The sequence below is a fragment of the Manihot esculenta genome, chromosome 4, assembly GCF_001659605.2.
Source record: "Manihot esculenta cultivar AM560-2 chromosome 4, M.esculenta_v8, whole genome shotgun sequence".
Taxonomy (NCBI): Eukaryota; Viridiplantae; Streptophyta; class Magnoliopsida; order Malpighiales; family Euphorbiaceae; genus Manihot; species Manihot esculenta.
Window position 1 is genome coordinate 4,818,516 of NC_035164.2, and position 65,738 is coordinate 4,884,253.

Here is a 65,738-nt window from a genome sequence, read left to right on the forward strand (position 1 = left end):
CAAGTTTAACTCTCTCTGACTTAAGATGTGCTGCAGGCTCTTATGATCCGTATAGATCTCACATTTTACCCCATAGAGGTAATGCCTCCACATCTTAAGTGCAAAGATAACAGCTGCCATCTCCAGATCGTGTGTCGGGTAATTTAGCTCGTGCTTCTTCAGCTGTCTAGAAGCATAAGCTATCACTTTGTCCTTCTGCATCAACACACAACCTAATCCCACTCGGGATGCATCACAGAACACTGTGAAATCTTCATCACTGATCGGCAGAGCTAACACCGGTGCTGAAGTTAACCGTCTCTTCAATTCTGCAAAACTTTCCTCACATTCCTCTTACCACACAAACTTCTGATTCTTTCTGGTCAGTCTGGTCATAGGAGCAGCTATCTTTGAAAAGTCCTGAACGAACCTCCGATAGTAGCCTGCCAAACCCAGAAAGCTCTTGATCTTTGTCACTGTCGTGGGTGTAGGCCAGTTGGCTACTGCCTCTACCTTTTTGGGATCTACTGATATACCGTCCTCTGATACAACATGTCCCAAAAAGGAAATGCTCCTTAACCAGAACTCACACTTGGAGAACTTGGCATACAAGCCATGCTCTCTCAAGGTTTGCAGCACTATCCACAGATGCTGGGCATGGTCCTCTGCATTCCTGGAGTACACCAAGATATCATCAATAAAGACGATCACAAAACGATCCAAGTACTCCCTGAATACCCTGTTCATGAGATCCATGAATGCTGCAGGGGCGTTAGTCAACCCGAACGGCATCACAAGGAACTCATAATGCCCATATCTGGTTCTGAAAGCCGTCTTGGATATATCTCCTTCCCTGATCTTCAACTGATGGTATCCGGATCTCAGATCTATTTTCGAAAAACAACTTGCTCCTGACAGCTGGTCAAAGAGATCATCGATCCTGGGTAACGGATACTTGTTTTTAATAGTGACTTTGTTCAACTGTCTATAGTCGACACAAAGTCTAAGAGGTCCATCCTTCTTTCTGACAAATAATACTGGAGCACCCCAGGGTGAGGTACTCGGGCGGATGAAACCCTTAGCTACCAAATCCTGTAATTGCTCTTTCAACTCTTGCAACTCTGCTGGTGCCATCCTGTAGGGAGGAATAGAGATCGGTCTGGCATTGGGCATCAACTCAATCTCGAACTCTATTTCCCTATCCGGTGGTAGTCCTGGAAGCTCTTCAGGAAACAAATCTGGGAAGTCTCGAACAACTGGTACTGAGGATGGTTCCCTAACCTGACTGTCTAGCTCTCTCACATAAGCTAGGAACCCCTGACACCCCTTCCTTAACATTCTACGAGCCTGGAGGGCTGATATCAAACCCCTAGGTGTCCCTCTCCTGTCTCCTCTGAAGACACACTCTGACCCATCCTGGTCTCTGACACTGACTACTTTGTTTTTACAGTTCAGGGTAGCATCATACGTAGATAACCAGTCCATCCCTAGAATGACATCAAAATCTGTCAACTCTAGAACCACCAGGTCAGCTGGAAGGTATCTACCCTCTATGCACACTGGACTGAACCGACAGACTAACTCTGCCAAAGATGGATCACATGTGGGTCCACTGACCCATAGAGGACACTCTAACTCAGACACCATCAGACCCAACCTCTCTGCAGCTCTAGAAGAAATGAAAGAGTGAGAAGCACCGGGGTCCATTAAAGCATACACCTCAGAACACCCAATGATGAGATTACCTGACACCACCGTGTTCGACGTGTCTGCCTCCTGCTGAGTCAGGGTGAAAATCCGTGCTGGGGCTGACGGAGCTGCACCTCGGGAACCCATCCCTGATGAAGAGGCTACCCCTCTTCCTCTTCCTCTGCCACTGCTTGGTGGTACGGCTGAAGCTACGGGCTGAACTACACTGCCCGAACTCATCTGCTGGGATGGTGCAACTAAAGTCGCCTGAGGACATTCCCGTGCATAATGTCCCTCCTGCCCACATCTATAGCAGGCTGTGGATCCCAACTGACAAGCTCCTCTATGCTGCTTGCCACACCTCTTGCACACTGGAAAATCTGCGCCAGAACTGGAGCCACTACTCATTCCCAGACCCGACTTAAGCCTATTCCAGACCTTGCCTCTCTTTCCTCTGAATTTCTCCCATCTCTTCTTACTTGCACTTACTGTACCCTGTGAGGAGGAACCTGGTTTAGCACCAGAAGACTGTGCCTTGACTACACCTTGACTTATAGCACTGGCCTCCATCTTTCTAGCAGCATCCACAATAGAGTGGAAACTTTCCTTCTCCGCATGAAGAATCAAAGAGAAATACCTGGGATGAAGCCTTGTGGCATATCTCTTTGCCTTCTTCTGATCTGTATCATATGCCTGACCGACATATGGTAACAATTCCAGGAACGTATCTGTATAGTCATCAACGCTCATCTCCTCCGTCTGTCACAATTGCTCAAACTCCACAACCTTTAGTTCCCTGGAACTGTCAGGAAAAGCCCATCCAGCAAATTCATTGGCGAACTCTTCCCATGTCATACTCTCAAGTCTCGGGTCCACATAGTTCTTGAACCATTCTCTAGCTTTCTTACACTTTAACGTGAACCCTGCCATCTCAATGGCTCTACCGTCATCAGCTCCCAACTCACTTGTTATCATTCTAACTGCACTGAGATACTCAAAGGGATCATCTCCTGTATTGAATTTAGGAGCATCCAACTTTAAGTACTCGGTCATCTTCACCTTACTTCCCCCTGAAGAACTGGGTTGCTGTGCTTCCACAACAGGGGCTACTGGTTCAGGAGGTGGTGGTGGTGGAACTGGTTCCCTCACTTCAGGCTGTACTGGACTTGGATGAACAGGTGGGGGTGGATACATGTGATAGGGTGGATAAAAGGAAGGATAGGGCATATATGGCATGTAGGGTGGATATGGGGCAAAGCTAGAGTAATCCGACGTGCCTCCCATTGGATACTCTGGGCCCTGTGGAAAGGGTGGATAGCCAAACCCCGAGGCCTGCATGCCTCCCTGGGACTCCCCCATACCTTCTTCGGACCTTCCTACACCCATGCTTGCATCTCTACTCTGATCCTCTTCCATCACACCTCTTTCTTCTACTGACCTTCCCCCTCTGCTTACTCCTCTCCTACTCTCGTCAGAAGACCTTCTAGGGTCTCGTGACGTTCCCTCCCTGCTTGACCTGTGAGATCTTGCCCTTGGCAAGGCAGGTGGACGAGCAGCTGTACCCTCACTTACGGGTGGGACTCCAGTCAATCTCGCGGATCGACGAGTTCCTCGCATCTTCACTCTCTGGAAAAACAACAAATCACATAACACATCAGCAACACATCAAAAACATGCACATGCATAACTCAGGGCATTGCACATCAGCATATAGAGACAGGACTGACATCCTATCCTAGTGGACATGTTTTTCCTATGGTGCTTGACCTGCTAAACCTCTCTATGAGCCCAACTCTCTCTCTATAGGTCCGACCATATGAACCTAGGGCTCTGATACCAAGCTGTAACAGCCCGGAAACCGAACTGCCACCGGCACTAGGATCCAGATCGACTTAAGGTCGCCGGGACCCGTAGTAAGCCTGCTATCCTGTCTGTAGACCTGTGAACTCCCATACATGATCATACATTTGCTGTAAAAACATAAAATTTTTCTTCTCTCCAAGGCTTAACCTGTGCATGCACTCTCTCTGTGCTCTACTAATCCCTACTAGAGCTCCTCATGGCCCTAGGCGGAGCAATCTCATAATGTTAAGCCTGGTTTGCTCATAAACATACAACAATAAAAAAACATACAATAACTGATCATGTGACTCCACAAAGGGATTACAAGTCTTATAAATCAAGCACCATTCTATACACTGTACATATACATTATCTCTGTACAAATACATGTCCACACTAGCTAATACAAAACTCTGTACTCTTTCTGTACCCTGCTGAGTTTTCTCTGACCTCTGAACCTGCACAACTGAAGTTAGGGGAGAGGGATGAGCTACGATAGCCCAGTGAGTAGAATAGGTAAATAACAGGTGATAAAACATGCTCTCATGGAATGCAACACAGAATCACATCACCTTGGCCGGACGGATCAAAACTCCCTCTATCTCATCTGGGGTACCTAAGTACCATGTGCCTGGTCCCCGTAGGGCTGTTCCAGGTCTTTGTATATGTGCCTGGTCCCCGTAGGGCTGTTCCAGGTCTTTCCTCTGAGGGCTAATGAATCCTCACGAAGTCCGTGCCGTCTCACATAAGCAATGTACAAGGAGCAATGCCAAGTACAAGGATAAATGCAATGCATCATCTTCGTGTACACTAATGCACTCACCCTATAGCATATTCATGATGCATGAAGCATGATAAAATATCAGTTCTCATATTAAAACATTAAGTTAATTTCCACTCACCTGTAGTTCTCTCTGAACTGACTCTGCAGGTTCTGACTCTGGACTCACTGCTGATGTCCCTGATTCCTCTGGTCCGTACCTACACAGGTGGACTCAAATGAGGGACTAAACGCACTCAAGAACATCTCTACGAAACTCCCCAAAACCCCTCTAAACAATCCTCAAACCATCACATAAAACATGCAAAAGAAAGCTGGACAGGGCACTTTCGGCGGCAGGTTCGGCGGCCGAAACCCTACTCCAGAGACGAAACTCATGCATGTTCGGCGGCACCTTCGGCGGCCGAAGGTCTCGTCCAGAGACGAAACTCACACACTTTCGGCGGCCGAACTCCCTCTTTCGGCGACCGAAAGTCTCTTTCTAAACCGAAAGCCTAGCTTTCGGGGGCAACCTTTGGCAGCCGAACTGCCTCCACAAGGGGTTCGGCGGCCGAACCTTCCTTCGGCGGCCGAACCTGGTTTTGCCCGAAGGACAGAACCCTGCTATGTTTCATGCAAACTTTGCCCAAAAACCTACCAACATGCATAACAACTACTCCCAACTAGCATATACACATATATATGCACAAAGGGGTCTAAAACTACCCTAAAACCCCAAAAAAACATAGCACATAACACTTAATCATGCTAGAACACCACAAATCACCAAAAACCTCACCTAAACCTAAACATGCACACTACCCATACAAACTTCATAAAACCTTTCAAAATCATCAAAGAAGCTCAGGATCTTCACTTACCTCTTACACAACTTGAGGATGGAGGATCCTAACGTGGAGATATGAAGAAAAGCTCTTCCAAAGCTCCAAGCTTCAAAACTTGCTTCTTTTGCTCAAAACCTTCATAAGTCACCAAAACTCTTACAACTCATGAAAGATTTGATGAAAATCATGGAAAACATGAAAGTCAACGTAGGAGAGGATGAAACTCACCTCTGGCTGCAAGTGGAGGAGAAATAACCTCCTTCCACCGACCCTTGGCCCTTTTATAGGTGGCTGGCCAGACCACCTTCGGCAGTCGAACGTGAAGCCGCAACCATGCAATGTTCGGCGGCCGAAAGTGACCTTCGGCGGCCGAACCTTTGCATTTCTCCCTTGTTGCTTTTCTTTAAAAACTCAATGCTTCTCACTTCAAAACATGAAAACAAGTGAAAATACTTTGGAAAACATATGTATTACCCTTCTCGAGGGTTCCGACACCCGAGATTCCACCGGACTATAGGAATTCCGATGCCGGACTCGAGCCGGGTATTACACATTGCCTAGGGCAATGTCTTGTAGAGCCAACAGAGAAAGAGTGTCAAGGGACCCTAGAAGGTCTTTTGATGCTAGCAGAAGGGGGACAGATAGAGGAGGAAGTTCTTCAGATGTGAGGGAGGTTATGGAAGAGGATCAGAGGAGGGATGGGAACCTGGATGTGAGCATGGAGGAAGAAGGGACAGGGGAGTCACAGGGAGGCGTTCAGGCCTCGGGGTATGGTTTTCCACCCCATTATCCACCCTTCCCACAGGGTTCAGGGTATCCGATGGGAGGTACATCGGATTACTCCAGCTTTAACCCCTACCCTACCTACATGCCTTATCCACCTTTCTATCCACCTTACACACAGTACCCAGCTTATCCACCCTCACCCTTCTATCCAAACCCGGCAAACCCCACCTCGGGGAATGCTGCACCCCCACCTCCACCACCTACAGAACCAGCAGCCCCAGTTACTCAACCACCTAGACCTAGCTCAGTCGATGGGAGCAAAGTGAAAATGACAGATTACCTTAAGCTGGATGCTCCCAAATACAAGTCAGGGGATGACCCCTTTGAGTATCTGAGAGTAGTGAAGACAATAACTGATGAGCTAGGGGCTAATGATAGCAGGGCCATTCAGATGGCGGGGTTCACCTTAAAGTGCAAGAAGGCACGGGAGTGGTTCAAGTGTTATGTGGACCCGAGACTAGACGGTATGACATGGGAGGAATTTGCGAATGAGTTCGCTGGATGGGCTTTTCCAGACAGTTCCAGAGAACTGAAGATGATTGAGTTTGAGCAACTGAGGCAGTCAGAGCACATGGGTGTAGAGGAGTTCACGGATAAATTCTTGGAGCTATTGCCTTTTTCAGGGCAAGCTCTAGATACAGATACGAAGAAAGGCAAGAGGTATGTTATGAAGCTGCATTCCAGGTACTCTTCGTTGATTCAGTCAGCTGAGAGAGAAAGTTTCCACACTGTGGTGGATATGGCTCGAAGAATGGAGGCAAGTGCTATAGTTGAGGGGTCAGTGAAGCAGTCAGTGACCCAGTCTTCAGGGGTTAAGACCCCAAGCAGAGGAGGGCCAGGTCTCTCTTCTCAGAGCTCAGGTAAGAAGAGGTGGGATAACACCACCAGGAAGCCGAAGAAGAATAAGTTTTGGAACAAGTTGAAGTCCGGTCTGGGTTTTGGCGGTGGCTCGAGCTCAGGCTCAGATGGTACAGAATGCCAGAGATGTGGAAGACCGCACAGGGGAGTGTGTCGAGCTGGGACTAATACATGTTTCAGATGTGGACAGGAGGGACACATAGCTCGGGAGTGTCCTAGAGCGCCTTTTATGGGCCAGCCCCAGCAGACAGCTTCTGGTAGTGTGGCACAGCCAGCAGTTCCAGCCACAACTCAGGGCAGTGGCAGAGGTAGAGGGAGAGGGGCAGCCTCTTCTTCTGGTTCCCGAGGTGAAGGTCCATCAGCTCCAGCCAGGATCTTCACCATGACACAGCAGGAGGCTAACACATCCAACACCGTGGTGCCAGGTAATCTCGTCATTGGGTGTTCTGATGTGTATGCATTAATGGACCCGGGTGTATCTCATTCATTTATTGCTCCGAGAGCCGTTGAGAGGTTGGGTCTGATAGTCTCTGGGTTAGAGTGTCCCCTATGGGTCAGTGGACCCAAGTGTGACCCGTCAGTGGCAGTGTCAGTCTGCCAGTACAGTCCAGTTTTTGTTGAGGGAAGATGCCTCTCCGCCGACCTTGTGGTTCTAGATTTGACAGACTTTGACGTCATTCTAGGGATGGATTGGCTATCTACCCATAGAGCTACCTTGGACTGCAGAGACAAGGTAGTCAGGTTCAGAGATCAGAACGGGTCAGAGGTCGTCTTCAGAGGAGACAAGAGGGGCACACCTAGAGGTCTGATATCAGCTCTTCAGGCTCGTAGGTTGCTTAGGAAGGGATGTCAGGGGTACTTAGCTCATGTGAGAGAGCTAGACAGTCAGGTCAGGGAGCCAGCCTCGGTGCCAGTTGTCAGAGAGTTTCAGGATGTCTTTCCAGATGAGCTTCCAGGTTTACCACCTGCTAGGGAGATAGAGTTCGAGATAGAGTTGGTGCTTGGAACTAGACCGATCTCTATCCCTCCCTACAGGATGGCCCCAGCCGAGTTAAAGGAGTTGAAAGAGCAGTTGCAAGAACTGGTAGAAAAGGGTTTCATCCGACAGAGTACCTCACCTTGGGGTGCTCCGGTCTTGTTTGTGAGAAAGAAGGATGGGTCCCTCAGACTTTGTATCGACTACAGGCAGTTGAACAAAGTCACTACCAAAAATAGGTACCCTCTGCCAAGGATCGATGATCTATTCGACCAGCTAGCAGGAGCGGGTTGTTTCTCCAAAATAGATCTGAGATTGGGGTACCATCAGCTAAGGATAAGGGATGAAGATGTGCCGAAGACAGCTTTCAGGACCAGATATGGGCATTTTGAGTTCCTTGTAATGCCGTTCGGGTTAACCAACGCCCCTGCAGCATTCATGGATCTCATGAACAGAGTGTTTAGCCAATACCTGGATCACTTCGTTATTGTCTTCATCGATGATATCTTAGTGTATTCCAGGAACGCAGAGGAGCATGCCCATCATCTGAGGTTGGTTTTGCAGACTTTGAGGGAACATGGCTTGTATGCCAAGTTCTCTAAATGTGAGTTCTGGCTGAGGAGCATTTCGTTCTTGGGGCATGTAGTGTCAGAGAATGGGATTGAGGTGGACCCCAAGAAGACAGAAACTGTGGCTAACTGGCCTAGACCCACTTCAATGACAGAGATTAGAAGTTTCTTGGGTTTGGCAGGTTACTACAGGAGGTTCGTTCAGGACTTCTCAAAGATAGCAGCTCCTCTGACCAGGTTAACCAGGAAGAATCAGAAGTTTCTGTGGACCGACCAGTGCGAGGAGAGTTTTGAAGAGCTTAAGAAGAGATTGACTTCAACACCAGTTTTAGCTCTGCCATCTAGTGATGAGGACTTTACGGTCTTTTGTGATGCATCCCGTGTGGGACTGGGTTGTGTACTAATGCAGAAGGAGAGGGTGATCGCTTATGCTTCTAGGCAGCTGAAGAAGCATGAGTTGAATTACCCCACACATGACCTGGAGATGGCAGCAGTAATCTTTGCACTCAAGATGTGGAGGCACTACCTCTATGGGGTTAAATGTGAGATCTTTACAGATCATAAAAGCCTGCAGTACATCCTGAGTCAAAGAGATTTGAATTTGAGACAGAGAAGATGGGTGGAGCTGCTGAGTGACTATGATTGCAGGATTCAGTATCATCCGGGTAAGGCGAATGTCGTGGCAGACGCCCTAAGCCGGAAGTCACTAGGCAGTTTATCCCACATATCGGCAGAGAGGAGGCCAGTGGTGAAGGAGTTTTACAAGCTCATTGAGGAAGGTCTACAGATGGAGTTATCTGGTACAGGTGCCTTGGTGGCCCAGATGAGAGTGGCACCCGTGTTTCTGGAGCAGGTGGCTCAGAAACAGCATGAGGACCCGGAGTTAGTGAAGATTGCCAGGACTGTTCAGTCAGGCAAAGACAGCGAGTTCAGATTCGACAGCAAGGGGATCCTCCGCTATGGGAGCAGACTATGTGTACCAGATGACATAGGGCTAAAAGGAGACATTATGAGGGAGGCTCATAATGCAAGATACAACATTCACCCTGGAGCCACCAAGATGTATCAAGATATAAAGAAGGTTTATTGGTGGCCAGCTATGAAGAAAGAAGTGGCACAGTTTGTGTCAGCCTGCGAAGTATGTCAGAGGGTGAAGCTGGAACATCAGAAGCCGGCTGGAATGCTTAACCCGCTATCTATTCCAGAATGGAAATGGGAAAATACAGCTATGGACTTCGTAGTGGGGTTACCGGCAGCGTCCAACAGATTGGACTCCATATGGGTGATAGTGGACAGACTCACCAAATCTGCTCACTTCATTCCTGTCAGGAGTGGCTATTCTGTGGACAAGTTAGCGCAGGTGTATGTAGATGAGATCGTCAGGCTGCATGGGGTTCCTGTTTCGATAGTGTCAGATAGAGGGCCCCAGTTCACCTCTAGATTTTGGCGGAGTCTGCAGAACGCCATGGGTACCAGGTTGGATTTCAGTACTGCCTTCCACCCCCAGACTGATGGACAGTCAGAAAGGACCATCCAGACTATCGAGGATATGCTCAGAATGTGTGTGCTGGACTTTGGCGGTTCTTGGAGGCAGCATCTGCCTTTGGTGGAGTTTGCCTACAATAACAGCCATCATGCTAGCATCGGGATGGCTCCATATGAAGCGTTATATGGGAGGAAGTGCAGGTCACCTGTTTGCTGGGAAGAAGTTGGAGAAAAGGCCTTGGCAGAGCCTGAGCTAGTAGAGATCACCAGCAGGGTGGTACCCATAATCAGAGAGAGAATCAAGACTGCTGCCAACAGACAGAAGAGCTATGCAGACGTCCGCAGAAGACAGTTAGAGTTTCAGGAGGGGGATCTGGTATTGCTTAAGGTGTCTCCAATGAAAAGAGTGGTTCGCTTCGGGAAGAAAGGTAAACTAGCTCCACGATACATCGGACCCTTCTAAGTCTTGCAAAAGATTGGGAATGTATCATACAAGCTGGACTTACCTGCTTCTATGGCAAGAATCCATCTGGTTTTCCATGTTTCTATGTTGAGGAAATTTGTGTCAGATCCGAGCAAGGTTCTTTGTGAGCCTGATGTGGAGATCCAAGAGGATCTCACCTATGTTGAGCAGCCAGTGCGGATCATAGACACCCAGATCAGAAAGCTGAGAAACAAGGAAATCCCGATGGTGAAAGTCCTTTGGAACCACCACAATATGGAAGAGTGCACTTAGGAGACACGGGAGTCCATGCTCCAGCAATACCCTTATCTTTTCTGAGGTTAGTCCCCTGTGAGTTTTATGTGTTTTGCATGTATGTTATGTGTATGCCATGCTATGTGTTAGTTGAGGAACATTCGGGGACGAATGTTCTTAAGGGGGGGAGATTGTAATACCCGGCTAGACTCCGGTATCGGAATTCCTACCGTCCGGTGGAATCTCGGATGTCGGAAGCCTCTAGTAGGGTAGAAACATGTTTTCATAAAATGTTTTAAGGTATTTCATGGTTTTAAGTATGAAAATTAAATGAGTTTTTGCATGAAAAGTCTTTGGAGGAAAACCCAGGTTCGGCCGCCGAAAGTCAAGTTCGGCCGCCGAACATGCATGCGTTTTGGAGGCACGTTAGGCCCCCGAAAGCATGAGGGAGGGAAGTCCAGGTTCGGCCGCCGAATCCCAAGTTCGGCCGCCGAACATGGCATGCATGCGGAGGCACTTTCGGCCCCCGAACGTGGCCTGGCCAGCCACCTATAAAAGGGTCACTTAGCCGAAATGGGCGAGCTTTCTCCCATTTTCGGCCACAGCTAGCTTCCGACCTCCCTCTCCCCAGATCTTGTGTTCTTTCTCCAAATCTCCTCCATTTTTCTTGAGTTTTCACCTCTCATTGCAAGTTTTGAGCATTTAAGACAAGTTTTGGAGCTTTGGGAACTCAGGAGCTCATTTGCTTGGATCTCCGAGTTTAGGTCGTCTCTCTCTCTATCTTCAAGAGGTAAGAGCCGATCTTAAGCTCATTTTATGTTTTAAGTAAGTTTTAAGTTGTTTTATGGGGTAGAATGCATGTTTAGCTCATAGTTAGGTTTATGGGTTTTATATGTGTTTTTGAGCAATGTGAGTTGTTTGTGTGTTGTAGTTGGGGTTTTTGTTGGTTTGATGCCCCTAGGAACTTGTATGTTTTCTTGTGTTTGATTGAGGAATGTTGTAGAATAGGTTTATGCATGATTGGTGAGTTTGGAGGCAAAAATGCATAAGGGAGCCAAGTTTCTGCCCTTTGGCAGAAACCAGGTTCGGTAGCCGAAGGAACTTTCGGCCGCCGAACATGGCTGAGGAGGCAGGCCTTTCGACTGCCGAAGTTGCCCCCGAAAAGAGACTTTCGTCTCTGTCTGGGACTTTCGGCCGTCGAAGGTGCCGCCGAACCTGCCTGACTTTCGGTTCTGGAGGGACTTTCGGCCGCCGAACCTGCCGCCGAAAGTGCCCTGTCCAGCCATTTCTTGCATGTTTTTATGTAGTTGTTTTATGATGTTTTAGGGGGTTTTTAGGGAGTATATTAGAGTTATGTTTATGTATGTTTGGTCCCTCATTGGAGTCCACCTGTGTAGGTTCGGACCCGAGGAACCGAGGACCCCAGCAGTGAGCCAGCTGCTACAGAGTTTGTCAGAGCTAGCCAGAGGTGAGTGGAATAAACCTTAAGTTTCAAAATAAATGAAATATGAATTTTGAGCATGATCCATGCATTATGAATGCCATGAGATATAGTAGGTTGTTTGCATTAGTATTCACGAATATGTTGCATTGCATTTATGATGTTGATGTGGATTAGTTATTGGATGATCCTTCAGTCCTCATATGGTATGATGATGTTACGGCATGATATGGTATGGAAGTCCAGGTTGTACCCATTCTACGTCCCTGGCACATTGGTATGTATGATATGTTATGTTAAGAGAAAGACCGGTTGTACCCATTCTACGTCCCGACACTTTGGAATGGAGAGGACTATAGGTGACAATACCATCCGAGATGTGATTTGTTGTGATGTGTTGCATTTCATGAAAGCATGAAATTTTAATATATGATTTCACTATTATGCTCACTGGGCTTTGTAGCTCACCCCTCTCCCCTAACCCCAGATGTGCAGGTACAGGGTAGACCAGGAGGTTAGCCAGAGTTTTGAAGTATGTCTATGTAATAGTTAGAGTGTGGACATGACAATTGTACTATGATGTAATGTAAGAGATTGCAGTATGTATTGTAATGAGGTATATTGAGGTTATAGATGTGCTTGACCCTATGAGTATTGTAATCCCTTGTTGATGCATGATCTTAGATATTTGTTGATACAAATGTTAGCCAACTCAACACATGTATATCGCCCATTGGGGCATTGATGAGATCCCACTGAGGGGTCAAGTTTATGATTATGTTTTAGTGCATGCACAGGTTGAGATTGGTGTATGAGGAATGAATGAAAGAAAAGTTTAAATTTTTATGTATGATTGTTGATCATGTATGGGATTAAACAGGTTTACAGGTTACATGTCAGGCTTGCTATGGGTCCCGGCGGCCTTAAGCCGATCTGGATCCTAGCGCCGGTAGCGGTCCGATTTTCGGGTCGTTACACGCAAGGCGAGTATATGCCAGGCCGACCAACCAGGTATTAGTCCTGCTTCACGAGAAGTTTCTTAGGCATTTGATGGTAGGCCTCAAGGGGAAGATAAGTCAGGCCAACTAACTGGGTATTAGTCTCCCTTCATAAGAAGTTTTTAAGGCATTTAATGTCAGGTCGCAATGCGGGTATATGCCAGACCGACCAATTGGGTGTTAGTCTCATTTATGGGTGTTAGTCTCATTTCTGGGTGTTAGTCTCATTTTAAGAGAAGATTTTAAGGTATTTAATGTCAGGTCTCAAGGCGATGATAAGCCAAGCCAACCTACTGGGTGTTAGTCCTGCTTCATGAGAAGTTTCTAAGGCATTTGATGCCAGATTGCAAGGCGGAAATACGTGAGGCCGACCAACTAGGTGTTGTCCTAAGAAGATTCTAAGGCATTTAATGCCAGGCCGACCAACCGGATGTTATCCTTAGAAGATTCTAAGGCATCTAATACCAAGCCTTGAGGTGGGTATATGCCAAGCTGACATATTGGGAGTCAGTCCTGCTTCATGAGAAAATTGTAAGGCATTTGATGTCCAGGCCTCAAGGCGGGTATATGCTAGGTCATGCGACTAAGAGTATTTGTCCTATCTCACAAAGAGAATCACAGGCATGTGTCACTGCTCTTACAATCATTCCCGAAAAGCTAGAATTTTTTGTGAAAGAGGAAGGCCTATTATAGGCGGGTGAGACTTTTTGACGAACGACGAAGGTAAGATGGGCTACCAAGTGAACAAATGAAGTTTGTAAGGGCTAGAAAAATACTCAGAAACTTATGAAGTGGCTGAAAAATATCCGAAAGCTTGATAGGACTAGAAAAGACCAAAGAGCTCACAAGGGTTAGAAAATGTCTAGAAGCTTGTCAAGGCTGTTGAATGCCTGGAAACATGGTCAGGGCTAGAGAATGCCCCAAGCTCGACTAAAGTCCGCAAGCAAGAAAATGACTAGAAGTTTGTCAAGACTGGTCAGGGCTAGAAAATGCCCAGAAGCTCAATAGGATTAGAAAAGACCAAGGAGCTCATCAGAGCTAGAAAGCCTGGAAGCTTGTTAGAGCTGGAAAATGCCTAGAAGCTCAAAAAAGCCAAGGAGTTCATCAGACTGAGAAAATGCTCAGAAGCTCGTCAGGACTGTAAAGATACACAGAAGCCCATCAGGGTTGTAAAAGGCCAGGAAGCTCAATAGGACTGTAAAAAGCCAAGGAGCTCATATGGGCTGAGAAAATGCTTAGAAGCTCGTTAGGGCTGTAAAAATATATGTATGCCCATCAGGGTTGTAGAAAGGCAGGGAGCTTGCAAAGGCTAGAGAATGTCCGAAAGTTTGTTAGGACTGGTTAGGGCAAGAAAATGCCCAAAAGTATGCCAGGACTGAAAAATGCCTAGAAGCTCAATAAGTCTGGAAAAGTCTAAGGGGCTCGTAAGGACTAGAAGATACCCCGATGATCCCCAAGGCTAGAGACAACTCAAAAATTTGTCATGGCATTACTATATCATTTGGATCAATTTTTGCAAGATAAGATCTTGGGCCTAACTGGTCAGCAGGGTAAGTAAGAAGAGAGCAAGGAAATCATACGCTCAGCCTGGACAAACAAGCCACATGACCTAAATTATGAAGACAACTATCACCTTCAAATCTAAAGAATCGAAGACTAGTCGGGGGGACCTCTAATGTTACATAAAACCCGCCTAAAGTAAGCTGTGAGTTGTCAGCATAAGACAGGGTCACGTGGCAAGGATTTGATAATCCTGTATATTGTCTCACTCGTAGAAAAGAAGACTCGGGTGCTTCAAATTGGTTTCATGACAGGTCAACCTCAAGTCGGATAGACTTGCCTTCTCAACTTTAGGGCAAGTCTCCATAAGGAAGTTACTGTTACACAGCTACAATCCAGCAGATCCCCTTTACACCTGTGATCACGGGATTTTCGACCAATTAGCTGGTGAAAATCCCTTACCAACGAGTCAACCACATCATCGCCAGATTATCAGAAAATGCTATATTTACCTTTATCTTCTTATAATATAAAATGAGAATGATCACATAGTAAATGTACACTATTCCCCCACACCAAAACTCTGAATTCTAAAGATTATACTCGTCATTTTCTTTGATTTATTGACTCAAATATTGGAATGACTGCTGTAAAAACTAACCACTTTATGTTCTCTATCTTGTAGGTATACCAATCATAACACATTTCCATTCCAGCCACATCATCAATTTATTTTTAGCAACATAATGTATATATATATATATATATATATATATATATATATATAAAAATATGCATTGCATATTATTTTTACTCATCATGATTATATTCATAATTTATTATATATATAATTTTTATATATAATATTATATTATAAATTATATACATTATAAAAAATCTATAAGAAATTAATATAATACATTATCGATATAAACCTACATAACATATTTAATTTTATATATTTTTTAAATTTCTCATGAAGTTGTTATAGTAAATCTACTTGATTCGACATATATATTGATAATAGTGTTTAAAATTATTAAAATCATATAAAACTTTTTAAAATATAAATAATTTTATTTTTATTGATAAAATTGAAAAATTTATTATTTTATAAAATTTTTAAATAATAAAATATTTAATGAAAATTTGAAATTAATATTATTTAAAATTTTTTAAAAAGTTTGATAATATTAACGAATTTTTTTATTATTGAGTTTGTTACTCATAATAATATTAATAATTCTATAATGAACTCTTTTTTATATAATAATCATATTAATAATAGCAAATATCAAATTTATATTTATGTAATATTTCATTTTAACAAATATTTAAAATAATTATGTTCATTCAATTTAAAGAAAACATTTTTGTGTAAAATAAATTTAAACAATTTGAATATAAGTTATTCAATTTAGAATATGATAAATTTAGCTTAAATCTATTAAAATTATTGTTTGCATAAAAACTGAAAAATTAATATTATATGGAACTTAAATTTTAATATTGGAGAAATTATTTATATATAAATTATAAATAAATTATATTATCATATTATAAAAATGTTGCATATTACTATTAATTTAAAATTATTAATTTGTAAATTTATAAATATTAATTTAATTAACAGTTACTAAATTCATATTTTAATTAACTATATATATTAAAATCTAAATACAATTTTATTTCATACATGTAAAAATTTTAATTTGAAAAATTTTATACGAGTTAAAATTTTTTATATTTTATTATTAATTTGAATTAGTTAAATATTAATTTAGAATATAATTTTAATATAATTATATTTTTTATAAATTTATTTATTTTTATTGATATTCTAAATTTTAAAGGAGTAAACTTGATCCGAGTGATCACATATCCCTTTATTTGCATAACCATTGTTCCTCTAGAATAATATAGATTTATACATATAAATGTATCAACGTATCTATTTATGTTAATCAACTATTTAATTCTCTTTCGACACACATTTTGATAAAATTATGGATAACTCGATATACTTTCCTACTTTCATCATATTATTTGAGCTAGACTATTTTCTAATAAATTTAAGTTTAAAATAAATACTTTTATTACGAATTTAATGATGCACTGTACTAGAAAAAACTTATTAGACTTTAAATTTATTTTCTTTTTGAAAATCCAGTCTCCATCCGAATATTAGATTTCCGGCCATCATTGGTTGTTAAGTTAATTAGTAAACTTTTTAATATTTAAAAATATTTATTTTAAATGTATTTTAAAATTTTGTAATATTAGGGGAAGGAAATAGTAAAATTCCCTTTATTATTCCCGTTGCCGATAATCAGATGCGTGCAGCTCTATAATGCGCTTGTTTATTTATCCCCTTGTGATGTTTCCTTCACGTTAGAATGTAGGACTCAACTTGCATATTGACTAGCGCAACTCATTTTCTAAAGTTCAGGTTATCACTGAATACACTCGCGCTCTTTAGAGGTTCCTTCGCTATGCCATAGTCGTTGAAGAGGAATGCAATGCTATCAATTCATGGCATACAATCAGTACTTGAATCTCCCTGTTCATTCCTTGTGGAGGAGCTTTAATTACTTGGGGGAAAATTTTACAAGAACTCAGAGACTTAGCAACTTCTTCTCCAATCTCAAGACAGTTGTCCGAATTCATCCCTCTTCCATTTTATCAACCAAGGTAATACTCGAAAATGGAGAACAAAGATCAAACACCTGAACCCTAAAGAAGTTTTGAAATTATGTATATCTTTGATGCGCGTGTGTTTGTGAGTGTTATTGCGGAAATTGGGTGATAAATTTGTAAAACTCAAAGTGGGTGGATGATGCCTTTGGGAATTTTCCATTATTTAGCAACAGATTTGTCATCTGTTCTCTACCTTCGATTCTCTCTCCTTTTCTCTGTTCTGGTTCTGTATTGCGATGTTTAAGCTATGATGATTATTTCTTATTTGTGGATGAAATAATTTACCTCAACACTGTATATTAAATAAACAGCTGAACTGATTGATAACTTGTCACTCTGCTTCGATGTTTTTATTCATGTAATTGCCAATTATAACAGAGATTATCTCTCATTATGTTTGAGGACTTGCTCAAGGTGAGACAATCTGCAGTGCTGGGGGAGAACTATTCTACATGGCATGTACTAGCTATTGGATGATAGAAAGAGAATTAAATTTCTTATGACACTCCCCATAGAACTTGTTATTCTGTGTCTTATTCTCATTGTTTAAACATGTAATAGTGTTGAAAATATTTAACTCCTTTCTTGCAGTGCTTCATAAGGTCCTTATGCCTTATACTTTGTGCCTTTTACATTGTCCCTTCTTCTCTTTTATAATTAGTGTAAAAAGTCCCATGTCCATAGGAAATATAAGGAGAATAATGAGAAGGAAAAAGGCTCTGATTGAACAAAGTTGTGGTGGAGAATTATAACTGGGTAATGAAAAAGGAGAAAGTGGAGAGAAGTAGACCCTTGAGTTCTATTTCTTCAAATCAACAACTGTTTCACTGTCTTTGTTCAGTGCAACTCTGCATTTCCCACCTTCCCAAATGCTGTTCTGTTACTTGTGGACCAAAACTGCTGCATTAAATAAAAATGGGACTGATCTTCAGCGGCACTCTTGTGTATCCCATTCTCTTCTCTTGCAATTAGGAATTAACTAAGGGTGTTAGTATGATTGGGGTACTTTAGATTACTTACCATTTCATCTGAATCAATAAAGGACCAAATCTCATTGGCATAATTTTGACAATATTAATGGTGAAAATGAGAATGATTCTATCTATCATGCTTGGTGTTGAGTGTTGATGGCATAAAATTTTTTTTATTTTTTCTTATCAGTGTTATGTGTTGGGTATTGATTAGTTTTTTAATGTGAAAAAGTGGTATTTTTCAAAATCCAAGTGAGTTTTGAGTTTGATTAGTTTACTTTATTTTGCTGAAGTTGTAAAAGAATATATCGATGCCTTTTCTTTGGCTGGGAAAATGAGTTGGAAGTGGAACTAGGGATCACATTTGACCAGATATTCATAAAATAGGCATTGTGTGCTTTTTCAACTGTACACAAAACCCTTAAAACCAAATTAATATTGCATTTCTTTTTTCCAATTTGGTGGTGTTGGGATTTTTTTAAGAAGTAATTTGGTTGGTTGAGCTTTGATTGATACAGTACCAGGTCAATACAACTAAAGTGCATACATTGTTGTAATGGCATGCTTAATATGCGTGTGATGGGTTTTTAAGGAGTGGGTGGAGCGCTGGAGCTGTATGGTTTGTTCTCTATTTGTCAGTACCATAGTATACGTAGGTAGGAGTTCAATTGATTTTGACCCCCCACGCTAGAAGTTAAAGCATGGAAGTTGGGGATGGCAATTGAGGGTGATCATGATATTTGATATAGATCAACAGTTGAAATTGTAGTGCCTTTTCTGAATGACATATTATGGGCAATTTGATAATTGTGCCTTGGTATCTATGATCTAATATTGTGGTGGGCCAACTATAAAGACAGCTCAACAGCACATTTAAGGGACAAAAGTGAGATGCGTTCTTGGAGGTGCACATCTTTTAAATTTTTGTCACCTATAAGTAATTGCATAATGATTCTGCACATCTTCAGTTAAGAGTTTATTTACGATAAAATTCGAATCTTCACTCCCTATGCCCATCTGGTTTTCCAGTTCTTGTTTTTCCTCCTTTGAAAAAAAAATTCTTTTGGTAGTATCCAATGTAGAGTATCAAATCTTGTAGTGTGATAAGTTAGTGGGGAAGGAGTGAGACTGAGAAGGGAAAGAGGCAGAGGAAGACCTAAGATGATGTGGAGGGAAGTAGTCTAAAAGGATTTGCAAGTTCTAGATACTGATGCAAACTTGGTGTCTAATAGAGTTGAATAGCAAAAAAGAATCCACATAGCTGAGCCCAACAAGTTTGGATTAAGGCTTAGTTATTGTTGTTATTGTTGAAAACGTTCTTTTGGTTGTACTTTGTGAGCATCATATGTTGAATGCCTGTTTGTTAATTATGTAAATAGCAATATTGAGGTGCTAGTGTAATTCTTTGGTGCTCTCTGTTACCTGATTTTGTTACATTCTGGCAGATTTTTAATAGAACTATATTGTATGTTTGTGACCTATTAGGAAGCTGACATTTATGATTATTGTTTTTAAAAATAATATTTATGCTGGCTTCTGAGGGGTTTTAGTTTAATATTTTTATTTGTTTCATTTGTCTTCTCAGGCCTTTTCTAGTTTATCTAATACAAGTTCAGCTTTACCTCAAGTTGTTTGTTCAACTTCTACAAGTAATTCACTAAGCTCTTCCAAAACTGAGCAGGAGCACACACCATATCAAGAAGCAGTCTTGGATTCTGTCAAGTGTGAAGAAGGAGCAGTAAATGCTAGTTCTTCAAATGGCAGAGTAATGCTCATAGATGGCACGTCAGTCATTTACAGAGCTTACTACAAGCTTTTAGGTACATCATAGTACTTTTTTAGACTCTTGACTTCTACCAAATAATTTTGTTTATGCTGAACTTGAAATTCTTGTTTTACTGATGTTTTTGTTGTTTTCCTGACTCTTGTAATGTAGTTGGACAATGGGCTGTTTTACATTGTTTGTCGCTATTAATCTGAAGTTTCTGATTATCACATGTGGGTTATATGCTTGTTGCATCTGTGCCTCTAGATCTTTTCAAGAGCTAACTTTTCAATTGAATGAAGTATTTCTTATAGCAATTAATATATTTGATATCTTAGGATGTGCATAAAAGGCAGGCAGTTATCCAAAAAGTAGAATAAGTATGTTAGCTATAACTAATTATTAAAGGTCAGATGTGTTCATGGTCTACTCTAAAACCTCATAATATAGTAATCTAGTCAGGTTTGTGCATACGGTTTTGTCTGCACTTTTGGATTTGTTATAATTAATAGCTTTATAATAAATCACTGCTTCCTTTGCTTGACAGATGCAATCTACACTGAAAATTAGATCAGTCTGATTTCTATCCCTTTCAACTAATGTGTATTAGCTGCTTTTTTTTCCCCTCCCTTTTTTCTTAATTGAGAGCAGCAAAGTTGCACCATGGTCATTTATCACATGCGGATGGCAATGCGGATTGGGTGTTAACTATATTTTCGGCACTATCACTTGTAAGTGGGATTCATTGGCTTGTGATTTTTTTCCCTACTTTATTTTTGATGATTTTTCTTTTTTAAAGTAATGGCCTATCATAGTTTGCTTTTGTGTGATTTTAGTTTGCTGTTAGTGTTGTAGATTGCCTTTAGATAACATCTTTCAAATCAAATCAATCATGTAGCATTTAGAAATTCTGTGTTCACTGTATCAAGGTATAAACCTGGCTTGGTCTGCAAACTGGTAAAAGCAAATGGTCATTGGTTAGAGGTCTAACTGGGTAGAACCAAGATTAAATTAAATAAATATCAAAAACTATATAAATATAAATGTAGAAAGATAATATTTGTTATCTATTACAATAGAGATTACAATATATTTATACATGAGAGATCGTATCTAGAAAGGAAAGAAAAGGAAATCAAGCCTATAATCATGCAATCCCTAAGATTAAGCAACTAATACATCTATCAATATTTACTTCCTATGTTAACATATTTACTTCTTATAACCTATAATATTCCCCCTCAAGTTGGAGTATAGATGTTAATCATGCCCAACTTGTTACATATATAGTCAACTTGACTCCCATTTAGAGCTTTAGTAAAGATATCTTCTAGTTGTTCTTCAGTTAGGATATGTCCTGTTGAGATTATTTTTTGTTGGACCTTCTCACGAACAAAATGACAGTCAATCTCGATGTGTTTAGTCCTCTCATGAAATACTGGATTGGAGGCAATGTGGACAGCTGCTTGATTATCACACTACAACTTAGCAGGCACCAAATTTGTGAACTTAACCTCTTCCAACAGTTGACGCACCCACAAGACTTTACATACGGCTTGTGCCATGATTCGATATTCAGATTCAGCACTAGAACGAGAGACCACATTTTGCTTCTTACTTTGTCATGAGACCAGGTTACCTACCACAAACACACAATATTTAGTAGTCGACCTACTATTAACCTTCGAGCCTGCTCAATCAGTATCAGAAAAGTATTCAATATTTGAGTGCCCATGGTTACAAAAGAAGGGGCCTCGTCTTGGGCCCCTTTCTAATAGCAAAGAATCTGTCCCAGAGTATCCCACTGAGCAATAGTAGGAGAGAACATAAACTGACTTACTACACTCACTAAATATGCAATATTAGGACGAGTCACCGTCAAATAATTCAGCTTGCCAACTAATCTTCTATACATTCCAGAATCTGCAAATGGCTCACTATCTTCTGTGGTAAGTTGAAAATTAGGGGTCATTGGTGCAATACAAGGCTTACGACCCAATTTTCCTATTTTTGCCAATAAATCAAGAACATATTTTCTTTGAGATAAGAAAATGCCTTTCTTACATCGCATAACTTAAATACCCAAAGTATATTTCAAGGAGCCCAAATCCTTTGTATGAAACTATGTTTCAAAAAATTGTTTTAGGGATGTAATGCTAGCAACGTCACTTCCTATGATAAAAATATCATCCACATATATTACAAGCAGAATTACTCCATTGTCAGAATTTCTATAAAACACTGAATGATTACACTTACTCATCTTCATTCCAAACTGTTGGACCACCTCACTAAACCTGCCAAACCATGTCCGAGGACTCTGTTTCAAGCCATAGAGGGATTTTCGAAGTCTACAAACTTTGCCTAACTCCCCTTGAGCAACAAAACCAGGTGGTTGCTCAATATAAACCTCCTCCTGAAGGTCACCATAGAGAAAAACATTTTTAATCTCCAGTTGATGACAAAACCAATTATGTGTAACCGCCAAGGAAATAAACAATCGAACAAATGCGAGCTTGACAACTTAAGAAAATGTATTAGAATAATCAACGCTATAAGTTTGAGCATAACCTTTGGCCACTAAATAGGCCTTGAGGCGAGCAATAGATCTATCAGGGTTTACTTTCACTGCAAACACTCATTTACACCCAATAGCCCACTTTCCTGAGGGCAAGGACATCAACTCCTAAGTACCATTAGTGTCTAGGGCCATTATTTTTTCTTCCATTGTAGCACGCCAACCAGGATGAGATAAAGTCTCAATAACAGTTTTGGAGATTGAAATAGAATCTAAAGAAGTGGCAAAACAACGATAAGAAGTGGATAATTGACCATAAGAATCCAAATCAGACACTGAAGGATCGGCGGGAGCAGGGTTTGTCAACGATAAAGCTGGTAATGGAGCAGAGTCAGAGTTCTCTAAGCGTCTAGAATAAACATGAAAAATGAGAGGGCGACTTAGCACATGAGTGAAAGGTGCAGGAAGCGTTTGAGGAGACAGAGCAAACAATGTATAACAAGAGGTCATCTTTCTCCCTCTAGGTGTCATAAACAGATGATGGCGGAAAGAATGGAGTGGACCCAAAGAATGTTACATCAGCAGACACAAGGTACCGATTAAGATTAGAAGAAAAACAACGATACCTTTTTTGAAGTCAAAAGTAGCCAAGAAAAACACATTTGATGATTTGGGATTCAATTTAGTAATATGTAGACGGACATCATGAACAAAACAAGTACAATCAAAGATACGTGGTTCAATAGGAAATAAAATGTTATAAGGGATATCACCATGAAGGACGGAGGAAGGCACGCGATTGATAAAAAAACAAGCAGTGAATACAACATCAGTCCAAAAGTATTTAGGTACTTTCATTCGGAATAAGAGGGCTCTGGCTACTTCAAGAAAATGTCGATTTTTCCTTTCGGCAACTCCATTTTGTAAAGGAGTGTCAATACAGGAAGACCGATAAAGAATTCCTTTTTGTAATAAATAAGATTGAAATTCCGCTAAAAAATACTCTTTAGCATTATCACTTTGCAATATTCGAATAAACATATTGAATTGAGTTTGGATTTCAGCATAAAAGGCACAAAAGATAGAGAATAATTCTGAACGACTCTTCATTGAAATAACAAAGTAGTGCGAGAGAAATCATCAACAAAAATAACGAAGTACTTAAAGCCAGACTTAGACACAATAGGACAAGGACCCCAAACATCTAATATACTAACTCAAAGGAGGACAAAGCCCGTTTATTGACTCGAGACACTTTAGGTAAACAGTGATGTTTGGCAAATTGATAAGACTCACAATCTAAAACAGACAAAGGGTGAAACTGTGGACATAACTTCTTCAAGGATGAGAGAGAAGGATGCCCCAAACGACAATGAACATCAAAAGGCGTTAAACTCATGGAACATGCAAAAGATTTTGGTAGTTGCTGATTTAAGACATAAAGACCCTCTGACTCACGCTCTCTACCAATAATCTTCTTCGTCGAAAGATCCTGAAAAACACAATGATCAGGAAAGAATGAGACACAACAATTTAATGCACGAGTGAGTTTACTAACGAAAAGTAAATTAAAAGGAGAACTTAGGAAGACATAACACAAAGGATACAAAAAGAGAAAGGGTTAAGTTGACATGTCCAGAACCCATGGTACAAGATTTAGTGTCATAAGCACGAGTAACATAGGAAGATGATGCATGAGACTTAAGATTGGACAAAAGGGTACAATTACCTGACATATGATTGGTAGTACCATGATCAATAACCCATTTGGAGAATAAAGACATAAGACATGCAGTAGAGTTATCTGACTCAATAGTGATAGAAGAGTTAGAGGATTTCAGAGATGCTTGATATTGGGTAAATTGTGCATATTCATCTGCAGATATCAAAATGATCGAAATAGGCCTCAACTGCCATATGCGCCATTTGTGAGCCCTGATTCTTATTCTGAAGTTTCAGGCATGTCTTCTTAGTGTGTCTAGGTTTACGGCAGTAATAATAAATGATTCCGTCAAGCAGAAGTAGGAACTGATTCCTCGGGACGTTGAGATCCTTTACCACCATTAAAACCTCCCTTGTGCTCACCTCTGTTATTCTGTCTGCCACTGTCATTGCAACTAACAAGAGCACTAGTGGTGTGTGAAGGAATTGGAGATTTTGTACGCAACACCCTAGTGAAAACATCATGTAACGATGATATTTTAGAGTTAGAAAGAATTTGAGATTTAGCCCGCTCAAACTCTGGAGGGAGACCTGCAACGAAGCTCCTAGCAGCCATTTGCTCTCGTTGAGCTTGTTGAGTTTTCACATCTGTATTAAAAGGCATCAAGACATTAAGTTCCTCATACACTCTTTTAAAATCCATAAAATAGGAGGTCAGAGTTCTATTAGTTTTCTTAGCTTGATAAAACGCCTTACACTCATCATAAATAAGAGAAATATTCTCTGCCAAAATATAAAAACTCCAAATAATCCATTAATTATTTAACAAATTCACGGTGATTAATAAGGCTGATTACTCACTATGAATAGAATTTCGGATCTGCAAAAATAATCGAGCATCATTCCTCATCCAATCTCTCCTAATTTCATCAATTGGAGGATCCTTGATAAGATGATCTTCCATTCCGATATTTTGTAATAAATACGGATAATCTTACTCCAATCTAGAAAATTAGATCCATTTAATTTGTATTCTGTGATTTTAGTCATCACAGGAATTTCCTCATTTATGGTGTTTTTGACTTCAGCCATGAGAACAACCACCCCAAAACAATAGCAACAAAAGAAACACAAAACTGGACGTGAACAGTACCGGATTTGAATAGTACCAGAATGTGAACAGTACCAAAAACGCCTCCACCCAACACCCAAACAACAAATGAACCATAGATTCGATGAGGGAGCTACAAGGCGACTTCGGCGAGGGTGATCGGAGTAGCAACGGACAGGCGACCTGCCTCCACGCACCGGCGAGTGGGATGGCGTCAGAACCTTGTCGCGGCGCGTGAAGCTCACTCGCCGGCCGAACACCCGTTGTCTCTTCAGGCAGCTTCACTGGCGCTTCGGGTCCTTCCTAGGTGGGTGAGAGACAAATGTTACCCTGTATGGGTAACCCAGAAGTACAGAAGCTCGAAGTCTCAAAAAAAAAAAATTAAATTTCTACGGGAAAAGGCTCTGATACTATGTAGAAAGATAATATTTGTTATCTATTGCAATAGAGATTACAATGTATTTATACATAAGAGACCGTATTTAGAAAGGAAAGGAAATCAAGCCTATAATCATGCAATCCCTAAGATTAAACAACTAGCACATCATCTATCAATATTTACTTCCTATATTAACGTATTTACTGTCTATAATCTATAACAATAAAAAAATTAGAAAACTTTATTAACAACCATAACTTCATAAGAAATATGATAACTTTAATTAAATTTCAAAACTGTGAAATTTTATAACAACAAATCTAAATTTCTTTAAAATTTTAAAACATTCAAATATAGTTAAATAATGATAATAATTATAACTGTGTGATAGGGGAAGTTTTTAAATTAAAATGTAAAATCATAATAAAATTATTTATATTAGTGAAAATTGCAGCAATTTTAGTATGCTTTTAAACATTATAAATTTTCATATGTTATGAAAAGTAAGATAAGAGGTTAAACTTATTGTTCTTAGTGAGCTGTTAAATAATATTAGTGAAGAAATCAACACAATCAATTATCTGGCCAGATGGTAATTATCTTACTAAGAGAGACCTGGAGCACTGGTTGGATTCTTCTTCCAAGCAGAAAATAGTGCTTTTCTTAGTGAGGTGATGTGGCATCTCAAGGCATTGTCACTTTGCTCTCGTTAAACTGCTCAAACCCCTTTTACCAGGACTAGATAGACTGGTTCACCTGTTGTCTGGCTGGTCCAAGGGGTAAATGCTTGTCTCCTTAGAAAATGCGTTTATCAACTGGACTGCATTGACCAGCTGTTCTGGTCTGGTTCTGACAATCATGTATACACAATGAAGATCAGGTTTTAACTCTTTTAACTATGTTGAATCTTCTGTGCACCCAATATAATGACATTAAATCTATCAATTAAATATATTCCAATAAAATTTTCAAATTCTCAAACTAAGTTTTACTTATTATTTATCCTGCAGGTAATTGATGTCCTGGAATTTATCCCTTCCCATGTAGCGGTAAGATTTTTCCATCATGGTTTACTTCTGTTTTGTGTTACATGATGAAGTCAAAATTTTATGTGCATTTGCTATCGGGTTCTTCATCATTTTCATTTTGTTGAGCTTATGGTCGGGTTTGGTTCAAATTGGAAACATCTCAACCAATAAATTCTGACTTGTTTATAGTTGTTGGTATAGTAAGGCTTATTAGTGATGCTGTTGAAGCATCTATAACAACAACAACTAATCCTTAATCCCAAATAGTTGGGGTTGGCTATATGGATCATTTTTTGCCATTCAGCTCTAGTGAAGCATCTACCCTATAAAATGACAAATTTGTTAGATCACATTTGGCTTTGGTTGGGAGGGGCTTCATCATAGGAAAAACACTCTGGAGTAATTTGCCACAAGATCTTGCATCCAATAGTTAGATCATACATATCACAAGTGGACCAGACTTTCACCTATCTTTGGATCAACTGCTTGGACTGATGTATGTGTGTTTACTGTAACTAGGACGTAGGAATTCTCCCCCTCCCTAAAAAATTTTAAAGAAGGTTGGACAATGCCAAATCATACTAGAATTTAACATATGCTGAAAGGTATATGGAGGCAAAAGCATACTTTAGTTCAAGCACATAAATCTGCTCAAAACACATCACTGGTGTTTGTGGCTAAACAGACTTTGGTTCTATCTTTGATTGTTGTGAAATATAACTTCTATCATTAAATGATCAACAGCTATCCTTTTTAGTTGCTAGTGCTTGTAAACTGTGGATTACATGAGGTTGTATGCTTCTGTATATATATATGTAAAACACATTTAATGCTGTATTTTGAGTATAATTCATAAACAACCTTGATAGGCTAACATATTACTGTATTTGCTTTTGCTTCCTATATGATAATGCAACATTTTTTTGGTGGAGTACGTTTATGCAAAATCCTTTAAAGAATTTTTTTTTTACCAGTAGCATTGCCAATTTGGAATAGTTTTCTGGTCATCTATTATTGAAGCCTGGCAAACAATTTTCTCTTGAGTCTTTTTGTAATATACTTGCTGTCCCTTAGTGTATCATGCATGGCGTTGTCCTGATTTTCCCACTTTCTATTTGAATATTTTTTCTTACTTCCTAACTGCATATGGTTACTTATCAATTGGTTGCTATTCTTCTTTGCAGGTGGTGTTTGATCATGATGGTGAGATAGACTTCATTGATATTTTGGTTTGCAATTGATTCTCTTTATCACCGATCAACATTCATTTCTCTCATTTTACATGTTCTATAATAGTCATTTCTAGCTGTTTGGCGTGCTATTTGGGAATCTCTTTATGCATGATTTTAGCCACTGAAGTCTGAAAGTGCAGCATGTAACTGAATTTTGAATAAATACTAAAGTTCATATTATGGGACTTGCATTATGTTTGGATATATTATCCTAATCTCTTATATCTGCCTTTTTCATATGTTTGATTTTTTTTTTTGGCTAATTTCTGGTGATACATTTAGTGTTAAGTTTTGATGTCTCATTTTTGTTTTCCGAGAAAATACTGTACATTGCAATGATGGGTGAGTGCTTACCTTATTGGCAGTGAAGAATGTCCATTTTTTCAGTCCAGTTCATTGGCAGATAGGTTTTTATTTTCAAGTCATTTTTTTTCTCGTGGGGAATGGGCAAAGCCTCCTATGACATGGTACAGTATTGGTAGCCTAGGGTGGTTATAGTTATGGTTGATATTGTGGTAATATCTATTTTCGCCTACTCGTATTTGTAGCGGAAACCTCTAGCAACTGTATAAATAGGCATTTGTTCAATCCTTCCTACCGAAAAAATGCTATGACTCTCTGTGTATTTAGATTTTAGGCACATTGCAAAAGGCATACAATTCCTTTTGTTGCAGTGTTTCTTCTATTTTTATAATTTGTGCATTACTGAGTTGTTTGGATAACTTTCAACATGTACTCATGATCAGGTTGAGATTTCAATTTGAAAGTATGTATAGTTATGTTTCAATTTGTTCTTTACTGTGTATTAATCATTCTGAAATCATGATGTAAGGCTTAGGTTGAAACTTTGAGCGTGCAACCAAAAACCCGACTTGAGTAATAACTGGTCAAAGGTTATGTGTTTCCATATTTGAAAGATGATAAACATCCATTAAGAGTAGATAGGAGCTTTTCAAATCAAATTATTGTGAATGTGTGCTTCAGAGACAATGTGATAATAAACCTGACCCTATGCATCCAAAAACCCTTCGCAAAAACTATTATTTGTATACTAAAAAGACTTGAGCAGTAACTATTGTGTTGACAGATTTGATTTCTCCATTAATTATTAGTTGACAGATTTGATTTCTCCCTTAACTATGTAGGGATTTTTAGCCTTAATTGTAGAGATTTGTTGCCTTTCTTGTAAATATTCCTAGTTAAGTTTATTACTCCTGTATAAATAGGGATGTATTTTAGCTCTGTAAAATTATTAGAAATACAATTCAGAATTCTCTCTCAAAATTCTTTATAGTGAAAGCGTTGTTTCCATTTTGAAAAGATGATAAGAATTTATTGAAGGAGCTAGGTCTTAAATCAAATTATTACAAATCTGTGCTTCAGAGAAAATGACATTGTCTGCAACGGTTCACTTCTGAGGTGCTACAATAATGGACTCGCAATTTACAATCATTGCTGAAAAGTGAACTCACAGAAGTCTTTTAGACTTGCAAAGCTGTTATTTTATTTTGTTTTATTTTGGGCGGGGGAGGGGGTGGGTGGTGGTGCTGATGAAGAGATGCTTACTCAAAATTGCTAATTTCAGTTTTAATCCCAGTCTTATAGGGATTGCCTATGTGAATCATTTTTCTTCTATCATGTTTAGAACTGCATCCATAGTAAGATCTAGCATATCTCAATCCTTCTTCACTACTTCATCCTATGTCTGCATGAGTTATCACTCATTTTCCTGCAGTGACTTTGAGTTGCTTCTCCTTCCTATCAGTGGCTCAGTGCATTTCTTGCTCTATTCTAGGTGCACCTAAATCATCTCATTTGACCTTCTCATAGCTTATTTTCAGTGGGTGGCACTTCTACCTTGCTGCATTTGTAAATTGTAATTGTTTCTTGCTTATCCTGTTTTTCGTCAATTTTCCACATTTTCATCCTAGCATCTGCCTTGGTAGTTCCTTAGTTGGGAAATAAATGGTTAATCCAAAGATTGGATAATGACTATTACCTTGGGTTACAAGCAGTTCAAAATTTTGTCACATATTTGTCTTATGGATCCATGCAGATATGTGCATGCTCAGATACCATGTGTGATGAAACGATTTTCATTTGTTAAGGATTTGTATGCTTACTGTAAGGACTTATATAATGCTGACTGGCAATCTGGTAAATTCCTTTTGTATGGTCATTATATGAGCGGTGTTAGATTATTACTGAGGCATGTTTTATATGCATGACACCATTCGAACAAATTATTTGTTTCATAGGGTCTCTACTTTCTTGTAAAAGAAGAAATTTTAGGCACCAACTTGTGCAGTGAAGTACATATCTTTTAAATTGTTTTCTAATAATTTTTTTCTTTTGAAACCCAAATATTGGGATTTGTTATACTTTCATTGTCTAATTTTGATATGAACTGGTTAAGGTTAGTTGATAATTCTCTCAACAGTTGAACTGGTTAAGGTTAGTTGATAATTCTCTCAACAGTTGAAATTTTTTGGTTGTATTTCATCCTATGAATGTTGAATGGCAATTATCCCACATGTCCTTTATTTTGAGTGGAGAATTTGGGTCAGCTGTGGGGTTATTTGGAGTGTAAAAAAGCTGTTTCAAGCGAGATTTTGATAGAAAGTTTTTCTTTTCAGGAGTTCCATTTGATCATACTTGTGTTGCATTCAAAGAAAATGCCATGGCAAAAGGTATGTTTGTCCAAAATTGTCATCGCATATGAAATTAATAATCTCCCAGAAAATAAGATACCATATTTATGGGTAAATTTAGACTGGATTTATGTAGTTTACAGTATAGAGAGGGGATATTTATTTTATATGTAACGTGCTCCCTATTCCTACATATTTTTCGTGAACTATAGGTGATACTGATATATTATAGCTAAAAATTGCATCATTTCATCAATTTCCCAGTTGAATTTCTAGGCAAATATAAATACTTTAATATTTTCCCCCTCTATTTTGATAAGTCTGTTAGTTTTTTATGAGGTTCAATTCTGTTATTTGATCCCCTTCTCTAAATATTTTTTGGTTGCATTTATTTGGACTGGATTAAAGTTTTTCTTTCTTTCTTTCTTTCTCCCCATAACTTTTGGATTCTAGACTTTTGAATTGAAAACCATAAAGTACAGTATACTAGTTAAAAGTTTTAAAGTGTGAGATAGGTTTACGGATTTTGTTTGACTACGACTTAACTGTCTAGACCAATGTCCCACCAGTTTGCTTTGCTTTGTGCATGAATATTCAATGGGCGTGGGACATAATTTATGCACACTCGATTTACGTTGATTAGTGCATTGTTTCTTCTTTGCAACATTTAGTTCCGTCTACTGTTTGAATAAATGCCTAGGAGTTGACTTAAGTTTTTAAAGTGAAGTTGCAACTTGCTAATGGATATGCTACATCAGTATATATACATTTATTTTTAAATGATGGAAGTCATACAAATTCATTTCTTATTAATGAAAATGGTGGAGGTTTTGAAGGACTGATTGAACAGGCTATAAATTCCAGTTCCTGAATCCCATGTTATTAAAATATAGCAAATAGTTGGTGGGTGCGTCTAGTAATCAAATGAATGCACCCTATGTTCTGGCCATTACTTATGCATTATTCATTTCAATTTCAATAGTTAGAGCTGCTACCTGTCTTGCAGTTTCTCCTGCACTCAACATGTGCCCAAGTCTTTTTATAGTGACAATATGCAGGTCATCAGTAAATTTATGAATATTGCTTATAGATATTTTCAGATGCCAAAAGGCTGGTCCTATTAAATTAATATATAAACAAGTCAACTGGAATTAAATCAGTGGGGCTCATGGCCGTGGCTTTACAGTTGCTATTCCACCATTCTGCTCTGCCTCCACCCCTCTCTCGAAATTATATTGTGTTAATTAGTTGTTCATGGTTTTCAGCTTGTTTGCTTTACATTTTTTTTGCTTATAGTGCTTGTATTTGTTTGAGTCTCTCTCTCTCTCTCTCTCTATATATATATATATATATATATATATCATACTTTGTAGGTTTGATTTGATTTCACATTATCTTGCCTAATTGCATATTCACTTTTTCTTTTGAAGGTTTGAACTTTCGTCATACTTTATATCCTTCATACAAAAGCAATCGCCCCCCTACACCTGATACCATAGTTCAGGGGCTTCAATACTTGAAAGCATCTATAAAGGCTATGTCTATTAAGGTGATTGAGGTAAATATATGTAAATTTTAGATGTTTGTAAATTTTTTTCCTCAGGTTGTACATGATAATTGATCAAGAGTTCACACAAGGCAGGTACCAGGGGTAGAAGCAGATGATGTGATTGGAACATTGGCGGTAAGGAGTGTTGATGAGGGGTTCAAGGTAATTATTTCGAGATCTATTTGGCTGAAATTGATGAATGTCTCTGAAGCCTACAGGAAAATCCTTATTCCCTAAATATGTTAAGCGACTTTTTTCCAAAGATGACAATTAACAAAGCAAAACAAAGAAAAGATGGGCATGAATCCTAGAGCACTAAGGTACATAACATCTGCACTAAGAGATACAGCTTGCTGTGGTCTCTGCATCTTCAATAATTTTTTTGGCGTCAATCCCATAAAAAATTGTTAGAAAAAAGGGGTTCAAATTAGGAGCATGTCCATGGCATGACAAAAGAGGTTGGAAAAACCTCCTAGAAGTACAATGCAAAAGATCTATTCTTGTTATTCCTTCTTTATGATTTAAATCTCTAGGAATTGCCTTTCGGTGAACTCCTAATCCTGAGTTTTATTTGCTAATGAATTTAAACAACAATTCACATTCTTTCTCATTATCCACTTTGCTATAACGAAAGGCGGAAATCCGTTTTTGAGAAATCCTACCTGGGAAATATACTTGATCTAAACGATTGCTATTGCTACTTGCTAGGGATCATAATAATTACACAGATTAACTTAATTTGAGGGAAAAACATCACGTCTACAGTTGTCAAATCTAGATGGGAAATCTTCATTTTGTGAATTGAAAATTGAGAATCAAGAATCCAATGAATCATAAGACTCAATAAAAATTCTCAAAAATCAATTAAAAATGATTTATGTTCTAAAAAAGTAAAAATATTTTTGTAATGGCATGTTTTGATAAATATAGAATTATCATTTAGCTAATGAGAAGAATGTTTTATAATAACGCAATATGTTCTTATTATGTTGTAAATTATGAACTCTTGAATTATAGATAATGATGATCATTGTGTGCATGTGTTGAGACTCCATTTAAGTTAATCAAATAATTAAAATAATAGAAAAGGATAGGTGAGCCAAATTAAAAGGTTATCAGTTGTTAATATAAAATATCATAATTTGACAATTATATTTAGAGAAGTAAATTAGCAAAAAAGATAAAGAAAGTAAAAAGGAGAAAGAAGAGGGAATGGCTAGTGAATAAAAATAGCTAGTGGGAGATTTTATGTACTACAGTAAAAATGTAGTGAAATCTTAACATTTGAAGCTATAGGGTCGAATAATCATCTAGGAAAATAATTGACTGAATCAATCGATTCATGTCAATTTGCCTGATTCACTATCTAGTTGTAAGATTTGATTACGATTTAGGAACATTTAAAATTTACCTCATAGATTCAAAGCATTAGGATGGAGAATCGAATCAAATCGAGATAAGATTCTAACAACCATGACCATGTCTGTAGTGGTAATCATGGTCATTTTTGTTTCTTTTCATATCTATAACTATATTTTAAGATTTCCTTTTATGTTTTTTCAATTTCTTTTTTCAGTTTTAAGAAATAAGCAATGATTATTTTATGTTGAAAAGCTTATATTAGGTAATATTTCTTGTTGATGCTTGATCGATGAAAGAGTTCTATTGGATGAAACTAGTGTTGAGATTAGCTAGGTGCTGGACTGACAGAAGAACCGTTATCTTTGATTTCTCTGTTTAAAGTTAAGTAGAAACAAAATCGAATATATGTACTGTTATTTTAGCCATGCAAGGGGAATGGTGTACAAAGATTACCAAGTGATAGGTTCTGTAATATAAGAATGAGGACTGGACTTAGGAGGATGTTACCCATAGAATCAAGGTGCAATGGTTGAAATGGAGAAATGCAGGAGTGTCTTCTCTGATCAATAATCCTGGCTAAGATGGAGAGGAAGATTGCAATTTAATTGGCTTTAATTCATGACGATGACTATTTGATGTAGCACCAGAAAGGAATAAAGGTAAGCTAAGGGAGAAACCCTTAAAGAAAAAGAGAATTAAATCCTTAGTTGTGTTATTATCAAATGATTATCATGTCTGTCTCCTGAATGATAGAAAACTAGCCCTTTTATAGAGCTTACAACCCTTACCAAATTAGGATTAGGAAGCTCAATCTAATCAGGACTACTCAATCACAAATCCCTGCAATTTCTATTTTCTATCTATCTATATATATATATATAGATATAGATATACACCTGAAATAAGTACTCCTAAAATCTTTGAGAATGGATTTGCATCACTTTAATTGTGGATACAAAATAAGTGAGCTGTAGATGAAGGTACTAAAGTTAATGCATAGAAATGTTGGAAATCATCCTATACAAAATGAGCACATTATTAGAAAGTTGAGGCAATGCCCACTAAAGAAAAGTTGAGAGAGAGATGATTGAAATAGTTTGACCATTTCCAGCTCAGACTTGCATTCTCTAGTAAAGAAGATGAAGCATATCTGAGTTATAGGAGTGGGGAAAATGAGAAGTAGAACCAGAATGGCATGGGATAATGGTCCATAAGGATTTATCTTAACCTTCCTGACAGGAACTATAATTTTAAACATAAAAGGTGAAGGGTCCATATGGCTGGCTCTAGTTGATTTGGTTTAAGGTTGAGTTGTGTTACTTTTCAGTGAGTTGGGTATTAAAACCTGTTCCATTCGTTCTGCGCTTTGTGTAAATTTTCCACTATAGTTTCAAAAAGTTGAGCTTTTATTCACTTAATAAATTCTTTTAGCTGAATTCCTCTTCTCCCTATGAAAGGCAAGACATTGTTCCTGATTTTACATGATCACAATGGGGAGTGTTAATATAGTTGTTTGACTAAAGATTTCTCTTTTCTTTTCTTCTGGCGAGGCACTAATGATTGTCCTTCTGTAACAGGTACGAGTTGTTTCTCCAGATAAAGATTTTTTTCAGATTCTCTCTCCTTCATTACGCCTTCTACGAATTGCACCTCGTGGCCTTGAGTTAGTGTCCATTCACATCTTAATCTTATGTTAGTCGGGTCAATATTTGTTAGCACTTAAGGTTGAAGTGATAAGTTGTAAAAAGTAGTGCAAAAACTTCTGTTTTGGCCAAATTATACCACAGCATCAATTTATCCATCTGTCTGACTGAGCAATAAAACAATTACTTTACAATTTTAAAGGCCTATGGGGCAAAAGAATCCAAAGTTTGCAAAAAATTACATTTATATATTAAACTTTATTTATTGGACAATAAAGCTAAAACTTTAAAATTAATCACGATTTTAGCCAATGACTAAATTGAATTCAAAAAAGTTGATGGTAAATTATAATATGGTTCTTGAAAATTTTTTGATTAATAAAATAATCTTTAAAATAAATATTTTTATTTAATTATATCTATTAAATTCAATAATGTCCTCTTTTTTAATTATATTATTTCCCCCTCCCCCCAATAATTAAAGAATTGTGGAAATTAAGTTTAAATTAAATTTAATATAATAGTACTTTTAAATTAATTTAAAAATTTTTAAAATTTCTTTTAGCTTTTGAAACTTATGTAGATAATTTTTAATATTATTGAACATGGAATATTGACTGTAAATGTTTTAGTTAAACTTTTAATAGATTATCTTGTTGATACTCAATAATATCGAGAATCCTATTCTTAAGTTTCAAAAGCTAAAAACTTTTAAATACTGTTAAAATTAAATTAAAAATACTATTTTGTTATTTTTAGTATTTGTCAATAAAAATTAAAAAAAAATGTGAAATTTAATTTAAAAATTAACTTTAACAATTGCTTAATTATTAGAGAGGAAAATAATGTATTTAACGAAAGAGGACATGGTTGAATTTATTAATGATAAATAAAAAATTATTAAAATAAAATATTTATTTTAAATGACTATTTTATTAATGAAATAAAACTTCATAGACTATATTGCAATTTACTGTTAACTTTTTGAAATTCAATTTAGTCTATTAGTTAAAATCATGACTAGTGTTAAAGTTTTGGCTTTATTGTCCAAGAAATAAAGTTTAGAATATAAATATGATTTTCACAAACATTTGGATTATTTTATCCTATAGTCCATTTTTAAATGATAACATTTTTAACACTTCAACAGTAAGAAAAATAATATTTTGAACATAGAAAATGAAAAACTGGTAGAATAAAAATCTCTACTCCTAGAATCAAAATCAACACAAAGAAAAAGGAAAAAAAAAAAACAAAAAGAAAAGTTCCAAAATCAGTTTCAAGGCGGACTCTATCATCCACTATCACATACTGCTCCCAAGCGATAATTATTAACAGTAGTGTGATCACTGCTACTCTCTTTAGCAGTAGGTGTATGACAGTACAACTGCTGTGCGCTTCTTCTTCACTGCAAACTTATACTTGTTTAGTGGTGCTGTAACATCAGCTCTTGATGTTGGGTCTGGTAGTGGGAGCTCTTCAATTTTTTGGTAGTAAGCAAAAATGTTGATGTGTTAAGAGAAATCATTTTAATAATGTATTTTTGTGGGATTACAGAAATGATAATCGAGCTAAAGGAGTTTCATAAAGTTTAGCAGAGCATACAGTGAATTACTTATAGCAGCATTTATTAATTTTAAAGAGCTATTCAAACATTCAAGAGTTATATGCAATCAGAATCTTTCTCTGAGCTGCTAATATTTACTTTTTCCCCCAATTTTATATTTTTTTCTATATGGGTGCAGTTGAAACCTAAGATCTCTGTATTCTAAATCTATATGCTGCACAACTTCATTTGACTATGATTCATGAATTGAAACTGGATTTATTACATCCAGAACTAGTGATCAATGCATTAAACATTTTATTTGCTCATGCTTTCTACACCTTGTTCCTTTCAGATTACCTTCTCTATAATATATTGGACGTTGAAGTGCTTATCAATGTACAATGTCAACTTTTGTTGCACATATTTACCTAATTATATGCAATTTTAATTTCCTAAAAGAACTTAAAATAATTTTGGGAACATGTGAATAGTAAATTTAATTTGAAGCATTGTAGTTATTTTTTTTTACTTTTGGCATATCGTGATTGTGCTTTGCTACCTGCAAACCAACAGCCTTTTTTTTATTTGTAAATTTGCAGGACCTTTTTTTAACAGTTTGTTTGAACTGTGTAGTCTGAGGTTTTGATTCTTACTATTTTGATTGCCAGTATGGTTTCATTTGGAGTGGAAGATTTTGCAAACTTGTATGGAGAATTGAAACCTTCTCAGTTTGCTGATGTAATGGCTCTCATGGGTGACAAATCTGATAACATTCCAGGTTACCTTGTGCATCTTTATCAATAATTAAATAAATAATGCTGAATCACCTTTTAATTTTATACACAAATCTGTGAGTTATTTCATTCATGTGGTTATTTTCTTCCAAATTCAACTTAAGGGCAACGCTCTCTCCAGTGTGAAAACCTTTGCTACTAAAAAAGCATCCAAGACCTACTTCTGTCTTTGAACGAACTCTGGTGGAAGAAATAGTTTCTTCTAAGAGGACTGTCACGCTTATGCACTGCACATTGTGAATCTTTATTTACAATAGTAGCCAAAGTGGTGAAACAAAAATCCTGACCCTATTAGAGCATTTTTTTTTTCTTCCGAAACAAGATTAATGAAGGTTTAAATACTAGTTTCTGTTTCATCTCTGGCAGAAAACATCATGAAAAACATTTAGCTTCCTTTACAATATTTCTGTTGTCCCAAAGGAAAGGCATAGTAAAACCATTTGCTCCAAGTTGGTTTATCAATATTGATTTTAGAAATTGCCCTTGTAACCTATTCTTCCGCAAAGAGTTTCTCTAACAATCTTGACCATTCTTAAAGAAAGATAGGACAACAGTAGAAACCTGCAATCTAGATCCCTGCAAAATCAGTGATCTCATGAACATTCAACCTACTATCTCTAAAAACCCTCTGCAGCATCAGACTCCAGCTCTTTTGCGAACTCTTTCACCTTTTACTGCAAGTCATCTTGTGAAAAAGGTTGAATTGATGATTGTCCCTGTGATTCACCAGAATAATTACAGTGCTCTTTCTTTGCTTTAAAACTTGAAGTCTTCCGATTAAGATAAGACTGTATATCTAGCCGTTGCTCAGATTTTAGGACAAACATGGGAAGCACTTGCAGATGCTTAAAATTGTAGAAGGAAATCTATTTGTAAGAATTGTTAAGCATCTTTCCTTTAATATCCAATTGAGTCTGAAGGTTCTATGACTAATGTTTTATTCTTAATAAATCCAGGAGTTGAAGGAATTGGAACCGTCCATGCTGTGCAACTGATCACTAAATTTGGTAATATGTCATTTATTTAATTTTTTCATTTTGGAAATGTGGAAGAAGGCGAATATGTTCTTGCACTGTGTTATGGAAAGTTAAAATGTGTAATATTTCTTGCAAAGAAATGGGACTTGTGATATGCCTCCAGCCCTCCACAGAATAATAATTCTGTAACTTGTTTTTATCCTCATTTCTTTTGGCAGGCACATTAGAGAATTTGCTACAATGTGTTGATCAAGTAGAAGGGGAACGCATTAGAGAGGTAAAATGTCCAGTTACACTAAAATATAAATCAAGGGCTTCATAAAACTATTTCTATGTCCTAAATTTATTAACAATTTGTGGTCAAAATGATTAAAATTACTTAGAAATTGTGGTGCTTATACTTTTTGTATAGTTTTACTAAGTATTTGTGAGTAGGTAATGCCAGCATCTCTAAATTGAGGCTTTCTTCTTTATCCTCTGTTTTGGAATGATGTAAAAAGAACCTTTTTTTTTTTTTGGGGGGGGGGGGGGTAGTGGTGGTGGAGGGAGTGGTGAAATGGTATCTCCAAAATTTTGGCCACGAGGAGTGTTATAGGTTATAGGTTATAGGAAGTAAATATGTTAATATAGGAAGTAAATATTGATAGATGTGTTAGTCCTTTAATCTTAGAAATTACATGATCATAGGTTTGATTTCCTTTTCTTTCTAGGTATGGTTTCTCACGTGTAAATATGTTGTAATCTCTATTTTAAAAAAGATAACAAATATTACCTTTCTATATAGTATTAGAGCCTCTCTCGTGAGATTTGAATTTCTTTTTTCCTGTTCTGTTTGGAGACTTAGGGCTCCTGTTATTTTAGGTTACCCATATAGGGTAACATTTGTCTCTCACTGCCCACCCGGACGCTAGAGCGTCGGTGAAGCTTTTCTGAAGAGTTGACAATTGTCCGGCCGGCGAGTGAGCTTCATGCGCCACGACAATGTTTCTGACGCTGCCGTCCCACTCGTCAACGCGTGGAGGCGCGTCACATGTACGATGCTGTTCCTGTCACCCTCGCCAGAGTCGCCTCGAAGCTCCCTAGTCAGTTCTGTGGTCCGTTTGCCAGATTGGGTGTTGGGTAGAGGTGTTTTTGGGTTTGGATCGCATTCTAGTAATGTTCACCTCCATTCTCTGGTACTATTCACGTCCTGTTTCTTTTGTTTCTATTGATTGTCATTGCTTTGGGTTGATTGTTCTCATGGCTGAAGTTAAAAACACCGTAGCTGAGGTGATTCTGGTGATGACTAAAATCATGTAACACAAATTAAATGGATCTAATTTTCTGGATTGGAGTAAGACTATCTGTATTTATTTTCGAAGTATCAAAATGGATGATCATCTTACTAAGGATTCTCCAATTGATGAAACTAGAAAAAATTGGATGAGGGATGATGCTCGATTATTTTTGCAGATCCGAAATTCTATTCATAGTGAGGTAATCAGCCTCATTAATTACTGTGAATTTGTTAAAGAATTAATGGATTATTTGGAGTTTTTATATTTTGGCAAATGGAATATTTCTCGTATTTATGATGTGTGTAAGGCGTTTTATCGAGCTAAGAAACATGATAGAACTCTGACCTCCTATTTTATGGATTGTAAAAGAGTGTACGAGGAACTTAATGTCTTGATGCCTTTTAGTACAGATGTGAAAACTCAACAAGCTCAACGAAAGCAAATAACTGTTATGAGCTTTCGTGCAGGTCTCCCTCCAGAGTTTGAGACAGCTAAATCTTATATTCTTTTTAACTCTGAAATATCATCGTTACATGATGTTTTGTTGCGTACAGAGTTTTCAATTCCTTCACACACCACTAGTGCTCTTATTAGTCGCAATGATAGTGGCAGACAGAATAACAGAGGTGGGCATAAGGGAGGTTTTAATGGTGGTAGCGGATCTCAGCGTCCTGGAGAAGCAGTTCCTATTTCTGACTCCGATGGAATCATTTGTTATTACTGCTATGAAACTGGACATACTAAGAAGACATGCCTGAAACTTCAGAATAAGAATCAATGTTTACAAACGGCGCATATGACAGTTGAGGCCACTTCTAACTAGGGAATTTTGATATTTGCAGATGAGTATGCACAATTCACTCTATGCCAAGCATCTCTGAAATCCTCTAACTCCTCTATCACGGCAATTGCTGAGTCAGATAACTCTACTGCATGTCTTGTGTCTTCATCCTCCAAATGGGTTATTGATTCTGGTGCTATCAATCATATGTCAGGTAATTCTACCCTTTTATCCAATCTTAAGTCTTATACATCGTCTTCTTATGTTACTCTTGCTGATGACACCAAATCTTCTGTCATGAGTTCTAGACATGTCAACTTAACTCATTCCCTTTTTGTATCCTCTGTGTCATGTCTTCCTAAGTTCTCCTTTAATTTGCCTTCCGTTAGTAAACTCACTCGTGCACTGAATTGTTGTCTCATTCTTTCTTGATCATTGTGTTTTTCAGAATCTTTTGACGAAGCAGATTATTAGTAGAGAGCGCGAGTCAGAGGGTCTTTACATCTTGGATCAGCAACTACCTAGATTTCTTGCATGTTCCACGAGTTTAACGCTTTTTGATGTTCAATGTCGTTTGGGGCACCCTTCTCTCTCGGTTTTGAAGAATTTATGTTCACAATTTCACTCCTGTTTGTTTTAGATTGTGAGTGTTGTCAATTGGCCAAACATCACCGTTTACCTACAGTATCTCGAGTCAATAAACGGGCTTCGTCCCCCTTTGAGTTAGTACATTCAGATGTTTGGAGTTCTTGTCCTATCATATCTAAGTCTGGTTTTAAGTAATTTGTTACTTTTATTGATAATTTCTCTCGCACTATTTGGTTATTTTTAATGAAGAGTCGTTCATAATTATTCTCTATCTTTTGTGCTTTTTATGCTGGAATGCAAACTCAATTCAATATTTTCATTCGAATATTGCAAAGTGATAATACTAAAGAGTATATTTCTGGGAAATTTCAATTTTATTTGTTACAAATAGGGATTTTTCATCAGTCTTCCTGTATTGACACTCTTCACAGAATGGGTTGCCGAAAGAAAAAATCGACATCTTCTTGAAGTAGCTAAAGCTCTCTTATTCCAAATGAAAGTACCTAAATGCTTTTGGACTGATGTTGTATCCACTGCTTGTTCTCTGATCAATATCATGTCCTCCTCCGTCTTTCATGGTGATATCCCTTATAACATTTTGTTTTCCATTAAATCTTTATTTCCTATTGAGCCACGTATCTTTAATTGTACTTATTTGTTCATAATGTTCGTCCATAGGTAACTAAATTGGATCCCAAATCACACAAATGCCTTTCTTGGCTACGCTCGACTTCAAAAAGAGTATCGTTGTTTTTCTCCTGATCTTAATCGGTACCTTGTACATGTTGATATAACATTCTTTGAATCCACTCCGTTCTTTCCACCATCATCTGTATATGACATCTAGGGGGAGGAATATGACCTCTTGTTATACAATGTTCGCTCTCTGTCTCTTCATACTCTTCCTGCACTTTCCGCTCATGTGTCAAGTCGCCCTTCCATTTTTCATGTTTATTCTAGACGTTTAGAGGACTCTGACTCTGCTCTGCTACTAGCTTCTTCGTCGATAGACCCTGCTCCCACCGATTCTTTATCGTTTGATTTGGATTTGTCCATTGCTCTTCGCAAAGGTAAACGTATTTGCATTCATCCTATTTTTCCTTGTCTCTTATGGTCATTTATCCTCTTCTTCTAGTTGTTTTACCACTGCTTTAGATTCTTTTTCAATCCCCAAAACTATTATTGAGACTTTATTCCATCCTGGTTGGCATGTTGAGATGGAATAAGAAATGATGGCCTTAGACACTAATGGTACCTAGGAGTTGATGTTCTTGCTCCCAAGAAAGCGAGATATTGGGTGTAAATGGGTGTTTGCAGTGCAAGTAAATCCTCATAAATCTGTTGCTCGCCTCAAGGCCTGTTTAGTGGCCAAAGGTTATGTTCAAACTTATAGAGTTGACTATTCTGATATGTGCTCTCCAGTTTCCAAGCTTGCATCTGTTCGATTATTTATTTCCTTGGCAGTTACACATGATTAGTTTTTGCATCAATTGGATATTAAAAATGTTTTTCTCCATAGTGACCTTCAGGAGGAGGTTTACATTGAGCAACCACCTAGTTTTATTGCTCAGGAGGAGTTAGGCAAAGTTTGTAGATTTCGAAAATTCCTCTATGGCTTGAAACGGAGTACTCGGGCATGGTTTGGCTGATTTAGTGAGGTGGTCTAACAGTTTGGAATGAAGATGAGTAAGTATGATCACTCAGTGGTTTATAGAAATTCTGATAGTGGAGTAATTTTGCATGTAGCATGTGGATGATATTGTTATCATAAGAAGTGACGTTGCTAGCATTACATCCCTAAAAGAATTTCTGAAAATGCAATTTCATACAAAGATTTGGGCTCTTTGAAATATTTTTTGGGCATTGAAGTTATGCTGCATAAGAAAGACATTTTCTTATCTCAAAGAAAATATGTTCTTGATTTGTTGGCAGAAACAGGAAAATTGGGTGCTAAGCCTTATAGTGTACCAATGACCCCTGATCTTCAACTTATCATAGAAGACAGTGAGTCATTTGTAGATCCTGAATTGTATAGAAGGTTAGTTGGCAAGCTGAATTATTTGACGGTGACTCGTCTTGATATTGTATATTCAGTGAGTGTGGTAAGTCAGTTTACGTCTTCTCCTACTGTTGCTTAAGTGGGATGCTGTGGGACAAATTCTTTGCTACTTGAAAGGGGCTCCAGGACGAGGCTTCTTCTATAGTAACCATGGGCACTCAAATATTGAATGTTTTTATGATGCTGATTGACAGATTTGAAGGTTGATAGGAGGTCAACCATGGGATATTGTGTTTTTGTATGAGGTAACCTGGTCTAATGGAGAAAAAAGAAGCAGAATATGGTCTCTCGTTCTAGTGTTGAATTTGAATATCAAGCCATGACACAAGTCGTATGTGAAGTCTTGTGGATGCGTCAACTGTTAGAAGAGGTTGGATTCACAAATTCGGTGTCTGCTAAGTTGTTGTGTGATAATCAAGCAGCTATCCACATTGTCTCTAATCCAGTATTTCATGAGAGAACTAAACATATCGAGATTGACTGTCATTTTGTTCATGAGAAGGTCCAACAAAAGATAATATCAACTAGACATATTAGAATTGGAGAACAATTAGGAGATATCTTCACTCAAGCTCTAAATAGGACTCGGGTTGATTATATGTGTAACAAGTTGGACATGATTAACATCTATGCTACAACTTGATGGAGAGTGTTATAGGTTATAGGAAGTAAATATGTTAATATAGAAAATAAATATCGATAGATGTGTTAATTGCTTAATCTTAAAAATTGCATGAACATAGGTTTGATTTTCTTTCCTTTTTAGATATGGTTTCTCATGTATAAATATGTTGTAATCTCTTTTGTAAAAAAGATAACAAATATTACTTTTCTACAATGAGAAAGTGACCGACAGAAAATATCCACTATGCTTTCCTATATAGGCCTGCAAAAACCTCGTCAAATTGAAGAGAAAGGGAAACAGAAGTCCTGCTCTTCTTCATTAAATGATGAAATTATGTCCTGTCCTCTTAGAACTAACTTATATCTAGCCTTTGCATTCCATGAAATTACCTCCTCATTCTCTTTCTGTGTGTCTGTCTTTTCACTCAGTGTTATCCTGCAGGTAGCCACATATTGTGTTCATGTCCCCTTAGTTGCAGGCTTAGAAAATTTTGTGCATGTGCATGTAAACAATGTTTTAATCTTGTGAGAATTACTGTGTAATTTTAATTTTTCCTTTCACAATTCTCTCTTCCAATAAAAGAAAGAACACTGCAATGTTCTATAACTTTTCTATCCCCTCATTTTCTCTCCCTTCTACCCTATTAGCTAAACACAATGTTAATATGTTACTATGCAAGGTGGTTTCTTAATATTCTATGATTGAAGTAAAAAAATCAGCTAAAATTTTCTTCGAGTTGTTTATTGATGATTAAAACCCTTTCCATATTTGATTTATAGTAAATGGGTTACCACCTGAAGCTATAACTACAAATTCTTGTATACAGCTGCAACAGTATTGTACTAGTCTCAGTGTCTTATCCTATTCTTAGTGTTGTTACAGTGATACTAGATATATGTTTGTGCAATTTTCTAGGCAGAGAATGAATAAATCAAAACATATGTATATTTTTTTTTTCCATACGAGATATTACACCTATCATGAAACAAGTTAAATGTCCTGCTGCCTTTTATAATTCTGGGGAAAATACCTGTCTCTTATTTAGTTCTCACTAACTAACATCAGTACAGAAATACCTTTTGCATTTTTCCTATAGCTTTACCTTTTCCTTTTCCTCATATTGCTAAATCATTTTGTTTGTCTCTGCCTCTTTCCATCTTCTTACAGGCCTTGCAAGCAAATGCTGATCAGGCTATCTTAAGCAAGAACTTGGTAATTTTTGTATGCCTTGCTATTTTACGTTTGTTCTTATGGATTTTTACTTTTAGGCTTCTTGAAGTGAATAAACAGCTTAGTGAAGCTAATCTACTTGTGCATTTGTGATCTATGACCCAAGGCTTGTATTGTACCAATGAGCATTAGAGTAAAATGCAGCAACATATAGCCTCTTTGTAATTGATATCAAAAGATGCTATCTGGAATGCCTTTTGATGTAGGATAGACCTAGACAGATGAATTTTCAAATGGAACATGGGTATTATATGCATTATAGGATCAGTAAATGACTGTCCAATTTCACTCTTCTTACTAGGGATAGGGGAGAGCAGAATTTGGTTCAAACACAAATAACTAACGAAATTTAATAAAAAAATTTGGTTCAGTTTATTATTGGTTTGATTTTATAATTTAGAAAAAATCGGTTTTGTTGGAAAAGAATTTCTAGTGAACCCAGAATGAACGGATATAAATATAATTTCAAAATACAAGTTAAGGTTAACATGCTTGTAGTATAGTCAGCTATCCATTTTTTTGAACCTCTGTAGGTATTGGGTTCAATTTTAAGTACTGACATTCTCTTATATTTTGGTTTTGGACTCAATACCAATTAAATCCTAGCCATGATATTTTCCATGCTAGCTGTCCAGCCTCGGCAACCCAGCCACCACTTCAGTGCCCCGTCAACCAAAAAAAATGACAGCACCCCTTTTTTCTAATAAGACAGGTTGTTTTCAATTTTATCATTTGTTTTGGCTAGAAGCAATTCTAAAGTAATGAAGATTGTATTTTCATTGGTTAGGCTTGTCTAATTGAAAGTTCATGTTTTGGACTTTCATGAAGAGAATACAAGATGGAGTTGATGACTTAAACAATTAGTTTATAGATGTCATTGGATAGGTAAAAATGGTGATGGTCTTTGTAATAAAATAGATTTGTGGAAAAATTGTATATTTTCTCTATTGAATAAGTGTGTTTATATGCAGATTATAAAATCTTATTAAGATAACTCTTAAGAATCCTCAATCAATCAATTAGTATCAATTAGCCTATAATTTTGCAATCTCCTTTAGTTATGTACAAATTATGTTCATAATCTAACCCTCCCCTCAAGTTGGAACATAAATGTTTGTCATGCCTAACTTGTTACAAAGATATTCTATTGGAGGCTCATTTAAAGCCTTGGTTTGCTCTCTTACCTACACATAACCGGTGGAAATTAAATTTTCTTGAATTTTCTCACAAATGAAATGACAATCAATTTTAATATGCTTTCATTTGTGATATACTGGATTGAAAACAATGTGGAGAGCAGCCTGATTATCATTCCAAAATTTCGTGGGTGATGCAACATCTATACTAACTTTTAGCAAATGATTTATCCATAAAATCTCTAAAAGTGAATTGAGCTATGGTCCTGTATTTTAACTTGGCACTGGATGTAAATACGACATTTTGCTTCTTACTTTTCCAAGACATTAGGTATCCCCCAACAAACATACAGTAGCTTGTAGTCGACTTTCTATTATTTTTGGAACCTGCTCAACAACATTTGAAAAACACTCAACTGTAATATGTCAATGATCACCGTAGAGTATACCGAATCAAGAAGTCCTTTAGATAATATAGAATTTGTTCTAGAGTGGCCCAATGTTTAACTGTAGATGCAGACATGAACTGGCTTATAATGGTTACTACAAAAGCAATATCTAGCTCGGTCATCACCGTAAGATAGTTCAATTTTTCAACCAACCTTCTGTATCTCTCTGAGTCATCATAGGGATCTTCATCGTGAGACATACATTAAGAATCATTGTGTGCTATAGCGTTTAGCTCCCAACTTTCTAGCTTCTGCAAGTCAAGGATATACTTCCTTTTAGACAAGAAAATTTCTTTTTACTCCTCGATACTTCTACTCCCAAAAAATACTTAAACTAATCCAAGTTTTTGGTATGAAAACTCACATGCAATAAAGATTTGAGAGAAGAGACCCTGCATTATCATTCTCTGTAATGACAATATCAACATACACAAGAAGAGAATAATACCAGCATCTGAATGTCTATAAAAGACTGAGTGATCACATTTCCTTTTTTTTCAAATCTAAAATTTTGAACTTCACTGAACTTACCAAACCAAGCACGGGACTCTGCTTCAAATTATACAAAAATTTCTTCAAACGATATAATTTCCCATACTCCCCCTGAGCAACAAACCTAGATGGTTGCTCCATATATACCTCCTCTTAGAGGTCACCATGTAGAAAGACTTTCTTGATATTGAGGCGGTGTAAAGGCCAATACTAAGAAACAACTAAGAAAATGAATAAGTGAACCAAGATCATTTTGGCCACAGTGGAATAAGTTTTAGAATAGTTAACTTCTTAGGTTTGTGTGTCCTTTATAGTCAACTCCATAGGTTTGTGTGTATCCTTTAGCGACATGACGGACCTTGAGACTCGCTATGGAATCATCTGGATTGATTTTGATGGCAAACACCCATGTATAGCCCATAGTCTTCTTGCCATGCTGTAAATCCACTAGCTTCTAAGTATGATTTTCATCTAGAGCCTTGATCAGTTGATCTCCTCAAGCATTGTAATATGCCATTCAGAATGGGGAGGTCAAGGTCACTTGATGGTGGATCCGATAGCAAAGAAGACTCTGGTGCAGGACTTGTATGATTGGGTATTAGTCTTTTAGAGTAAACTTGAACCATTAGCGGTTTAGCAAAAGGCTGTGTACTATAAGAAATCCCTTTAGTGGGTTGTGGAGGAGAAGATAAACTAGTGGAGATCTCATTATCTTATGTGACCCTATAGATGAGCCACTCATCTTTCTCCTCTTGACCAATAGATGGTTGTGCTGTAGAGAAGAAAGGGAGTTTCTCAGGAAAGACCACAGCAATTGAAACTAAATATTTGTCCACAGCAATTGAAACTAAATATTTGTTAAGGTTTGGAGAGTTACACTGATATCCCTTTTGGCAAGGAGAATATCCCAAGAAGATGCACTTTTAAGTTTTAGGATTAAACTTAGTCACATTAGGTTGGACATCCTGAACATAACAAGTACTGCAAAAAAATATGTAATTCTAATGGAAACAATGACTTATTAGGAAAGAGTACACCATATGAAGTATCTCCATTCGGTACCGAGGAGAGCATATGATTAATAAAAAAACATGCGATAGAGACAGTGTTAGCCCAGCATTACTTAGGAAATTGCATTTGGAATAACAGGACACGAGCAGTCTCAAGAAGATACCTATTCTTCCTTTCGGCAATCCCATTTTGAGCAGGTGTATCCACACATGATGATTGATGAAGAATACCATATTGAGTCATATAAGTCTGAAATAAGTTTGGAATGAGCCTGACATATCTTCTTTAGCATTGTCACTTTGCAAAATGTGCATATAAGCATTAAATTGAGTATTGATTTCAGCACAAAAAGTATAAAAATAAGAAAATACCTAAGAAAAAACCTCATAATGATGTTCATAAAATAAATCTAAGTCATTCTAGAAAAATATCTACAAAAGTGACAGAAGGCCCCCAAACATCTAAATAAACTAATTCAACATGTTTATTGACTCTAGAATTTAAAGAGGTTCAATTCACATTCTATTGAAAATACTTCTTGAAATTGAGAGCATAGCTTCTTCAAAACTGAACAAAAAGGATGTCTTGATCGACAATGTGTTTTGAGTAGAGAGACGATATTGAAACAAGCAACTGAACGAGGCACTCACTCGTCCAAAATGTAGAGGCCACTGGATACATGTTTTTTACCAATAATCTGTTTCGTCATAAGATCCTAGAAGAGATAGTGATTGGGGAAGAATGAGACAAAAATTTAGGTTTTTGGTAAGTTTACTCACAGAGATTAAGTTAAATGCAAGATTTGGTAAACTTAATACAAAAAATAGGATAATAGAAGGAATAGGCTTAACAGTACTAGAACCCTCAATAATATAAGTTGTCCCATCAGCTATGATAACAAGAGAAGGTGTTTTATGTGATCGAAAGCTGGCAAAGATATGAGGATTATCTGTCATGTGATCCGTGGCACTAGAATCAATAACCTACTTGTGTGAGGAGCTTTATGTGATTGAAAGCTAGCAAACGTATGAGGATCACCTGTCATATGATTCGTGGCACTAGAATCAATGACCTACTTGTGTGAGAGGAGATAAGACAAGTTTTACCTGATTTAGTATTAGTAGTTACTGGAGTAGACCCTCTCAACAGATCTTGATACCGAGCATAGTCTTCAACTAAGATGAGAATAGTTTTCAGAGAGGAAGAGCTGGTTGCAGCAACATTAGCAGTCCTTCGATTCTTGTTTCATGGTTTCTTACAATTTTTAGTGACATAGACTTAAAATCAAACGCCATTTCAATCAATATTAGCAAAAAATAATCACTTCACCAAACTCTTCTCTCAATGATTCAAGACACAAAATCAGGCTACAAAAAAATTGTATCCAACATTAAAAAACCAAAATCAGACTTGAATCCCAAGAATAGAACTTGATCTGTGAGCAGGAAAGGAAAAACCCAATTGCAACGGTATCAGATGACAAACCTGACGGCGGAAAGCTGCCAAAAACCACTGGGCGACCTTGGAACAGGAATCGGAGGCTCGCCGGAGGTGTCACGTTCCCTCACGTGCCGGATTGTGAAAGCTGCCACAAAAATTTCGGATGGTGCGTGGAGGTCACTTGCGTGTCGCTCGGTTGCCGGTCTTTGAGGATCGGCCGAAAACTCACCTACGCTCCTCGCCAGGGTGTTGGTGAGACAAAAAGATCACCGGAAAAGATGACCCACGCAAACAGTTTCCTTGAAAAGGAAACCCAGATTTTCAGAACGAACCAAAAGGCTTTGATACAATGTAATTAGATAGATTTGTGGAAAAATTATATATTTTCTCTATTGAATTTGTGTGTATATACAGATTACAAAACCTTATTAAGACAATTCCTAAAAATTCTCAATTAATTAATTAGTATCAATTAGTCTATAATTTTACAATCTCCTTTAATTATATATAAATTATGTTCACACTCTAACAGTTTTGAACTATGTTATTACTTTCATTAATCACTATTTTCCCTCTTCCTAACTGATGTTGCTTTATCCTCATTTGTTCTTCCCCCACAATTACAGCCCACATTTCTCCATATAACTTTGCTCTCCTTCTTACTGTTTATTTGCTCTGCCTACATTTTTGTAAGGCTGTGTTTGTTGTGAAAGTTAATGAAGATAAAATCTAGCTAAATGCATTGTTGGTTTATAATCATGAACCAAGTTTGGTGTCCCATGTAAGTCATTTTCACCACTTTTTTTCCCCCAAACAAATGGTTGGAAAAATACAGTCAATGAAGTGTGGCAATCCATTTGCTGGACTTGTTACAAGCCTGCTTTATGTTTGGATGAAATAATTGCTGTTATTACATGCCCAGTGGATTGCTTAATTACATAGGCTTAAGGACTAGCTTGATGTATATTAATATTTTTGTTATCGCAGGCGCTGCTACGTTCAGATCTTCCGTTCTACATGGTCCCATTTGCCATTGGGGATCTCACATTTAAGAAGCCTGAGGTTTGTGCAATTAAAAGTATGAATCTGAATTCATTTATATTATGTGCAATGCAATTGCTTACCATAGTCTGCTTCACATGAATGCTCGAATGTTGAGACTCCGATTGCTGATAATAGTAGTGCCATTGATGCTGGAAAGGCTAAGAAGCTTGTTGCTATTACCTGCACTTTCCAATTTCCATGGTGGTCACGGAGCTTTCATGGGAAGATCTCTTTATCGCATGATTTGGGTCTTGTTCTCTACTTGCATAGTTCACTTTTCCCATTTCGGCATTCTCAAGCATTCCCTATCTAATATTACAAAGAGTACGTTGCAATATTACTTCCTGAAAGGCTATTCATCCTATCCCCTTCATAGTGCCAATCGTTTTTGCCTCCTGCCATAAAAGGGTTTGAAAGAGTGCTGTCTCGTACTATTTGGTCCAGATGTTCTCTTGATAGTTATGTTTGGTTTGTGAACTCGAAAATCATTTCTGCTACTTCCCTTTTTTGTTTATGGCCTTTCATCCTTTCCGAAATGTGAAACAGTCCATAGTAAATCTATCTGTAAATGCTGCTGTGAGTATTACTAAATAATACAATATTTTTACCATTCATCTCCCAAAAGTTTATGTTGCTTTGGCTGCTAATTTTCTGACATTCTCTGTCCCGGCAAATAGTTAAATATGGTAATGCTAATATTTCATCATATCACATTTACCGATTAATTTTGACCCTTGAAAACAGTTGTAGTTAGCCGCATTTGAATACAAGATGAATCTTCAAGGATGTAGCTCGTGAAACTAACTATTCGTGCATGAAGGATTTTTATTTGTCTTAATAGAAAACAGTTTCTTTCTGTTCAGTTTTGTGATGCAACTTCTCATAGTTTCGGTTGGACTGATGCAGGACAATGGAGAGAAGTTTACGAGCCTTCTGAATGCTATCGGTGCTTATGCTGAAGGATTTTCAGCAGATCCAATCATCAGAAGAGCTTTCTATTTATGGAAGAAGCTTGAAGCACAGTGATATATTTTGTTGTCAGTTCAAGCAATCAAAAACTGCTGCAGCAGAGTTTTTTCTTTGTACACTAGGTTAAGCTATCATAGGCATTTAGTTTAGCCAGCAAATGAGAAATACTGGTGTCAATTGTGGCTGTAAGAGGAACCCCACGTGAAGCTGTTGCGTAAGGTTGATTCCAAATGAAGCTGAAAATATCATTTTTCCTTGTCGTTTCATGTTAAGTTGACATAAAATTTAATATTTACTATGACATCATAATTTTTTATTATTTACTTATTAAAATACATTGAATAAAGTTTAATTTGATAAAAATAATTAAATATTTATTTAGAATATAGTTATAATAGAAAATAGTAATTGTATAAATTATATATTTTTATGTTTCCTTAAAATATATTTAATTTAATCATATAGAAAGAATAATAATTCATCCTAAAGCACTGTTCATAGCGCAAAAAAAAGTAAAAAAGAAAAAATTTATTATAATATTTTCCTTATAATGATCATTTTGTTAAATATGATTAACTTAACGCTTATTATAATAAAAATATTTTTATTTTTTTATCCAATAAATTTAATAATAATAATAACAATATAATTCATCGAATTTTTGCTATATAAATTTTATTAATAATATTATTTTAATTAATATTATTTAGTTTAAATTTTATTATCTTAACTAAAAATCAATAAATTGTAAATCAATAGAGCTATTTTTAAGACATTTAAAACTTAACTCGGATAAAAATTCAGCTTGACTAAACTTATTTATTAAATAAATTAAGAATAAACTCATTGATTTTATGCTTGATTTCCAAAAAAAACAAAAAAATTAATGAACAAAACGTAAACTCTTCTAAACTTCCTCCCGCTCCTTCTCCTCCATCCTTCCCTTTCTTTTCTTTTCCTCTCTTCTCTTTCTTTTCCCTCTCTCCCTTTTTCTTTTTCTTTTTCTTTTCTTTTCTCCCATTCACTTTTGTTTTCTTTTTCTTTTAATTTTTAATTATAAAATTACCATTCAACCTTCTAAACTTTTCAAAGCTTTCATGCCAATCCTTTGATTTCTCAAATTTTTGGTCTACATTCAAAACTTCAAGAGCTTAATCCTTAAATCTAATATTAATTTGAACTTGATCTTCAAACTCCAATAAATTTCATTTCTATTTTAATAAAACCAAAAATATAATCTTTTTTTTCATAATTTAGGTATTACAAGTTCATGAATAAGTAAAACCTAAATCAAGTTTATAGAATAAAAAGAAAATTAAAAGAAAAAAAAACTAATCAGCTAAATTTAACATAGTAATTAATTTTATTTAATTAGAGTTGCAATTCAACTTTTAATTACATAAGTTACAATAACCCATATAACTGAAATAGTTATTCTCCGAGTCTCAAAATACAAATACAGTTTGTTGTGGTGACTTGAATTACTATAGTACATTTACGTGCATAAAATTATATCTCTCATATAAAACTTCTTCATTAAGTTTTATTTAATAAACTTGACCATAAAATTTGGAGTTTTATTAAGTGCAACTTGCTCACCAAATTTCGACAAACTTGTTTGACAAGTTTTGATTGCTAATCTCTATAAAGTCCTTTCTTCTCTTTCCTTATGTATTTTTATAAATAAACCTTTTGTGATGGAGTTATTAAGGAGTGATATCTAAGAGAGTTTTGTGAGCAAATTGGATGTATTTGGATTAAAGGGTTTGAGTGATTATTCTCTCTTGTTCTTGTATCTTTTATGATTATTAGTAGATTTTTCTTCTCTCTATTATCCGTAGACGTAGGCTTATGCTGAATCACGTAAATTTGTATATTCTCTTACGTAGACTTATGCTGAATCACGTAAATTTGTGTGTTCTCTTTCATCTTCTCCTATTTCTCTATTTTGTTTGTATACTTTTGCCTAGATAAATATTTTATTTTTGCATTTTTTCCTAACAAAATGGTATCAAAGCTTTGCTAATATTTATTTGGATTCAGTTATGACGATAATAAAACTTGATATTGAGAAATTTGAGAGCAATATGAGTTTTGGTATGTGGCAAATCAAGATGAAAGCAATCTTGGTGTAAAACGATTTACAGAAAGCGCTTTTAGAAAAAGGATCATATGTCTGATTCGATGGATAAAGATAAAAAGGAAGAGATTGATGAGAAGTCCTTATTGGCTATTCAATTATGCTTGTCTAATGAAGTTTCATGTGAAGTCCTTGATCAAAGACAACTAAGGATTTATGGGACAAGTTGAAATTTCTGTATATTACAAAGAATCTCACTACCAAGTTGATTGCCAAGTACTGTCTGTACACTCTCTTTATGGCGGATGGTGCATAAATTAAGTCTCGTGATGTGGTGAAATTTTGCACAATTATTCATACATTTTTTATACCATATTCACCTATTTTGATTAATTTTTTTTTTAATTTTATTAGATTGTTATGTTTAATTATATAATTTTTAGTTTTAGTTTATTATTTAATGTTTTCACTTAATTTTTAGTATTTTTATAGGTCAAAACAAGTCAAAAAATGATGAAGACACTTTAAAGAGAAATCTAAAAAAAATTGAGGAGATTCTAAAAAAACAAACAAAAATAAGGAGTAACTCTATGTTTTCATCTGTGCCCGGTAGTTTGCCTCTGTATCCTACATTTTCCACTAGACGGAAATTGAGAGACTAAATGACTTTTTGCCCACTTTTAAACACATACACAGCTAAAATCATGAAGAACTCAAGAAGCAGGATTTGGATGATCTAGAAGGAGAAATCCATACATCTAGAGTTTTTCTTTCTTCTCTTATTCTTTTGACTTGTTATTCATAATTATTTTAGGATGATTTTGGATAATTTCTCAATAGAATTTGTTGTTGAATTCTTGAATATGAACAATTAAATTCCTTTATTAGGGGACTTGATGTAGTTTGGATTATTGATTTTTTTAAAATTTATTTGAGTTGATTTTTTCTACCAATCTATTATTCAATCCCTGAAATTAATGTTTTTGAGTATCTACGGGATACTTGAATGATTTTATCCTGAGATTAATACTGAAAGGGAACATTTTAGGACAGAATTAGGAATTAAATATCACAGAAATATTAATTGGATTGAGAACGAAGATTTGACTTATAAAACCTTAGACAAAATAATCACAGAGTTTGCAAAATTAATTAGAGAATTATCATATTATTGGGAGATAGTGATAATTTTTAGTTAATTAAATTGGTCGAATTATCAGATTATTGGGGGATAGATGATAATTTTTAGTTAATTAAATTGGTCTTACTCGGGAAAGAGAGTCAATTATCTTAGGATTATTTACTCTAGATTTGAAAATTAAAATTAGATTGTTAATCAAATAAATTAATTGAATCAAATACAAGTGAAATCAAGGTACTATAGTACTTAATATCAATTGTTTCACAAATTCTACCTTGTTGAGTGTTTAATTTTATTTTCTTATTTTATTTCAAGTTTACAATCATTCTTCACAATTGATGGTCTAGATAATAATCAAATTTATAAATATTTTGATACTTAATTTTCAGTTCCTGTGGATACGATACTCCACTCCCTCTTTATTACTTGAGACAATTTCATACACTTATGGATATCGTCTAGCATACAGCCTGTCATTTCATATTGATGAATTCTCTTTTATTCTTTTAACTTGAAAAATATGGAGATAAAGTATGAAAATAAAAATAAGGCTCTTATATTGCTTCATTCATTACCTCTATCATATAAGAACTTTAGAGAAACTTTGATTTATAACAACAAGTTCTTAAAGTTAGAGGAGGTGAAAGTATCTTTGTATTCAAAAGAGCTCTTTGACAAATAACTCTCTCCTAGCCATTCTAACAGTCTAGTAGAAGGTTTGGTTATTAGAAGAAGGTCTTTTACAAGGGAGCCTAGTAGCAATAGTCGACCGAGGTCGAAATCAAAGTCGAAAAATAGTCAATTGACTTGTAATTATTGTAAGAAGAAAGGCACATTAAAACTGAATGTTATAAGCTTCAGAACAAGAATAAAGAAAAGAATCAAAAAATCGATAAGCCCATCAAAGCCAATGTTGTACGGGATAAGGTGGAATACGGTGATGTCTATGTTGTAATTGAAGATGGTGCCGAATCTAGACAAGGATGGGTCTTAGATTCTTTTTGCGAATTCCATATATGTTTCCACAAAGATTGGTTTTCCTCTTATGAACTTGTAGATAGAGAAGTCGTGCTGATGGACAATGATCATCCTTGTAAGGTTATCGATGATGGTACTATCAAAATTAGGATGTATGATGGCTTGATCAGAAGATTGACTAATGTAATAAGGTAGAATACAGTGATCTCTATGCTGTAATTGAAGATGGTGCCGAATCTAGACAAGGATGGGTCTTAGATTCTTCTTGCTTATTCCATATATGTCTCCACAGAGATTGGTTTTCTTCTTATGAACTTGTAGATAGAGGAGTCGTGTTGATGGGCAATGATCATCCTTGTAAGGTTATCGATATTGGTACTATCAAAATTAGGATGTACGATGGCGTGATAAGAAGATTGACTAATGTAAAGTATGTTCCTGATATGAGAAAGAATATCATCTCTTTACCTGCTTTGGACAACCTTGGCTACATGTTTTCTGGTGGAGGAGGAATTTTGAAGGTTCCTAAAGGTGCTCTTATTATGATGAAAGCTAACCAAATTTATAGATTGTATGTATTGCAAGGATCTGCTATCATGGAGTTAGTTGCAGTTTCTTCTTCTATGTCAGATTCAGATGTGACCAAGTTATGGCACATGAGGCTGTGACACATGAGCAAGGAGTCGATAATTTTAAGCAAGCAAGGTCTTCTTGATGGTTAAAGTACATCAAAATTGGAGTCTTCTGAACATTGTGTTTTCGATAAGCACAAAAGAGTCGATTTCAATACAACAGTTTACAAAACTAAAGGTACTTTGGACTATATTCATTCATATCTTTGAAGACCCACATGCACTCCTTCTAAAGTTGGTGCTTGTTACATGCTTACCTTCATTGATGACTACTCTAAGAAGGTATAGATTTACTTTGTAAAGCAAAAAAATGAAGCCTTTGCTACTTTTAAGCAATGGAAAGCTTTGATAGAGAAGTAGACAAGCAAAAAGGTCAAGCGCCTTCGCACTAACAATGGGCTAGAGTTCTGTAATAGTGAGTTCATTAAATTATGTAAAGATGAGGGTATTGTAAGACATCTCATAGTTAGAGGAACTCCCAGCAAAATGGTATTGCCGAACGCATGAATAGAACTCTATTGGACAAAGTTCGATATTTGTTGTCTAATTCTGATTTGACACAAGTCTTTTAGGCAAAAGCAGCTTCTACAGTTTACTATTTGGTGAATCGTTCTCTATCTGCATCAATTAGATGCAAGACTCCAGAAGAGGTATGTTCTAGTAATCCTGTTAATTATTCTAATTTACGGGTGTTTGATTATCCTATTTATGTTCATTAATGATGGAAAAATTGAATATAGATCTAAAAAAGGCATATTTATTTGTTATCTATTTCATATAAAAGGATATAGAGTTTGGCTTCTTGATCCAAAATCACCTAAAGCTCTTATTAGTAGGGATGTTATGTTTGATAAATCTACCATGCTTCACTCGAAAAAAAGGGTTTGTTGTTTCTTCTGACGCAGGGATGCAAAATTCAGATAAGTAAGTGGAGGTTGAAATTCAGGTGGAGAATATATCTTCACAAAATAATTTCACTCTAGAACTAGTTCAGTTATCTCCTACTACAAATGTACAAGAGTCAGTAGAAGAGGAGTAGTCTTTTGCCAGAAACAGACCACTGAGGGAGAAAAGAACATCTCCAAAATTAGCAGATTATGTCATTTTTGCTTGTATTGTTGTACAAGAAACTGAAGGAGCTAGTGATCCTCCCACATATTCAGAAGCTGTTTCTTGTGATGATTCTGCTAATTGGTTGATAGCAATACAAGAAGAGGTGAAATCTCTCTATAAGAACAAAACTTTAGATTTGGTGAAACCGCCCAAAAACAAAAAGATTATTAATTATAAATGGGTCTTTAAAAAAGAAAGATGGCATTTCAGGTGTTGAAGATGCTAGATATAAGATACAATTGATTGTTAAGGGCTATAGTAAGGTACAAGGAGTTGACTTTAATGGTATTTTCTCTCCTATTGTTAAACATAGCTCTATTCGTGTCTTGCTTTCTCTAGTTGCTATGCATGATTTGGAGTTAAGATAGCTAGATGTCAAGACAGCCTTGTTGCATGGTGAACTTGAAGAGGCAATTTACATGCAATAGCATGAGGGTTTTGAGATTGAAGGCAAAGAATACCATATTTGCTTGTTGAAAAAATCATTGAATGGATTGAAGCAGTCACCTTGACAGTGGTATAAGCGGTTTGATTCCTTTATAGTTGGGCATAGGTATTTTAGGAGCCAATATGATAGTCGTGTAAACTTTAAAAATCTTAGTAATGGCTCATTCATTTATTTATTACTTTATGTTGATGATATGCTTATTGCTGCCAAAAATATGTTTGAGATTAATAGGTTAAAAGAAAAATTGTGTGGTGATTTTAAAATGAAAGATTTGGGAGCTGGTATGGAGATTCAGAGGGGCAGAACTTCAGACAAACTTTATTTAACTCAAAAGGGTTTTATTGAGAAAGTTTTGGAGCATTTTGGGATGAAAAATGCTAAGCCTATAAGTACTCCACTTGCTGCTAATTTTAGCTTTTCAACAGCCTTGTCACCACAATCTAAGAAAGATATTGAGTATATGTCACGTGTTCCTTATTTAAGTGTTGTTGGTAGTATTATATATGCTATGATTTACACCTGTCCAGACATTGCACATGTAATCAGTGTAGTTAATAGATATATGGCTAATCCAGGTAAAAAGTACTGGTAGGCTGTGAAATGGATTTTAAGATATTTGAGAAGTACTACTAACAATTGCTTAGAGTTTGGTAGAAGGAAAATGTAGTTGGTTTTGTTGATTCAGACTATACAAGTGATCTTGATAGAAGGAGATCTATCACTGGTTATGTGTTTACCCTTGATAATTGTGTTATCAGTTGAAAAGCTACTTTGCAGTGGCTTTATCTACTATAGCAACTGAGTACATAGTAATAGTTGAAGTTGTGAAGGAAGCTATTTGGTTAAGAGTTTTATTTGATGAGTGTAGTTCAAACTTACAAGTGATTATTGTCTATTATGATAGCTAACCCATGATTATTGTCTATTATGATACAGGTATAAAATTATATCTCTCGTATAAAACTTCTTCATTAAGTTTTATTTAATATAATTTGACCATCAAATTTAGAGTTTCATTAGATGCAACTTGCCCATCAAATTTTGACCAGCTTATTTGATAAGTTTTGACTGCTTAATCTCAGTGAAGTTTTCTTAAAGAAGTTTTTCTCTCTTCTCTATATATCTTTTATAAATGAACTCTTTATAATAGAGTTGCGAAGGAGTGATATGAAAAGAGTTTTGTGAGCACATTAAATTAAAGGGCCTGAGTGATTGTTCTCTCTTATTTTTGTACTTTTTTTATTATTAGTAGATTTTTTTTCCTTTCCTTTATCTACGGATGTAGGCTTATGTTGAACCACGTAAATTTGTGTGTTCTCTTTCATTTTTTTTATTTTTCTATTTTCTTTTGTAGAGAATGCAAGATAATCATAGAAATCATATTATTTTGTTGCTGTATTGATTTATTATATCCTCTGCTGTCTCATGGGTATAATTGTCCTTTTATGAGTCTGAGCACATGTTATACTCCACGTGAGGGGTATATAAGCTCCTCTAAGACATATTTCAGATATCTCTTTTCTCTTGTAAAACTCATTACATCATGAATAAAAGGCAAAAGGCATGTTTCTCCTTCTCTCTCTTCATGGTATCAGAGCGATTTAGGGTTTGTACTTTTTCCTATCTCCTCCGTTCATCCTCGGCCATTTTTCCTTCAAAACAATCTTTACAAAAAAGAGCCGGCTTACACGCTAGGTGAACGCCATCACCGGTCCTACACCGAATCTGGCTTGCATGACAAGCAGATCTCGTTAATCATTCCCTTTTCCTTTTAAGACGGCCTCAACTCAGTCAGATCTAAAAGCTTACACCACGATCTGTGCCTAAAACGGACAGATCTTGTTGATTATGGTAGAGCGAGGGAATACCAGTAAAGAAGGCAAAATCACGGAGGCGAAGGACAAAATCCAGATCGGAACTCAGAATCTTGGAGATCCTCTAACTCTCCAGTCTTCGGACCATCCAGGTATGGTTTTAGTATCTGCTCCTCTGATAGAGATAAATTTTAGATCTTGGTGTAGAGCCATTAGGATAGCCTTAGGAGCCAAACAGAAACTGAAATTTATAGAAGGCACCGTTACTATACCTGATAAAGGATCTGATTCCTATGAATAATGGAAGCAATGTGACTTCATGGTCACATCCTGGATTTTAAACTCTATATCCAGAGAGTTAGTCGATGGCTTCATTTACACAGCCTCAGCTAGGGATCTCTGGCTTGAAATTACCGAAAGATTCGGTGAGTGTAATGGAATCATGATCTATGAGTGGCAGAGAAAAATATCCTTGATATCTCAAGACAATGCCTCTGCATCTGTCTATTTTACTAAATTAAAAGGGTTTTGGGATGAATTGGGATCAATGGAGACCCTTCCTCCTTGCACCTATGGAGCATCAAAGGCAATTGATGAAATTAACAATAGAAATAGGCTAATGCAATTTCTTATGGGCTTGAGTGATGCCTACGGAACAGTAAGAGATCAGATCCTAGGGATGGACCCTCTGCCCTCTGTAAATAAAGACTATTCTATGGTACTAAAATTTGAGTCTCAGAAGGATATTCTAGGAAGCATTAATGGGAACACTGAACCTCTAGCCTTGCTAAATAGGACACATAAACAATATCAAGGGAGACAAAAAAGACATGACCAAAAAAGGGGGCATTACTCCTACTGTGACATGGATGGACATGTCAGAGAGGGTTGTTTCAAGTTGATAGGATACTCTGAGTGGTTTAAAACGAAAATTAAGAATAATGGACAGCCTTCTAAAGCAAATAGAACCATAGGACATGAACGAAAGGTTGTGGCAGCTGTTGAGGGCACCCCAAATAAAAGGGACACACCTCTTGACCTGCCTAACACATCTACTCAGATAAATGACCTCAATATCATGATGAACTCCTTACAACAGGAGGTAAGCAAACTGATGAAAGAAAAGGCTGTGCTCATAGCAAATACTCATCAATTTGACTACAGCAATGAATATCATTCAGACTCAGATCCAGCTATCTTTGCAGGTACCTCTAACTCTAAGTCTATGTCTCGTGCATCTATTCATAAACATTATAATTGGATTCTTGACACTGGTGCCACTGACCACATGTCTTCGAATCAATCATTCTTTAATGAGTTAGAGCTATTAAATAAGCAAGTTTTAGTCTACTTACCTGATGGCAATACTATGAAAGTCTGCTACACTGGTTCTATCACACTTTCAGATTGTATGCACTTGAAACATGTCTTATTTGTTCCAAAGTTCAATTACAATCTCCTTTCTATTAGCAAATTAATCAAAGATTGTAAGCTAAGTTGTTTTTTTCTTCCTACTTGTTGTATTATTTAGGACATGCTTACTAAGAAAGTGGTTGCTGTGGGCAAAGAAGAAGCAGGCTTATACAGATTGAATCAGATGAGTTTTATGCCCATTGAAATTGATAAACAATTAGTTGCTATTCTGAATACTATGCCCGAATTACATTCCTTTGTAAATACCATGCTTTCTATACATTCAATAAATAAAGAAAGCCATACTTTTAGAACTGAATCTTATATGTCTGCTACTAATATTGTTGATTGGCATGATAGACTAGGGCATGCATCTCTTGGAAAACTAAAACATATTGTTGTGCTTAAACATACTAAGGATACTCCTTTACAGTGCCAAACCTGTCCCCAAGCCAAGCAGGCCAGGTTACCCTTTTCCCTTAGTACCACTACTGCTAAGGAGCCCTTTGATCTCCTCCACATAGATATTTGGGGCCCTTATAACATAGAAAGTATCACAGGAGCAAAATACTTTCTCACTTTAGTTGATGACAATACCAGGGCCACTTGGACCTTCTTAATGCACCTTCAAAGTCAAATTGTCCATATCTTATCTACATTTCTGAATATGGTGCAAACTCACTTCAATACCTCTGTCAAGATAATAAGGACAGATAACGGATATGAATTTCTTAGTAATGAATGCTCTAGACTGTTAAATCAAAAAGGCATAATCTATCAAAGATCTTGCCCTCACACTCCTCAACAAAATGGAGTTGTTGAGAGAAAGCACATGCATCTTTTAGACATGGCTAGAGCTATCAAAATACACTCTCATGTCCCACACACCTTTTGGTCCGAATGTGTCCTTACTGCCACCTATCTAATAAACAGACTTCCTATGGCCCAATTTGGGTGGCAGAGCCCTTATGAGCGCCTCTATGGGAAAGCCCCTGATTACTTCCATCTAAAAAAATTTGGATGTCTTTGTTTTGCAACCAAAACAAACACTCACAAAGACAAATTTGGTAGCAAGTCCATTAAGGTAGCCTTCATTGGTTATGCCAGTAATCACAAAGCTTATAAACTCTATGATCTGGCTACTGGTACTATCTTTGTTAGCCGTGATGTTGTGTTCTATGAACACATTTTTCCTTTTAGCACACAATATCCGCAACCCCCTGTGATGGTACCTATTCCCGTACCTGATTCAGAGCCTGCCCCATCTATATCATCACCTTCTCAGCCTTCTCCTGATCTCTCTGGCCTTAGAAGGACTTCCAGAGTCATTAAACCACCTTCTTGGCTAGATGACTTTGTTGCCTCGGCAATCACCACTGTTCATCCTCCCATTTCAACCATTCACCTTTCACCTTCCTATCAAACATATGTCCTGAACATTTCTCGCATTCCAAAACCTACCACCTACATTCAGGCATCCCAAAATACAGATTGGGTTAATGCAATGCAACATGAATTGCATGCCCTCGAATAGAACAACACCTGGACCCTTACAACCCTTCCTTAAGGCAAGAAAACTATAGGTTGTAAATGGGTCTATAAGGTCAAATGTAAACCAAATGGTGACATTGATAGGTTCAAAGCCCGGTTGGTAGCCAAGGATTACAATCAAATTGAAGGTCTCAACTATAAAGACCGTTTTTCCCCTGTTGCCAAATTGGTTACAGTTCGTATTCTCATAGCCCTTGCTACTCATAAACAATGGCATGTCTTTCAACTTGACATAAACAATGCTTTCTTGCATGGCACCTTAGATGAGGAAGTCTATATGCTTCCACCACAGGGATATGATAAGGCCCTGCCTGGGCAAGTCTGCCTCCTCAAGAAGTCTTTGTATGGGCTTAAACAGGCCTCTCGGCAATGGAATCTTGAGTTTACAAGCTTTTTGCAAACACTAGGTTTCACCCAATCTGCCCATGACTACTGTCTATTTGTTAAATGTACTACTGACTATTTTTTGGCCTTATTAATATATGTGGATGACATTCTTCTTACTGGTACCTCTACTGTTGTTATGACTGAGGTTAAAAGTGCCTTGCATTCCAAGTTCACCATAAAAGACTTGGGGTTTCTAAAATATTTTCTTTGCCTAGAAGTGGCCAGATCCTCTACTTCTACCCTTTTAAGCCAAACCAAGTATATTTATGATATTTTGAGGGATGCTGGTATGCAATCATGCAAACCAGCCTCCTTTCCCTTGCCTAAAGGCCTGCATCTCTCTCTGGATACAGGAGATATTCTCCCTGACCCACATCTTTACAGACGCCTAATTGGGAGGTTACTATATATTAATCTTACACGGCTTGACCTTAGTTATGCTGTCCAGCATCTGAGCCAGTTCATACATCAACCCCGCAAGCCTTATTGGGAGGCTGCCATGCATGTCCTTCGCTACTTGAAAGGCATTATACATCAAGGGCTATGCTTCCCTGTTACTGCCACCATGCCTCTCACAGCTTACTGTGACTCTGATTGGGCCTCCTGCCCTTTTTCGCGCAAATCTCTCACTGGTTTCTGCATCTTTTTTAGTTCCTCATTGGTTTCCTGGAAAACCAAGAAACAACCCACTGTCTCAAAATCATCCGCTGAGGCGGAATATCGTGCCATGGCCAGTACTGTTTGTGAATTGTTGTGGATTTCTTATATTCTTCAAGACTTGCAGGTACCTACTCAGCTGCCAATCCCTCTCCACTGCGACAATAAGGCTGCCTTGCACATCGCCGCTAACCCGGTTTTTCACGAATATACAAAACACATTTCAATTGATTGCCATATTGGCAGTGAGCAGCTTCAGCGGGGCTTCATCCACCCTTCGCATGTTTCCACCACTGCTCAACTTGCAGACCTGCTCACCAAGCCCTTATCTTCTGATCAGCATCACCGCCTTTGTTCCAAGTTGCCCCTGGTCTCCATCCCAGTTCCAACTTGCAGGGGGGCGTGTAGAGAATGCAAGATAATCATAGAAATTATATTATTTTGTTGCTGTATTGATTTATTATATTCTCTGCTGTCTCATGGGTATAATTGTCCTTTTATGAGTCTGAGCACATGTTATACTCCACGTGAGGGGTATATAAGCTCATTTAAGACAGATTTCAGATATCTCTTTTCTCTTGTAAAACTCATTACATCATGAATAAAAGGCAAAAGGCATGTTTCTCCTCTCTCTATTCATCTTTATTATATTTTTACCTAAATAATTATTTTATTTTCATATTTTATCCCACCACTTTTTATTTAAAATAGATGATATTTATAATTTATCGAATAACAGAAAAAAAAACTATATTATTTTTATCCACAATAACCCAGACCCTATTGCAATTGAAGTTCATAATCACAAAATCATCGAGCATGACCAAGATTGCATTCACATCTTTGTTTTCTTTCTCTATGGTAGCCACCACAAAATCCCCATCTACTCCGACGAGTTCTGGCCATGCATCCTTATCTTAAAAAGTTAAAAAATTAATAATTGGTAACAGTGATTCATGAATGAAGGAAAAAAAAAATGATTAAGGACTTACATATAAATAAAAGTTTAATTACCTGGAGGACATATGCTTGTCATTCTCTTCTCGTTCTTTAGTTCTCACTCAAATTTGGGGACAAAAAATTAAGGGTTTGGTAATTAATATAAAAAAATTTATTATTTAATCTATATACTAAGAGAAATTAATTAATTAGTTTCTTAGTTTTTCATAATTAATATAAAAAAATTTATTATTTAATCTATATAGTATAAAACAATTAACTAATTAATCATTCAATTTTAAAAAAATATATTAAAATGTCCTTAACATTTTAAAAAGTCTACTCATTAATTTTTTCGTTAGTTTTAATTGTTAAGTATTGTAAAAAAATTTGAAATCCCTAATACGGAAGGATTAATTAGTAACTTTTTAAAAATATGAGGAACTAACTAATACATTTTTTTAAATATAAAAATTAAATAGTAAACTATTTAACAGTAAAATTAATGAAAAAACCAACTAATAGATTTTTTAAAACACCAATAATATTTTAATATAATTTCTAAAACTGAATAATTAGTAGGTTTCTCCGTGCTATAAAAACTAAATAATAATTCTACCTCCATATAAATCCATTTATACTTTGTAATTTTACTTTATACTTTGTAATTTTACTTTTAATTTATGTCGTGATTTAAAATTATAATTAAATAAATGTTTAGCATATCAAAATGATAAATTATGATTATTTATGCTTATTTTACACTTTTAAATAAAAAAACTTAAATAACATAGCATTAAAAAGAGAATTTTGCTCTCGCCACATACTTATAATATATGATTTTCTCTTTATCAATGTTCAGCTTCTTTTTCATAATCTACTTCTTTTTTTTTTTTCTTTTTTTTTATTCAATAACCAAATTAATAATTTCATTTATATTGTTTTTATTAGATTTTGATATTTATTCTTGACGTATGAAAATTTTGATAATTTTTTTTATTAATTTTAAAGTTATTATATGCATGTGTTTGTCAATTTATAAATCTTTACGTGAAGTAATTATTTTTTATAATGTATATACTTTTAAATTGCAGATTAATAAACTTTCAAATTAATGTTGTATGCAATAAATAAAAATAATATTATTAATGTCCACTCATTATATTATTTG

At 36.6% G+C, this 65,738-nt stretch overlaps 1 protein-coding gene across 5 annotated transcripts; it reads left to right on the forward strand.

Moving 5' to 3' along the window:
* The first annotated feature begins 16,791 nt into the window (after window positions 1-16,791).
* Window positions 16,792-51,766, forward strand: LOC110613744 (DNA polymerase I). 5 transcript variants are annotated; one of them, XM_021755027.2, is made up of 15 exons: window positions 16,792-17,116; window positions 19,679-19,913; window positions 20,510-20,589; window positions 26,539-26,577; window positions 27,741-27,759; window positions 30,425-30,478; window positions 31,870-31,997; window positions 32,082-32,150; window positions 34,928-35,013; window positions 37,211-37,320; window positions 38,293-38,343; window positions 38,532-38,590; window positions 44,811-44,855; window positions 50,389-50,479; window positions 51,352-51,766. In XM_021755027.2, the coding sequence occupies exons 1-15, from the start codon at window positions 16,940-16,942 to the stop codon at window positions 51,402-51,404; spliced, it is 1,296 nt and encodes a 431-aa protein (XP_021610719.1). In that variant the 5' UTR covers window positions 16,792-16,939; the 3' UTR covers window positions 51,405-51,766. The 5 variants fall into 5 exon arrangements, with proteins under 5 accessions (XP_021610719.1, XP_043811643.1, XP_043811645.1 ...); XM_043955708.1 differs by having other exon boundaries at window positions 31,870-31,988; window positions 50,389-50,463; XM_043955710.1 differs by having other exon boundaries at window positions 19,775-19,913; window positions 50,389-50,463.
* The last annotated feature ends 13,972 nt before the right edge of the window (window positions 51,767-65,738 follow it).

Excerpts from the sequence above, each read along its gene's own strand:
- LOC110613744 (XM_021755026.2), top strand. The coding sequence starts at position 16,940 with ATGCAATGCTATCAATTCATGGCATACAATCAGTACTTGAATCTCCCT. Across the intron at positions 44,856-50,388 it reads CTATCTTAAGCAAGAACTTG|GCGCTGCTACGTTCAGATCT; the intron begins GTAATTTTTGTA and ends TTGTTATCGCAG. Across the intron at positions 50,464-51,351 it reads TCACATTTAAGAAGCCTGAG|GACAATGGAGAGAAGTTTAC; the intron begins GTTTGTGCAATT and ends GGACTGATGCAG.